Source organism: Manis javanica, chromosome 3 (assembly GCF_040802235.1).
Source record: "Manis javanica isolate MJ-LG chromosome 3, MJ_LKY, whole genome shotgun sequence".
NCBI classification, from domain to species: Eukaryota; Metazoa; Chordata; class Mammalia; order Pholidota; family Manidae; genus Manis; species Manis javanica.
The window spans coordinates 137074016-137146104 of NC_133158.1; the positions used below are offsets into that span (position 1 = coordinate 137074016).

Here is a 72089-nt window from a genome sequence, read left to right on the forward strand (position 1 = left end):
GATGATCTTAACCCTTTGTGTGACAAATCCAAACATACATGAGATGACCTGCAGTCATATGGGGGCAAACATGGGTTCTAGAACTCAGTTGCTTGTTTTTCCCCTTGGAATTCCCATAAGTACACGAATAATGGTGCTGGCAATTAGCTGAAAATAAATAGGTAGGCATATTACTTGGTGAACATTCTGAGGTTGCTTAGATTCCATTATTATCATTAGGAATATTCCCAATAATGACAAAGGAATAAAAATGGTTTATTCTTGGCAGGTTTTCAAGCTCTTTCAACCACTAGAGTGGATTGAATCAATTATTTCATATTCACCTAGTGGTGCTCTTATGGCCCAAAGAAGTGAAAATAAAACCAGAGAATGAACAATTTTTATAATTGTCACATGGATTTTGGTAAGTAATCTATAATTAGAATTTTTTAAAAATACATAGTATCTATTAAACATTAAAAGAAAATGCAAGGATTTGAAAGTCTAAAATGAAATATCTTTGTATATGTAAAGTCACATTACAAGAGGTGCCTAAAATTTGTACAGCAATCATAAATTAATTGAGAGAAGGGTGTATTAAAGACTAAAAAAAGACAAAGATGAGTTCAAAGTTCTTTGGATGAGATTAGAAGCATGAAATGATCAGCACATAGTAGGTATAATAATTATTTGCTGAGTGAATTTAAACAAAAGGTGAACAACTGTTAAAAGTATAATATTCAATGAAGTACAGAAAATGACCAAAGGTACTAGGGGCCTTAATGTTTCCAGTAGTTTTGGTGGAATTCACAAAGGTTCCTCTTGAGCATAAGGGATTCTGGTGGAGTGCACTGTAAGCTAGAGAGCCCAGTGAGCATCTCAGTGTGGTTTTCAGCCAAGGACAAATGCCTTGAGGTATCTTTGGCAATTGTTTGGAAGATGTGAGATGGTTTCTGTTCAAATTTAAAACTCTGCAGCTGGATACAAAATACAAATATCTTGTGATTTGTCTCCTGAAGAGGATGTTTAACTACCAAATCTTGCAAAGGACTAGCACAACCTAACATAACCTCTCAAAGGAGTGACAGTGATATTTTCTACAAATGTGATGTGTAGGAAAAGAGAAACATTTACATTAAAAATTAACAGAAAATAAGTAGGACATATGAGACCATAAGCTTGCTGAGCACAAGAATCTGTTTTCTTTTCCAATGTATACACTTGGTACTTGGCATAGTATTCAGTCCATGGTAGACTCCCAAAACATCCTGAATGGCTGCATATAATCTCAGCAGCATAAAAGTTCAACAGAAAGAAATATAATAATATATGAAGAGTATTTATTACCTCTAAGTAGTGACATTATGGTTAATTTTCCTTCTATTTTTCCATACTTACATTCTGTATTGAGAAAATAGCATTTTAAATCAGAAAAAAAGTTATTTTTATATAAAACTAAAAGGAATCCTTAGAAGAAGAAATATGTTAGGCATTTAGGTTGAATATATTTAATGCCTCTCAGTATTTTTGCCTTAAAACCCTGATTGTGTAAGACTGTACAAATGGAGAAAATAATTCAAAATCTATCACTAACACCTTGCATTAAGGAAAAAGCTCCTTTATGTATAAGTTGGATCTTAAGACCCTGAGAGAAACACAGCAAACTTATTTATGGGCCTTGTACCTCACAAAGACACTTGGTAAATAATTATTGCTAAAGGAAAAGATGGTGCTAAAGAGACATAGGATTGCCATATAGCAGCATTAGAAAAACAAATCAGTGTGAACTCACCCAGATTTCATTAGAATTTTTTCACATCTGTTATTTTCATTTACCTTGTTTCCTTTCATTCCCTCTCCATATGGATATTTCACACAGGCCTAATATCTTTGATAACTTTTAATTTCTACTCTTTTCCAAGTTACACATAACCTTTAGGAGCTCTTTAATACTATGGCAACTTCTAACTGAAAACCAGCCCAAGCTGTTCCTGTCCCTCTGCCCCCTCTCAGTTCTCCTTGGAAATCTGTTCTTTTCTGGCCTACCAGTCATTCTCTCATTTTCAGTGTATATCCTGCCACCCTTTCAGTCTCTCAGATTTACTCCATCACTGATCCCGTTCAGTAGAATAATGTTAGGGGAGAAGAGTAGCAAATCAACTGTGGTTTTTCCTTTGGGGCAGAAGGGAAGGAGGCTATGAATATTTATGCATCATTTTTTTCCTCCCTTGATACATTGTTTTACAGTTGTAAGGTTGGAATTGAAAGTATATAACTTTGTTATTATATATCCTATTTCTAAAAAAAGAAAGGTCAAAAGAATACATCTGGTGAACACTAAAACTAGGTCATCTTTGATGATTCTGGTTTCTCTCTCTCAATCTCTCTTTTACATAAGCTAGTAAAGATTTGGAAGTCTATTGATCTGGATAAAGTCAAGTTCAGATTCTCCAAGTTCAGTGTTTCAAAAGCATGCTATATGACTACTAAAAATTTATTTTTGTTGTGTGTTTATTCAATTGTGTATTAGAAAAATATAATTAATGCATCACTATTGTATCTCTAGGAGAGTCTGGCCATACACAACACACACAAATACACACAACCAAGCAAAAACCAAAACAAACCACAACTGAGTAAATCACTATAAAGAGCTACTGATTGTTTATTTATGGTAATGATGTTTCTTTTGAAAAAAATTATTTGGGTGTTTCCAATTTATTTATTTTTTAATGTCAGTAAAATCAAATGTTTTGCATATCTAAGATTTTGGAGAGGCTTTGAAAATGGCCAAAGATAGCCAGACACACTGAATATTCTTTACTCCCTCCATCTGCATAACTCCCCTGGGCAGCTGCAATGGTTTCTGTTTGCAGTTCTGTCCCAGCCAAAGCTCACAGATGGAGCTTAACCTGCTCTAGGATTTACCCTTTCTTTTAGTGGCTACTCTATTTCCTTCACCTCCTGATTCTCTCCTCTCTCTGCTTTTCTGATTGCTACCGAAACTCAAAGTTCTCAAGCAATCCTGAGCAGAGAGGCAGAGTATCTTTAACATCAGTAGTTTGGGAGCCTTGGAAGACTCCCAAGGAGTCCATATAATTTTTAAGACTTTAAGTTTGTTTCTGTCACTATTCAGATTGGCAACTTTCATTCCTCCATTAGAATATGACCCTGGAGCCAAGACTTGTCAGCTACCTATAGAATCTTTCCCCATAGGTGCTCAATAAATATGACTAAAAATTGCCATCTTACAATGATAATATATCTATAAAGTAATTGCATTTATAATTTATAACACAAGGAACAGAGCAAGCTTTTTCTGCCAATATGATTCTATTACAAACGACTCCCCTAAAAATTGATAACAATATTAATTTGAAATAGATTTTTCCCTCTGAAGTGTGATATTTTGATATGTAAATTTCCCTTTTTGCCATGCCCAGGCATCATTTAGCACTATCACCTTTAAGACTTGATCACATGAGGCAAGCTGCAATATGTACAGACAATAGTCATATGTATTCAAATAGCAAAGATTTGCCTTTAACTTAGTAACTGGGCATGCTAAGGAGCAGGTACCTTGGCAATCATATGGCACTTAAATTCAACAGTAAATTATCCAGTAACCAGAGGGTTTTGACTTGAATTAGTCTTCTAAGAATCCTGTTAAAATTTGCAGGTTGATAAGGGTTCCCCAAATCCTGAAGTGAAATGTCCAGATTCTGAAGGGAAAAGCAAAAAAAAAAAAAAAGCAAGTTATTTGTCAGCATTTAAAAATAGTTATTAATTAAAAATCTGTTGTATATATAATTTAAATCAGTGCATTTTGCCTGTTTTTTTTTTTGGTCCTCTGAAATACCCACACATCCAAACACCCACAACCATGTTGCAGAGATTCTGACAGGAAGGAGAGTGAAGATACTGATTAGAATTATGTACAAGGTTGTAGTGAGGCGGAGGGAGAGAGCAGGGTCCTCAGACAGAATCTGAAATTCTGTAGTGGTGGAGAGGGAAGGATAAAACTCTCTTTGGGAATTACTGATTTAAACGATTAGTTATCTCTAGTCTCCCTGAAAATACACAGAAATTGTATTTATACAAATTTCAGGGTAAGATATCATCATTCAAAAAATGAAAACTATTATTTTGTTTTAAAGTAATTAGGGATGCATACCTAAAAATGACTTGGCATACTTCAAAGATGTGGGATATTTTATTTTTATATTTAACATCAGTCAACTTTGATGTAAATAAAATTGAAACCACTCTCAGTGATAGCATTGCTCTTGTAAACTCAATTGTTAAAAGGCAACTCAATTTTTGTATTTTCATAATTTTGCCATCAATTTCTGTCAATAAAAAGTATTAAAGTGGCAATCCTTTTTTAAAAATTTGAAGGAAAATAATTTGCTATTTTTAAAGAAATAGAAATATATCTTTCTTTAAAAAGATCAAGGTATTAATATTTTTAGACATTAAAGTTTATAAAATTTGATACTTTAATTACATTTTCCAAAACGTCTTAATTTTGAAACAAAGCTAAAGAAATGATAAAAAGATTATATCTATTATTTCTATATTAAATATCACCTCCTCAGAGAGGCTTTTCTTGACCACTATTTCCTAATTAAGTTTTCTATGGTAGGTTAGAGTTTATTTGGCCATTCTTGTTTAGTCATCTCAAGGCCAGTTAATTTGCTATGATAATTTATTAGCAAGTCTCTACTGGCCTTTACAGTTGTATCCATGGTTTAAGTGGCAGCTGTAAAGAATGAACGCATGTATACCCTGAACTGATTTCCTCTAAAGAGAGTCCTGAGAGTGGAGGGCAAAGGTTTAAGTGTTATTATTTAACATTTTTTAAATACATAGGTGTACTGTTTAAATTTTTAAGATTAGAATTGATCCATTACATATGAATAGTTATAAATTAATTTAAAAAGAAAAGAAAGCACTGTGCAGGAAAACAATATTCTATTTTCATATCTTTTCACTTACAACTTGTGTAACCTTGGGCAAATCATTGCTTTTTCTGGACTCCCCTCTCCTTTTTGAATGAAAGGAGTTTACACCAGACCCTCTCTGAAGCTCCTTCTCACCCCCTAATTCTATAATCTATGACACGCAAGATCAATCTGTGAAGCAAAAGAGGCTTCAAGAGACCCCAACAAGAAGGTTTTAAACTCAGTCTCATTTCTGGAAGACTTCCTGAAATCTTCATGGACAACTTGATCACTTCGAAAAACAAAAACCTTGGCATCCCACTCTGTTGTGAAGTTTATTTACTCTTTTACTGCTACCAACACTTCTCTTCCCCACTTAAATCTTCAGTCCTTTGCCCAAACATGACTTGATCCAGCCAAATTAGAAGCTTGGATGATCACAGCCCCAGAGCTTTGTAGTGCTCAGGCCGACTGACTGCCTGGGCTGGTCTGGTGCTGGCTGTGCCCCTGGTGGGTCGTTGCCAATGGCATGGACAGACAGCTCACATCCTTCACTGGTGAAAAGTCTGATTTGCTCTAGGCTAGCTCTGCTCGGACCAGACTGGCTGCCCCAGCTGACCAAAACTTTTGGCTTAATGCATTGTTTCAGGGATTCCAGATTGCATCATGACTCATTGGAAAGGATTATGGCACGATTATCGAAAGAAACAATTTTATTTTAAATATTTTAAACTATTCCAAAGTTCAGCAATATCAGGATAAAATAAATTTTAGAAAATAAGTAGCACGCCATGAAAAAGAAGGGGTGAATAGAAAGATGGAGAAGGTCAAACATCGCTAGTTTTAGAGGAAGCTCTGAAGAGATGCCCTAAGTTACTATCTTTATGCTGGCAGTTTCCTTAAAAAATGCTGTAATTTAATCAATGAGAAAAATAGGCTTTTTTTTCTGATTTTAAAGCTCACCATGCAGTCCTCCCAATTTTCTTGTAGCCGTGTTTCCCATTTGTTTTTTTCAAGGACTCTTTTCCATGGAGGCAAGGCCCACTCCTCCTTCCTGTCTGAAGAGCAACTCTTCTGCAGCTCTTCCTGTTGTTTTAACTTCCACTTGGTATTAAGATTGAGGAAAATGTGATCTGCATTCTATTATCCCCAAATAATGTGAACAGTAGCAAAAGGAGTTAACTTTCAACCCTACAAATTATGTCTAGCCCAAGCAAGTGAGAAAAATCACCAGTACAGTGACTTCAATCTTCATGATTTTCTCTTTGGGAATGTGAAGCCACCTCTGACTTTCCCTTTTGTCACTCAATTCAGCTCGCCAGTCCTATCAGATTCCACTCTGTCCCTTCCTTTTTAACATCCAGACCCTCATATCTTCCTTGCCTGAACTGTAACTAATTTCTTTTGGATCTCTTTGTTTACAGTCTTTTCTCTTTCAATATGAATTATATGGATTGCTATTCAGCCTTACTAAAACACAAGTTTACCATAGGACTCACATGTTCAAAATATTTCAGAAATGTCTTATCACCCACCAAATAAAAATGGAAAATCCTAGTTTGTCAAGGAAGGTTTTCCACAACCATATCCCAATTTCCACTTACAAACTCATTTCCCACTATTTTCCAACCCTATCGTCCTCCTAATTAGGTTTGCACAAAACTTCCAGGGTTAGGGAAAGAATATCCTGTTTCTAGTCTAGAGTTAGGTGTGAGGTAATTGTATAACTCCAGATGACTAATTTTAATTTTCTGAGCTTCAGTTTCTACATCTGGAAAAGATGCATGGGTAGACTAGACTCAAGGGCCCTACATAAGCTGAATTTGATGAAAAATTATGTTTGTTTGAAGTTCAAAATGCTTTATAAAAATACTGATTTCTATTACTTTTCTAATAGAATAACACTATCCTAGACCAACATATGCTTTCTTATTGCCATAGATACCTACACGCTATTGTTCTAGGCCAGGCAAACTTCACCCTGTTAGGATTCAACAGGGCCTCTGACAGCAGTCTTAAGCTAAATGATTGCAATTCCCTCCCAACTCCAATACATCGTACTTTTCTGAGTCATACCTGATACCGTTTGTATGCACTTCCCCCGCTCCTCCCCTGCTCCATTATTTGGAATACATGATTCCCCTCATTTCTAAGGGGAAAAGAACACAGAAAAAGGGTACTAAGGGCATCAGGAACAAACTTTGCTTTTGTGGGAGGTTTGCCTGGAGTATGATGAGAGATAATGAGTCCACTTGTGAAGGATTTATAGAAGGCAGTAAAACAGTCCAATATTTCATTATTTTGAGCCAAACTTCAGTTCTTTCATCAGGTGCAGGTGGAAGCCAAGGTGTAACTAGCCTTTTGAGGCATTTTTCTCATAATAAACTGTATTGTTGCCACTCAGGAACTCACCTCAATTATAATATCAAACAATTTACAAATAAAAATTCTCATTAGCAAATTATGTTCTTCATAGATTAGGATGACTGGAGTTAAAAGTCATAGAACTGGAAAAACTGGAACAATCATCTAATTGACTAGAGAGACCTTGGGCTCTATTGTCTTTAATATCCCCCTCACACTTGGTAGCTTTCTTTGTGCAATACATACTCTAGGGTTATTAAACTCTACCCTGTATTGTTTGTTTGAGTTTTATCGATCCTCTGCTATTTCAATTATTTCTTTCTAAAGCAGCTTTCAAAGATTTCTTTGAAGTTGGAGGCCAAAGGTCACTTCCACTGTGAGTTGCATTAAATGGAATTTTTTTTTTTAACCCAGACTTGCTTGGTAATTGAAGATATATCTTAGCAGCTGAGAGCTAAAGTCTGGAATATCTGACAGCCCAGGGATGTTGGCTTTCACTACCAGCTCTGAGCATGCTCTTTGTCCCTCATCTGGGTTTCTAACTCGTAGCAGCAGTGACTGAATTAACTTACTGGGGGGTTTTTCCAACAGAAAGCATCCATTGCTTAAAAGAATTCCACCAGCAGTTTGCTCTTTTGCTTTATTTAACTGGAAGGAGTTAAGTCAGTCTTAATTGGGCTATCAAAGCCTTGGAAGTTGCTGTTTATCACACACCAGATAATCTTTCTTCTCTTGGGAACTCTTCTTGGATGTATAATTAGGGCAGCTGAGATCAGCTGAAGTGGTTTTGTTGTTTCAGGATCTAACCTAAGAGGATAATTCTTCACAGAATGCTTTTGAAAAACACTTGTTCTCCCTCTCACACACACACACACACAAAAACTTAAGTGAAATTAAGGGCAATGAACAAGGAACATCTGTTTTCTTCATAGTTTGAGGTGATGGAATTTTCCAATGTTTTCCATCCCCTGATCATGCTCCATTCCTTTTACAGCTAGTCATTTCCAAGAGAGTAGGCGGTGTTAATGATCTATGGAAGGAAAATGTGCCTCATCTCCACAGAGCAATGCTATCCTCTGCACCAATGGCCATTGTGGTCATTGTGTGGGCTTCATTTTGTTGGGTGATGACCTCAGCACATGACCTGCCTGCTTAAATCAGGGAAGGAGGGAAGCCATTGGACTCCCTTTACACATGCTCATGTTTAGTTTACTTCTACATTTTATTTTCCTGTCATTGACCTCCAGTTTCTTCCATTTGGCAATTGTCTTGCCAATGGGTTTCAGCCCTGGGCAAGTTGGCTATGAATCCAATGTGACCAAAGAAATTGACAGCTGTGGATAAAATGAGAGTTCCTGTGGCCAGGATTCTCACTGGGCCCTGGTTGACTAGCTCACTGCACCCCTGTGGGCAATACATGGCTGTTGACTCTACATAAAGAGCTCTGCCTAGTGCTCTGGGCATGACACAGTGGCACGACTGCAAGGCTGCAGGAGAGCAGAGGCTGGAGCAGTGGCCATGCTGAGGACAGAGGGCCAGAGGACAGCTGTGTAGTTAGAGAGGCCCAGAGGCAGAGACCGGCTTGCTGCATGCAGACTTGCTCTGAGTGAATGGGATTCTAGTGACTGACCTGCCACTATGAGAATAAAGTTGGGTATAACCCTTTCACCCCAAAGAACATTTTGCTGTCAATTTCTTTGGTCACACTGAATCCATAGCAAACTTGCCCGGGGCTGAAACCCATTGACAAGACAACAGCAAAACGTTCTTTGGGGTGAAAGAGTTTATTACCTGGCTTGTTCTTCCAGCAGGAGGTCGAGCACTAGCATCTTGGCCTCTGCCTAGAGCACTGGGCCGAGCTCTCTATATAGTGCAATAATAGCTTATTGCCTAAAGATATGGAAGTGGTAGCCTAGCAACAGGCCAGTTACATCATCAAGTGGTGTAAGTTCAGTGAGGATCCTGGCCATAGGAACCCCAACTTCCCCATAGCAATCTTATCTAAACCTCAGCTCTCCACCTGTGCTCAGATTACAATTTCTTTTTGCAATTGTTTTGTATGGCACACCTATCAACCACCCCCTCACACACACACATAAATGCTAGCACCCTTACTTTATCAATCTTTTGGCTTTCTACTCAAATGCCTTCCTTCCCTCTCTCCCCACCAAACCACCTAAACCAGTGTTTCTCATTGTATGGCTCTCAGATCATCTGCAACTGCATTTCCAGTGATAATTTTTACAAATGAAAACAGTACATCAGATTCTTTGGGAGCAGGGCCTGGGATCTGCATTTTCCATGCATCACCAGGTAATTTGTCCACACACTAAAGTTTAAGAACCAACTGAACTCTGCTCACTTTAGCCCTGATGTAGCCCTCTTTTCCTTTTGCTGATTAACTCCTGACACACGTGACACACACACACAGCCTCCAATCCTCTCTTCTTCTTCCTTCCTAATACCTTGTAACTTGTAGCTCTTTGAAAATCATTCTCTGTAAGGTCCCCAAAGGACAACTCAAATTTGCCTCTAGTAGTACTATATACTAGTATTTTTAAAAAGGAACCAGTATTTAGCTGCAAATAGAGCCAACAGAGTTAAAACATAAGAATATATATAACTCAGTTTCAGAAAATGCTATTTTAATTTATCTTCATCAACTGAATTTGAATGAAATAAAAAAAGGGATTTTGTGGTTAAAACAATGCAGCTGAGTGGGAGATATGGACAGATGAATGTTTCTAAAGCAACTTCTTCTAAATCTATATTACAATTGTACAATATACAATATATCCATAAGTCTGAGAATACAAATGGAACATAGTCAAGGTATTCGGTGTTTTATAAAGAATAAAAACTCACTGAAGCATGAATTATGCTTAATGTTATTTCATCAGCTTATGGGAGATAAAAGACACATGAGAAATGCACAGTCCCTATTCTTACATAATTTTTAGTCTATTGGAAGCTACTTATAGAAATTAAAACATTATATGTATCAGGGGCTGCAGATAACTTCATACTGTCACACTAGTACACTTGTAAAATCTGATATGGTGGAAAAAATAGTAAGCAAAACATTGGTTATTCTACCAAATTTAAAATGCTTAGTAAAAATATTATATGAGACTACTTAGATTTCCTTTTGGTGTTTTAAAAACCAATGTAGAGAGAGCCAAGATGGCGGTGTGAGTAGAGCAGCAGAAATCTCCTCCCAAAACCACATATATTTTTGAAAATACAACAAATACAACTCTCCCTAAAAGAGAGACCAGAAGACACAGGACAACGGCCAGGCTACATCCACACCTGCGAGAACCCAGCGCCTTGCGAAGGGGGTAAGATACAAGCCCTGGCCCGGCGGGACCCGAGTGCCCCTCACTCCAGCTCCCGGCGGGAGGAGAGGAGTTGGAGCAGGGAGGGAGAGGGAGCCCATGATGGCTAAACACCCAGCCTTGGCCATCCACACCAGAGCGCAGACACAATGCATGCTGGGGTGCTGGAAACTAGGGAAACAGGATAGTAAGACCTGTGAGCGGGTCCCTGCAGCCGGCGCCCTGGAAACAAAGAAAAGCAAGTGCTTTTTGAAAGTCTTAAAGGGACAGGGACCCCACAGCTGGATGGGAGAGTCCCAGGACACTTAGCCCAGAAGCTGGGAATACTGGGGAACTCTGGGCACCCTAACCCCCTGTGCAGCAGGGTGGCCAGGAGGCCCCTCACGGAGATAAACAGCCTCTCAGCTGTTTCCCCTCCAACATAGCTCTGCCATATCGGAACAGCAGCCCGAGGCAGGCCACGCCCACAGCAACTGCAGAGCTAAACTACATAGCAGCCTGGCAAGAATCAGAGATCCAGTCTGTGCACAGCTGCCCAGCACAAGCCGCTAGAGGTCGCTGTTCTTCCAGGAGAGGAAGGCAACAAACCAAATGAAGGGATGTTCTCCCAGCCGTCACTCGCCCCAGCTCCGCAAACTATCTCTATCACCATGAAAAGGCAAAATCTGAGACAGACAAAAATCACAGAGACAACACCTGAGAAGGAGATAGACCTAACCAGTCTCCCTGAAAAAGAATTCAAAATAAAAATCATAAACATGCTGACAAAGCTGCAGAGAAATTTGCAAGAGCTAAGGGATGAAGTCCGGAGGGAGATTACAGATGTCCGGAGGGAGATTACAGAAGTGAAACAAACTCTGGAAGGATTTATAAGCAGAATGGACAAGATGCAAGAGGCCATTGATGGAATAGAAACCAGAGAACAGTAACCATAGAAGCTGATGAGAGAGAGATAAAAGGATCTCCAGGAATCAAACAATATTAAGAGAACTGTGTGACCAATCCAAAAGGAACAATATCCACATTATAGGGGTACCAGAAGATGAAGAGAGGGGAAAAAGGGATAGAAAGTGTCTTTGAAGAAATAATTGCTAAGAACTTCCCCAAACTGGGGGGGAAAATAGTTGCTCAGACTATGGAGGCACACAGAACTCCCAAGAGATGGGACCCAAAGAGGACAACACCAAGACACATAATAATTAAAATGGCAAAGATCAAGGACAAGGACACAGTATTAAAGGCAGTCAGAGAGAGAAAGAAGGTCACTTACAAAGGAAAACCCATCGGGCTATCATCAGACTTCTCAACAGAAACCTTACAGGGCAGAAGAGAATGGCATGATATATTTAATGCAATGAAACAGAAGGGCCTTGAACGAAGGATACTGTATCCAGCACGATTATCATTTAAATATAAAGGAGGGATTAAACAATTCCCAGACAAGCAAAAGTTGAGGGAATTTGCCTTCCGCAAACCACCTCTACAGGGTATTTTAGAGGGACTTCTCTAGATGGGAGCACTCCTAAAAAGAGCACAGAACAAAACACCCAACATATGAAGAATGGAGGAGGAGGAATAAAAAGGGAGAGAAATAATCATCAGGCTGCATTTATAATAGCTCAATAAGTGAGTTAAGTTAGACAGTAAGGTAGTAAAGAAGCTAACCTTGAAACTTTGGTAAGCATGAATCTAAAGCCTGCAATGGCAATAAGTATTTATCTTTCAATAATCACCCTAAATGTAAATGGACTGAATGCACCAATCAAAACACACAGAGTCACTGAATGGATAAAAACACAAGACCCATCTATATGCTGCTTACAAGAGACTCACCTCAAACCCAAAGACATGCACAGATTAAAAGTCAAGGGATGGAAAAAGATATTTCATTCAAACAATAGGGAGAAAAAAGCATGTGTTGCAATACTAGTATCAGACAAAATAGACTTCAAAACAAAGAAATTAACAAGAGATAAAGAAGGACACTACATAATGATAAAGGGCTCAGTCCAACAGAGGATGTAACCATTATAAACATACATGCACCCAACACAGGAGCACCAATATATGTGAAACAAATATTAACAGAACTAAAGGAGGAAATAGAATGCAATACATTCATTTTGGGAGACTTTAACACACCACTCACTCCGAAGGACAGATCCACCAGACAGAAAATAAGTAAGGACACAGAGGCACTGAACAACACACTAGAACAGATGGACCTAATAGACATCTGTAGAACTCTACATCCAAAAGCAACAGGATACACATTCTTCTCAAGTGCACATGGAACATCTCCAGAATAGACCACATACTAGGCCACAAAAAGTGCCTCAATAAATTACAAAAGATTGAAATCCTACCAACCAACTTTTCAGACCACAAAGGTATAAAACTAGAAATAAATTTTACAGAGAAAGCAAAAAGGCTCACAAACACATGGAGGCTTAACAACATGCTCCTAAATAATCAATGGATCAATGACCAAATTAGAATGGAGATCCAGCAATATATGGAAACAAATGACAACAACAACAACACAAAGCCCCAACTTCTGTGGGATGCAGCAAAAGCAGTCTTAAGAGGAAAGTATATAGCAATCCAGGCATATTTAAAGAAGGAAGAGCAATCCCAAATGAATAGTCTAATGTCACAATTATCAAAATTGGAAAAAGAAGAACAAATGAGGCCTAAGGTCAGCAGACGGAGGGACATAATAAAGATCAGAGAAGAATAAAACAATAGAAAAAAATCAATGAAACCAAGAGCTGGTTCTTCGAGAAAATAAACAAAATAGATAAGCCTCTAGCCAGACTTATCAAGAGTAAAAGAGAGTCAACACACATCAACAGAATCAGAAATGAGAAAGGCAAAATCAAGATGGACCCCACAGAAATACAAAGAATTATTAGAGAATACTATGAAAACCTATAAGCTAACAAGCTGGAAAACCTAGGAGAAATGGACAACTTCCTAGAAAAATACAACCTTCCAGGACTGACCCAGAAAGAAACAGAAAATCTGAACAGACCAATTACCAGCAACAAAATTGAAGCAGTAATAAAAAAACTACCCAAGAACAAAACCCCTGGATCAGATGGATTTACGTCTGAATTTTATCAGACATACAGAGAAGACATAATACCCATTCTCCTTAAAGTTTTCCAAAAAATAGAAGAGGAGGGAATACTCCCAAACTCATTCTATGAAGCCAACATCACCCTAATACCAAAACCAGGCAAAGACCCCACCAAAAAAGAGAACTACAGACCAATATCCCTGTTGAACGTAGATGCAAAAATACTCAACAAAATATTAGCAAACCGAATTCAAAAATACATCAAGAGGATCATACACCATGACCAAGTGGGATTCATCCCAGGGATGCAAGGATAATACAACATTCGAAAATCCATCAACATTGTCCACCACGTCAACAAAAAGAAGGACAAAAATCACATGATCATCTCCATAGATGCTGAAAAAGCATTTGACAAAATTCAACATCCATTCATGATAAAAACTCTCAACAAAATTTGCATAGAGGGCAAGTACCTCAACATAATAAAGGCCATATATGATAAACCCACAGCCAACATTATACTGAACAGTGAGAAACTAAAAGCTTTTCCTCTGAGATCGGGAACAAGACAGGGATGCCCATTCTCCCCACTATTATTCAACATAGTACTGGAGGTCCTAGCCACGGTGATCAGACATAACAAAGAAATACAAGGAATCCATATTGGTAAAGAAGAAGTCAAACTGTCACTATTTGCAGATGACATGATATTGTACATAAAAAACTCTAAGGACTCCACTGCAAAACTACTAGAACTAATATCAGAATTCAGCAAAGTTGCAGGATACAAAATTAACACACAGAAATCTGTGGGTTTCCTATACACTGACAATGAACTACTAGAAAGGGAAATCATGAAAACAATTCCATTCACAATTGCATCAAAAAGAATAAAATACCTAGGAATAAACTTAACCAAGGATGTGAAAGACCTATACCCCGAAAACTATAAGACACTTCTAAGAGAAATTAAAGAGGACACTAACAAATGGAAACTCATCCCATGCTCCTGGTTAGGAAGAATTAATATCGTCAAATTGGCCATCCTGCCCAAAGCAATATACAGATTTGATGCAATCCCTATCAAATTACCAACAGCATTCTTCAATGAACTGGAACAAATAGTTCAAAAATTTATATGGAACCACCAAAGACCCTGAATTGCCAAAGCAATCCTGAGAAAGAAGAATAAAGTGGGGGGGATCTCACTCCCCAACTTCAAGCTCTACTACAAAGCCACAGTAATCAAGACAATTTGGTATTGGCACAAGAACAGAGCTACAGACCAGTGGAACAGAATAGAGACTCCAAACATTAACCCAAACATGTATGGCCAATTAATATAGGATAAAGGAGCCATGGACATACAATGGGGAAATGACAGTCTCTTCAACAGATGGTGCTGGCAAAACTGGACAGCTACATGTAAGAGAATGAAACTGGATCACTGTGTAACCCCATACACAAAAGTAAATTCCAAATGGATCAAAGACCTGAATGTAAGTCATGAAACCATAAAACCCTTAGAAAAAAACATAGGCAAAAATCTCATGGACATAAACATGAGTGACTTCTTCATGAACATATCTCCCCGGGCAGGGGAAACAAGAGCAAAAATGAACAAGTGGGACTATATCAAGCTAAAAAGCTTCTGTACAGCAAAGGACACCATCAATAGAACAAAAAGGTATCCTACAGTATGGGAAAATATCTTCATAAATGACAGATGCGATAAAGGCTTGACATCCAAAATATATAAAGAGTTCACCCACCTCAACAAGCAAAAAGCAAATAATCCAATTAAAAAATGGGCAGAGGAGCTGAAAAGACAGTTCTCTAAAGAAGAAATTCAGATGGCCAACAGACACATGAAAAGATGCTCCACATCGCTTGTCATCAGAGAAATGCAAATTAAAACCACAATGAGATATCACCTCACACCAGTAAGGATCACCATCATCAAAAAGACAATCAACAACAAATGTTGGCGAGGTTGTGGAGAAAGGGGAACCCTCCTACACTGCTGGTGGGAATGTAAATTAGTTCAACCATTGTGGAAAGCAGTATGGAGGTTCCTCAAAATGCTGAAAATAGACTTACCATTTGACCCAGGAATTCCACTTCTAGGAATTTACCCTAAGAATGCAGCACTCCAGGTTGAAAAAGACAGATACACCCCTATGTTTATTGCTGCACTATTTACAATAGCCAAGATATGGAAGCAACCTAAATGTCCATCAGTAGATGAATGGATAAAGAAGATGTGGTATATATACACAATGGAATATTACTCAGCCATAAGAAAAAACAGATCCTACCATTTGCAACAACATGGATGGAGCTAAAGGGTATTATGCTCAGTAAAATAAGCCAGGCTGAGAAAGACAAGTACCAAATGATCTCACTCATATGTAGAGTGTAAGAACAAAGGAAAACTGAAGGGGCAAAACAGCAGCAGAATCACAGAACCCAAGAATGGACTAATAGTTACCAAACGGAAAGGGACTGGGGAGGATGGGTGGGAAGGGAGGGACAAGGGCGGGAAAAAAGAAAGGGGAAAAAAAAATCATAGGGATAAATGAAAATAGTACCAGCTGTGCTGAAGGATGTATTAACTATCTTATCTGTGATCATTATTTCACAATATTTATGTAAGTATATATATAATTCATATGTATATCTCTATATAAGTTGTACACATTAAACATGTATATTTTATTTGCCAATAAAAAGAAAAAAAAACCAATGTAGAATTAAATCAGATTAATGTTATCCATTGAAATAAACACTATTATTCATGAAATATAGTAAATAAACTAAATAGCTAACAAAAATCATTGATTAAGTAAATTTAATAATATCCATATGATGTAAATTTTGCAGCCTTTAAAAAACATTTTGGGTAATGTTAATAACATGGAAAAAATGCTTACAATACTCAAGTGAGAAAACTCAAACAAAATTGTTCATATAATTTTGTACAAATATATATATATATATATATTTGTACAAAATATATATATATATGCTTTTCAAAAAAAGAGTAAACCAAAATAAAAGTTACAGTGGCTACTTCTGTATGACTGAATTATAAATTCTCCTTTAGCTTTCTATTTTTCCAATATTTAATACTGAATATGCATTGTTTATATAATCAGATAAGTGAATATGCTTTTAAAGGTGGCTTCACTGTATTACTAATTTTATGTTCTTGAAAAAGAAACACTTCCTATTTCCAATAGTACATTTTTTTTGTAATATCTTAATCCATAAAAAATCTATTCAGAACATGAAAGACAAAGAAAACACATTTGTTCTTTTACCTTCTTCTACTCTTGGGCAACTCATTTGACTTCCTTGAATGTCATGCTGTTCTGTATTGTGCCAAGTGAGGTATTTTAAAGAATCTGATGGAATCTTTAAAATAAGAGAGAAGAGAATTATCAGCTGGCAACATATTTACACTTTTATGTATATAAAGAATGCAAATCTGTTCCAAACATTCAGCCAGCTTGAACTCCAAATATCTAATGGTGTGCTCAGAGAAGTCATCTTAGCCCAATCTAAATTTTGTGTTCTTATCTAACTTTGCATGTCTAACACCTGCAACTGATTTATGTTTGATAGTAAATGACAACAGAAATAAATATATGTACCCACTCATGAATTCACTTTACACCACTTTTATAAATCATCCTTTAATATTTGTTCAATATCTCATGAGAAATCGCATCCATTTTAGAACAGTTGTAATTGTTAAAAGCTTTTCTTTATATGGGCCACAAAATCCTTCCAACTTGCTTTCATTATAAAAGTTCTGTCTTTTGAGCCTACACAAAAGAGTCCTTCTCCATGTGACTACTATTTCCAGTGTTTGAAAGCAGTTGTTATCTTCTTCCCAAGTCGTACAATTGTTACTCACAGATATTTAAAGTAATTAACTATCCAGGAAGAACATGTGGTTCTCCTTGGGAAAATGTCAGTTTATCGACATTGCTCTTAAAATGTGTAGCATTGAATGAAATATTTGAGGTCTGGTCATCTTGCTTGTTCTGGACAGCATATTTACTGACCAGAATATGTTGTATGATCACATTTGGGGCTCTTTTGTATTGTTTACTATTAAGATTGTAGTCAATCAAAATTCCCAGTATCTTACATGGTTCATGACAGTTTCAAGATTGACAGAAACAAAAAGGCATATTACTCAGAGAAGAATATGATGGTAAATACACACACTATAGATAGATTCATCCTTCTGTTAGCCAGTGTTAGACACATATTCACACAAACCCAGGATATTTGGTTTAAAGAAATGTCTAAGTATTCAGTACAACTGCATTCATCTCACAGAGCAGCATTTCACATAGCTTATGTTTTGCTTGAGCTGTAAATTAGTGTAACTAATACTAACATAAAAAACATTTCCATCATTAAATAAGATTATGAGGCTCTGGATTAAACCAAGTTAAGCATTTCTCTTTATTGTAGGAATTCTCCTACAATAATATGCTAATATATATTATGAGTGTATAGTCACAAACTGTTCCCCTTGACTTTTAAACCGCAGAAAATTTTATTCTTGAAGAAGCACATGGGGCTAGCAGAATTAAAAAGGATGGCTTTTTAATAATCATTTAGCTTTGATCTTTTATCTTCTATCTTTATATTTGATCTTTTTAATTTAATACTTACTGAATTACCTTGGTTGTTTCATATCTCAGTATCTTCACTTAAAAAATGGAACTAGTGACAAAAACTCTCTACTTTATCAACAGCAATACTAGAAAGTTAATGCTTCAGCAATGCACTGAGATAATTTGCGAATTTGCTAATATGCTTTCAATGAATTCATTTTTAGACGTATTCTTTAAAAAAAAAAACCAAGAAGCACAAATACGTTTGGATATTAAGGAATGTAGTCCCTGGCCTATTCTTGGTTGTTCAGTTGACATGTTTATGGAAGCTTCTTTCTCAACCTAGTTTGTGCTTTTGGGTTTTTTTCTTGCTTCTAGTGTGGAATAAAAGTTTCCTATAAATTAAATTCTCTGGAGTTGCCACACCCCATTGCCTTTTTTGTGCTAGTTCATGAAGCACTTCCTGGGGAAAAAAAGACTCTAAGCTAAAGCTTTCTTTGAGAAGAAAGTTTTCATTTTTTAACAGATAACTAGTTTTGTACAAAAACTGGTTTGCTTTTTTAAAAGAGTTATGTAGTTGATTTTGGGATATCAGATATTGTAGAAAAATGAGCCATTGTATGTCTTTGTTTATAGTTATATAAGGTTATCAGTGGGTTACAGTTGTGTGACTGTTGTTTCTTCTTAAAGGAATAATGAAAATTTGTATCTTACCCTGTTCTTTTTCCTTTTGTTAATTCTGATGAACCAATTGATAATCCATTGGTTCAATAAATATTTTTAAAGGTATTTTTTGGTTCATTTCATTCATTTATTCAAAAATATATATTGTACCCTTGCTATGTGTCAGACATTCTGTTAGGTACTGGGAATAGAAAGTCAAATATGATATTAGTGCTTGAAAACCTCATTTTCTATAATTTTTGAGGCAGGCATATGAATAACTCATCTTGACCCATGGGATAAGAGGAATTACTATGAATGAAGGAAAGGAAGGAGGTAAGAGCACATGATTGCCCTTAGGTGGTTTAGAGAAGTCTTGGAAGTGGTGAATTTGGAAGGAGAAAATTTTATCTTGTAGACAAAGGACATACCAGAAAAAAGAAGGCAATAAATCTTAGACTAGATACAGAATTTGAACTCAGTGGGGGAAAGGAAAGGATGCCATTTTTTAATATTGTGGGGTCATTACCTTTTCTACTTATCTCTTTCTTCTTTTTCCTCCTTCCTCCACCATGCTTCTTTCTGTTTCTTCTTTGAGTTGGAACTGAGAGTTATCAAACTTTCATTTCCCCCAATTTCAAGGGTAGATTTAATAAGTGTATACACTTATTAAAATGTGTTAAATATAAGATAAAGTACATTTTATAAAATCATCACTAGTAAAAGATCTCATTAAACATATATACCCGGGATGATATTCCAGGATCTGAACACAGACGAAAAGTTCTGTTCCTCAATGGAGCTGACTAAATGTGTGACTCACTCAGGTCAGAGCAGTATGATAAATTAGGTGGATAAATCTCCTGACTGCCTGTGCTTCGAACTGAGGAATTAAGAGAAAGAAAATGTTTCAAGTGTTTGTAGTCTCTTTTAAAGACTTTTACTGTAAATACCTTTACATAAAACAGCAATAACAACAAATTATAAGCACCAACTTTTCTATTTATAGAAGAGATAAATGACACTTTAGGAATTAATACAGATCTCAGAAGGACTTTTACATCTTATTATAGTACTAAGAATATTTTTATGGCTAATGGTCACTTAGGAGAAATTATCCACAAAGATAAGGCTGTCTACATAGAGCATATCTTAGAAAAGCAAATCTAATGGTACACACACACATACGCGCTCTCTCTCTCTCTCTCTCTCTCTCTCTCTCTCTCTCTCTCTCACAGGATAAGGAGGTCAGCCCTCATTGGAATATCATTCTTAGTGTGGACCTGCAGGGGCAGATTTGGCACAATGAGCACCCCCAGATTCTCTGGGGACCCCATTAACCCAGGCCTTAAATTTCCCCTGAAATTTCCTCCAGATCTCTATATTTCCCTAAATTGGTGGGAAACAAATTAAAAGGTCAGGTTTTTAAAGCACTTTTACTCATTTTGAAATACTCCTCAACAATTTCAACTAACAACAGTCCATTTCTTTCTGTATTCCATATTTATACCATTGAAATATAAAATGTCTTTTCTGCTTTCCTGTACTAATTCTCTGGTTTATTATTCATTGTTACTCATACATTTTTTTCTCAGAGATGTTAAGAGCTTATCTTTCTGTAATTAGTAGTGTACATTATTTTAACCAATTATGAAAAAATATCTAAACATGTTTTTTCATGTTAAGTAAAACTAGAAATCATCTCTCTCCATTTCTGGCCTCTTTTTATTCTTGGTAGATCATTATTTCAGCTTCCAAGAATCTTAAGACACAGCATTCTATATTTTATGGCATTGTTATTTTGCCTCTGTTGCAATTTTACTTACAATAAACTAAACATCTATTGTATTGAAGTTGCCTTCCTGAAGTGCAATACAGAAATATCTTTTATTTTTTCATTTATTAATAGAGTCATATAGTAGAAGAATATAACCATCACATCATATTCTAAAATAATAGCACTACTATATCATTAAAAGAAATAAAACAACTACATCCTACTATCAAGGAGAAAATTATTCCTCCATTTGCCACTAAATAACAAACCAAGAATCTTGTCTTAATTATGTGAAAAAGTAAGAAAATATTTGCCTCTCATATCTTTCCCATTTAAGCAATTCTTTAATAGTTTGGATATTGTCTTGAAATTCCTACAGAGTGTCTTGCCATTAAAACCAATTAATAACAAGCATTAGAAGGAGAACATGAAATTGTTCAAAATTTATTATTCCTGAGGCAGGTAAATCCTGCTATCTATAACTTCAGTTTTGGTCAAAAATCAGGGAGAAAAAAAAAAGAGCGAAAATGGAATAATATGTCAGGGGATGAACAGAAGATGAAAGTTTAACCAACTTTTTCCATTAATTTGTCTTTATTAAAATATGCTAGCCATTTTCTGCTGAAATGAAACCAGGAAACTAAAGATAATGAACATGCCTGAAACTTCAGTGACTGGTGTCTTGTTCTAAACTCTCGTGATGTTTACATGGTGAGTGGTTGAGTTAATAGAAAAATCTGGGAGTCTCCTTCTCTTTTGTTTTGTACTCTAAAGTATGAGAAATGCTCTTTGTTTATATAATCTCTCCAAATATGGTACAGGGGAAAAATGAATTTACATGCTTAAAAGGTCTGATAAGAAAGATGCACTTGATTGGATTTTTACTATATTTGCTTATGCAGTGAGATTAAGCACAACAGTTTCAAGTTGAAACTAAGTATAAAAGTAACTGAAAATATGAGATTAAACAAGATGGCAGTGTGAGAAGTAAGGCAGAAGCCTCCTTCCAAAACCACATGTAACAAGAAAACACAGCAAATACAACTAATCCTGAAAGAGTGACCAGAAAGAAGATTGCAACAGATGGCCTAAGTCTGGGGAAATAGAAGACCTCATGGAAAAGAGTAAAGTAACAAAGCCACAATCTGGCAAGACCCAAGCCTTCCCCTCACCCCAGCATGAACCCCCATTACATGGGGCTCTGGAGATTAGAGGGGTGGAAAAGCAAAGACAAGTAGAATGCTTGGAGAGACTGAGATTCCAGCCACTTGTGAAGAACAGGTACCCACAACCAGCTGTTCTGGGACAAAATAAAGGTGCACACTTTGGAAGACTTCCAAACAGTGAGAGGTCTGCTAAAGGGGCAAAGATTACACAGAGCTTGCTGCTCAGCAGAAAGGATAGATGGACAAAATCATCCCAGTATAGTCAGCCTAGCAGGTTGTGAACTTCCAGGAGCTTCACATTCCGTCCACCTGGCTGACAATGCAGTGCCAAGGCCCCCCACACTGTAATTCGCAGAATGCTCCTCCTCCAGGCTGACACCAGATGGCTGGTAATTGGTCTGTTCAGATTTTCTGTGTTTTTCTGGGTCTGCCTTGGAAGGTTACCTTTTTCCTTGGTAGTTTTTAAGCTCTACTGTGAAGCCACAGTAATCAAAACAATTTGGTACTGGCACCAGAATAGATCCATAGATCAAGGGCACAGAATAGAAAGTCCTGATATAAACTCAAAATATATCACCAAAATTATATATGGTAAAGGATCCATGGATATACAATGGGGAAACAGCCTCTTCAACAACTGTTGTTGGCAAAATTGGACAGCTACATGCAAGAGAATGAAACTGGATTATTGTCTAACTCCATACACAAAAGTAAACTTGAATCAAAGACCTGAATGTAAGTCATGAAACCATAAAACTCTTGGAAGAAAACATAGGCAAAAATCTCTTGACTATAAACATGAGCAACTTTTTCCTGAACACATCTCCTCGGGCAAGGGAAACAAAAGCAAAAATGAGCAAATGGGACGGTATCAAACTAAAAAGCTTCTGTACAGCAAGGACACCATCAGTAGAACAAAAACGCATCCTACAGTATGGGAGAATATATTTTTAAATGACATATCCACCAAGGGGTTAACATCCAAAATATATAAAGAACTCACATGCCTCAACACCCAAAAAGCAAATAAACTGACAAAAAAAATGGGTGGAGTATCTGAACAGACACTTCTGCAAAGAAGAAATTCAGATGGCTAACAGGCACATGAAAAGATGCTCCACATTGCTAATCATCAGGAAAATGCAAATTAAAACCACAATGAGATATCACTTCACACTAGCGAGGACAGCCGACATAGAAAAGGCTAGGAACAGTAAATACTGGCAAGGATATGGAGAAAGGGGAACCCTCCTACACTGCTGGTGGGAATGTAAACTAGTTCAACCTTGTGGAAAGCAATATGAAGGTTCCTCAAAAAACTAAAAATAGAAATACTATTTGACCCAGGAATTCTACTCCTAGGAATTTACCCAAAGAAAACAAGATCCCTGATTCAGAAAGACATATACACCCCTATGTTTATTGCAGCACTATTTACAATAGCTAAGATATGGAAAGTCCATCAGTAGATGAATGGATAAAGAAGAGATGGTACATATACACAATGGAATATTATTCAGCCATAAGGAGACTACAAATCCTACCATTTGTAAAAACATGGGTGGAGCTAGAGAGTATTATGCTCAGTGAAATCAAATGATTTCACTCATTTGTGGAGTACAACAGTGAAGCAAAACTGAAGAAAGAAAACAACAGCAGAATCATAGACTCCAAGAAGGGACTAATGGTTACCAAAGGGAATAGGGTGGGGAGGGTAGGTGGGGAGAGAAGGAGAAGGGATTAAGGGACATTATGATTAGCACACATGCTGTAGAAGAAGGTCACAGGGAAGGCTGTGTAGCACAGAGAAGACAAATAGTGACTCTATAGCATCTTACTGTGCTGATGGACAGTGACTGCAGTGGGGTGTGTGTGTGGGAACTTGATAATATGGGTGATGTAATAACCACAATGTTGTTCATGTGAAACTTTATAAGACTGTATATAAATGATACCTTAGTAAAAAACAATAATAATAAATAAATAAATAATAAAATGAATCAGAAAACAAACAAACAAAAAGTAACTGAAAATAATCTTACCATCTTGGTTTACATTAGATGATCTTTGGGTTTAAACTAGGAGACCTCTTTATGTGATTATCTTGATTATTATTAGAGATTTATTAATAATAGAAGTTACTTAAAACTTTGGTAACACAAGTACATCGGCAACTAACATCCCCACCATTTCTCTCTCTCTCTCTCTCTCTCTCTCTTTTTTTCCAGAATGAATTGAAGAAATTTCATCTAAGGGTAGTTTCATGTAAGGGTAGAATCTGAAAAGATTCTAATCAATACATGACCAGTCTGCTTGTCTTTTTGTGTGAAATATCTTTGTAGGCCCTGAAGTCTGGATTCCTTCTCTCACATTCTCTTATTACTTCTGGGCACCACCCAAAGTGTGATGTCTGAAGGGGAGTGTGCTGGGATCTTGTGGTAAAAACCAGTGTGGCAGTCTCAAAATCTTCTTAGTTTTCTTAGTACCATCTTAAATTCCAAATGGAATTTTTCTTTGTTCCATCTATTTTGGTAGATAGCTCAGCAAAACAAGATAATTTCTGATCCTTTAGTTTAAGGAAAAAAAGAAAAAAGTTGGGCATCTTCCAGGTTATATCACTAACCCAAACTTCTACTCCATCTACAATAGCCTTAACATGCATGTCACTCACGTCAAAACTGCAAGACCTGTGACTCCTTAGGTGTCTGAGGAACAGCTACTGCTGTGACCTCTGGCGAGGCACTTAGCACCCCTTGTGGTCTGTTCTTTATCTTTAATATTCAGATGATGGTATGGACTCTGCCTGAGGGATAAGGGTATTATTTTGTAACATTGATGCTATGATGACCACTACTGCTGTTATTAATGTGATAATGGTATAATTAGCATTATTGAGTAGCACTTCATATGTGCTAGGCACTGTACTAAGATGTTCACATGGATTAACTTATTCAATCATTACAGTCACTACATGCAGTGGGTAACATTATTTCAATTTTATACATGAGGAAACTGAGGCACAGAAAGGCAGCATAGTTTGCCTAAATCACACTCACAGATGACCAAGTTTTCATAACCACTAGGATTCAAATAAGATTCAGGTAAGCTACTGCAAATCTTTAAATAACTGAAGTCATATCATTATGAGTGTGCAGTTGTTTCTAAGGAAAAGCATTAATATTGAATTTTCTTCCTCCAATTGTTCCACTTAACTGCATATAAGTAGTTACTGAAACATACAGAGCTGAGCAGTTGGTATTTACTGAAAACAAACGTTAAGCCCTTGGTAGTAGAACCTATGAGAACACCAATCCAGATACAATCAAGCTGCTTTTAAAACTTCTCCTTCCTCCTCCCCCAACAGAAAATGAAACCAGACACATGCAGTTTAGTTGGTATATTGGTTTGCTCATTTTTAATCTTTCTGCTTGAAGTGAGCAAACAGTTATCATAAATTACAAATCTAAGCCCTTATGAAAGAGAAATTAATTGTATTAGTGCTCTGATATAAAGCTGCCACAGAGAAGGTGCCACGGTTAACACTGTACAGCATTCATCAGCCAGGATTTATAATGTCTTTAAAATAGGTGGCATTATCTGAATTGACCATCTATTCTTGGTTTAAAAAAGTGTAGAATGGCCAACAAGAAGGAATCAGTGAGCAGAGACTGCTGGATGAAAAAACAACAATAATGTAACATCAATTAATGAGCACCTTTCATCAGAAGATTGCAATGTCCTTTACAGTTGTGAGTTTATAAGCCTCATAAATTGTCAGCTGCAATGGGTGCTGTTTAATTAAAATGTCAGATTGGGGCTTATGTAACTTTGTAAGGTGAGTAAAGGAGGAAGTGGAAGATGGCCTAGTTTCTAGGTGAAGCTGAGCTGTTGAGTTGAAAGAGGCAATGTTGGGCATACATCACAGAAGGCCAGGGGACTCCTTTCTGACACTGAAGGTTGTCAAAATTACACCACATGTGACTCAGTTTCTAAACCATCCCATTTATATTCATTGCTGAACATAAGAGTGTTGTATTTAGGAAGGAACTAAAGAAGTTCAATCTTATTTTTCAGGTAGTAAAGGGAACTTTTCCTAAATCCTCAAAATTTCTCTCTTTCTCCCCAAAATACCAAATTAGGTTCTTACATCTTGTGGGATCTTGCTAAAAGCAGGAACTTCTAAGGTACATGCTTGAAGAAAATTACCATGCACTTAAAAAGCATTAATTTGGGGTATGAAAGGTGGTGTCAATCCAGCCTTCTTTATATCTTTGACCACTCTTTATTTTTTTAAGGCCAGAATCCCTGTTCTCCCTCTGCCTATTTTATTCATTTGTAAAATGGGAATGACTATGCCTTCTACACATTAGAGATGATAATGAGGTAATAGACAGTATTCGGAATGGGATTCTCATAAAATGCAGAAGAAATTTGGTGTTATACTGTCTTTATCTGAAATGGCAAATATGGCATACCAGGTTTTTAATTTCTGATGGCTCTAAATTAAGTTCCTAAAGTTAAACCCAGAAACGGAATAAACAATAACATATCAATAAACTGTAGGGGTGGATAACTTTTCCCTTCTCTTCTTCTAAGTTCTTTGTCTGGCCTAATAATTAAATTGACATAAAACATTAACAGAAGAAAAACAAATTTAATTTCCTATATATGGGAGATTATAAAAACATGCATCTCAAAAAAGTAACCAGTGCAGGCAGCTTTTATAGGTTTTAGACAAACAATACATTTGTGAAGAATTGACAAGATGAAGTTTGGGCTGGAGGTAGTAAATAAGTGAAAAAGTAACAAAGTTTGTTTATAGAGCCTTCTCTGCCCTAAATTTCTTATCTCTAGTGTCAAGGATGCCTTCTACCCTCTTAATTCAGAAAGAGTACCTTCACATAGAAAAAATATTTCCTGATTTCAGGGGGACAAAGGAGGGTCAGAGTGTCCCTTTTGCACCTGCTATTTCATAAGTAACTTTAATTCAAAATAATCCATATGCCAGAGTAGCATATCTTGGGGGTAACATGTTGTGCTCCCCTTCAGAACTGTTCTGAAAAACTGTGTACTACAGATATTCCAAAGTAGTTCAGTACCCAAATCCTAGGATTTTAACACACGTATCTTTAAATTGTTGATTGTAAACTATGTAAAAGTAAATTGTAATTTAAAAAAATAAACAACTGGAATTGTAATTTCTCTTCTTCTGTCTGAATAAGTCAGATTTTAATTTTATACGACCCTGTATTATTAACAATTTTTCATGTCCCTGTTGCTCCAGCCCCATGCATATTCTTATAAACACCAATAGGCCCCCAAATTAAGGTACAACGGAAGTAAAAGAGCAAACATCTATCAAACTTCTCTAAAGGGAAAACTTGTAAACTTCCATAACTCTTGATAGGTTCCCTAATGTTTATAGAAACAAAGATGTATTCAAATACCAGAAACAATGGAGTGAGATTAAAATACCTCTATGTTCCCTCTACAAGATTATATTTAGAAATTTTTAGAACTTTATTGTAACCATAGACATAGCTGCTACATAGAAGGTTTTGAATACTTGAGGAATGTCTAATACTCCCAATGTTGTTACAACTTTGAAAATTCAATGTACAACAGTACAAGGCAGAAGAGTAATATAGTTACCAAAATGCCTTAGGTAGATTTCATAAACAGAAATTAAACTATAAAATCCCAAATGAAATTGTATATAAAGAAGGTACTATGAATAAGACTCTTGTTTGTTGATGTGCAGAAATGTGATGGAACAAATATTGGAACTAAGAAAACTTTTTTTTTCTTTTCCTTTTTCCTTTCCTCCCTCTCACCTTCCTTCCTCCTTCAAAATTTGAGATTAAACTTTAGTAACTTGGGCATCAGTTTTCACACTATCTCTAAAATAATTTTATAGATATTTACTGGTTTTAAACTAGTGATACTGATCATAAAGAGTATTTCATGCAGAGCTCACAAATAAACTTCCTCTTGGAAGAGTGTATTAAAGGGTTTCACCAAGTAGAGAAACAAAGTTTATGATTCTCCACAGAACTTACCCATTTAAAAAACTGTTTCATATGCCCATTTCTCCAAATTATAAACACAATTTTTAACATAAAATTAACATAATATCTAGTCTCTTTGAGATATACAGTTTGCTAACAAAAATATCTTGTAATAAATTGCTTCAGTCCCTAAACCTCTACCTAAGTATGATTCCCCTTATAACTAACTATAGGCAGTAAATGACCCATAGCTTCACACACTCATATGAAACCACATGTACCTAATCCTGAAAATTGAAGGTGCAAATCTCATATTATAAAAGATTACAGCCAAGTTATACACTAATATAAAAACAAAAATATTCAGGGAACTTGCAAACCCTCCAATTGTATATAGTCTAATTATCAGCATGTTTGAGAAACAGCTTTGAAATTTAGCACTGAGGAAACGAAATTGGGTTTTGACCTCTTATTTAATCTGATTTTTAGCTTCACTGAGCTAGTAGAAGTCATGTTTTGTGGTAGCAATCTCATTTAAACTTAACTGATAGATATTAACTAATAATGAATAGATATTAGTTAATAGATATTTCCTTTTGGCTGTGTTGTCTATTTTTCCCCTGAAATTCACACATACCCTCTTAAAGAGCCCTGTGTATCTATAGATATACCATTACTAATGATCAGTTGAACTGCATTTATAACCAGTTGCATGGTCCTAGGGGAGAGGGTGGCTATAGAGTTTGCTTCTTTTCCAAAACAACCATCATCGGTAACACAGGTACAGAACTACATTTTTAAATGAAATTTAATCCAGCAACACTATCAATATTTTTCTGTCAAGTAATGACTAAAGTTACGTTTAACATTTTGTTTCCTTACCTTTTGGACATGTCTTGCCAGTTTATAAAGTTCCTCTGGCCTTTCATAAAGCTATTTTTCTGAAGACATTTTTCATCATATTCCCAGGAGGGGATATGCTAGCTGAGTGAGAACCTACAGTCGCTTTTGGGAGTCTTCCATGTATTCACTGTGACCAAGGAAACAGCTGTTACCTAGCAACCTACCTCCTGAGGAGGTATTGTTAACAATCTCTCAGAGCTCATCAAAGGAAATTCCTGTGCTCCTAGAGCAGCATAACAGTGACCATTGTTTCCAGGGAGTTGTCTAAACTGGGTAGTGTAACTGAACATACATGATAGCAGAGGGAACAAATGGTCCATAGCATCCCTGAAAGGTTTGCTGTCTTCGGTTCCATTATTTCTTGAAATGTTTGCATCTGGATGGGGTTTAGCCGAAGGTTAGCTGAAGGTTAGCTGGATGGGGGTTAGCTCCTGCAATATATCCCTCAGTATTTGGTTTCCTCCTTCTCTTCTGTAGTTTCAGAAATTGCAGAAGGAGCGGAAGGGAAGTTATCAAATTCCTGCTTGAACCTTGCTCAAATGAAATGCCTTTGAATTGAAGAGGGGAATTCTGCCTTGTTCAGCACAAGAAAGAAGGAAATTTTTATTTCTAAGCAAATTTTTACAACTTCTCATAGAAAAGGGAGAAAATACCGTATTATATTGTATATTCATTTACTGGCCCAACAAGTCTGCTTCTGTAGTATTAGTCTGACTATGTGGATAGCACTATGAATTTTTAACTTCAGGGACTGAGAAAAGAGAAGTTCTCTAAACCTGCGATTTGCATATCTCCTTTTTCCAAAATAGAAAAATGTTAGCTGTGTTTTTGAGAACAAAACACAGCAAACACCTCCTTAGTCTTTATTGCTTTATAAAACAAGACACTTGGGAAATCACTTTATTCAAAACCTCATTTCAAAACAAGATATTTTAGAAAAACATCATGCATTCTCATTCCTTTTTTCTATGCAGTGGTAACCCATCCATAGACTGAAAAACCTTCAGTAACCTTGTGAATGTGTTTCAAATCAAGAGGGAAAACATATTCTCTTCCACATGTTTCTGTTACAACCTCAATTTTGCATATAAAATGGAACTTAGCATAAAAAACTTCTATGCTAAAAATATATGTAATTTAAAATATTTGATAAAGATTCAGAAATTGATTTGTTTCCAAAGTTAGAATAATTTTTTTAAACTGTCAAATACATAAAATATTGCAAGTCAATTTTCTGGATATTTTTCTCAGGATAGGGGTAGAAATGCTAACTGTGAGGCATTTCTTTTACCCCTGTCTTTTCTAAGCATCCTTGAAATTTCCCCAAGTTAAAAAATTGTAGACCAATATTATCCAAAAATGAATTACCTAAGATAAATATATCACAGCTAGTCTTAGATTATCTATTTAGCTTTATAGCCCTGAAACAGCTAGTCCATACCTCCATTGCCTCAGGCAAAAGCCACGTAATACTTGATTGGTTTGATTCTGACTCTGCCAGAATCCCCAGTCCATTATCTCCCCCAGTCTTCTGAGTGATTCTCATGCCTTCTCTTCTATCTTTTAATTTCCATGATCTAGCTCCCATTATTATTCTCTCCTGAGCAATTAGAAAAAAATTTCCACAGGGTACTAGCATCCATTTCCCCACCTACTCATGCCTGCGTGCCCGTTTGTTCTCCTTCCCCTCATTAACAGTTCTGACCTAGGAGTACTTCTATTTTCATTTGCAGACTTAGCTCCTACCTCTTCATCTCTAATCAAGGTGATTCATCCAGAAATTCTTCTGCATCCGTTTTTCCTCTCTATTGAACCACTTCCACAAGGATACAAATGTGCTGTAATTTTTCTCATTTAAAAACAAAACAAAACAAATTGCTCTTTGATCTACTTCTCCCTTCAGCTTCCATCCCATTGCATTACATCCAATACAACATGAGGGAAAAGCGTTAAAAGTGTCTGTGCTTACTGCGTCCAATTCTTTTCCTGGTCTCTCTTGACCTCACTCTAATGTTTTCACTCCACTACTCCACTGAAACTATACATTTGGCAAGGTCACTAATGACTTTCAAGTTACTGAATTCAGTGGTCAGTCCCCAGTCCTCCTTTCCTTCATCTGTCAGCTGCATTTGAAACGTTGTGACTCTCTCCTCCCTAAAGTACGGTCTTCATTTTGGCTTCTAGAAATCCACACTTCACCAGTTTTATTTCTACTTTATAATCTTGTTTGCTATTCCCTACTTATCCCCCCAATCTCCTAACACCAGTGTGCCCAGAGTTTAGTGTTTTTAGACTTCTTTCTTAACTCACTCCATTTATGATCTGTCTCATGGCTTTAAAAAAACATCCATAGGCTAATGACTCCAAAATTTGTAACTCCATCTTAATCCCTGCTCCCTTGAATCTCAGACTCATATATTTACCTACCAACTGAAATATCTCTTGGATGTTTACTAGTCATCTAAATCTTAATATCCCCAAAATAAACTTCTAAGTCTTCTATCCAAATGAACCCTTTTCATATTCTCCATTTATCCAAGTCAAAAATTATGGAGTCATCCACAACTTCTCTCTTTTTCTAAAACATCACATTGAGTCTGGGATGAAATCTTATAAGCTTCAGAATCTGACCAGTTTTCACTCACTCCACAACTAATAACCATGTACAAGACCCTGTAATTTCTTTATTTTTTAAATTAAAATATCATTAATATACAATCTTCTGATGGTTTCACATAAACAACACAGTGATTTCAACATTCAGCTATATTATCAAGTCCTCACCCCCTTCATTGCAGTCACTGTCTATCAACGAAGTAAGATGTTATAGAGGCATTAATTGTTTTCTCCATGCTGTACTGCCTTCCTTGTGACCTACTTACATTGTGATTGTGAATTATACTGCCACTTAATCCCCTTCTGCCTACCCACCAACTGTCCCCAACCCGTCCTCTTTGGTAACCACTAGTCCCTTCTTGGTGTCTGTGAGACTGCTGCTGTTCTGTTTCTTCTGTTTTGCTTTGTTTTATACTCCACAGATGAGTGAGATCAATTGTTATATCTTTCTCCAACTATCTTATTTCACTGAGCATAGTACCATCTAGATCCACCCATGTTGTTGCACATGGGAGGATTTCTTTTCTTTTAATGGCTGAATAGTATTCCACTGTGTCTATGTACCATGTTTTCTTTATCCATTCATCTATTGATAGACACTTAAGTTGCTTCCATATCTTGGCTATTGGAAATAGTGCTGCAATAAACATAGGGGTGCATATGTCTTTTTGAATCAGGGATCTTGTTTTATTTGGGCAAATTCCTAGGAGTAGAATTACTGAATCAGATGATATTTCTATTTTTAGTATTTTGAGGAACCTCCATATTGCTTTCCACAACTACTGAACCAATTAACATTCCCACCAACAGTGGGGGAGGGTTCCCCTTTCTCCGCATCCTTGCCAGCATTTGTTGTTTCTTGTCTTTTGGATATTGGCCATCCTAACTGGTTTGAGGTGATATCTCATTGTGGTTTTAATTTGCATTTTCCTGATGATTAGCAATGTGGAGCATCTTTTCATGTTCCTGTTAATACCTTGTATGAGACCCTTTCATACCAACCCATATAAGGGCTTCAGAATTTGTGCCAAGTACAGGATAAACACTCTCCAGTAGCCCAAAAGACCCAAAAACTCTTGTAAGACTGCCACAGTGGTAGGGGTAGGGAAAGCCTGGACTGAGTCAGGAATAACTTTAGTATTACTCGACCAGACAACCCCCAAGAATTTTACAGACAAACCAGGTCCCTGAACGTTTGGTGCTGTTCACAGCCCATCCTTTCTCCTGTAGATGTTGCAGCAGACTAGGAACTGCCCCTTCTAAATCTGAAAGAGAATCATATATGAGCATAATATCATCAGTGTAGTGATACAACCACACCATTTGTAGTTTCTTCCATGTGGCCAAGTCCTGAGCTACAAGTCTGTAAAACTGACAGATAGTGGGACTCTGGGACAGTGAATGTCCACTGCCAGCCTTCCTACATGAAAGCAAACTGTTCCTGACTTTCCTGTGCTATGTCAATAAAGAAGAAAGCATTAACAAGGTCCATATCATAATGACACATCTCTAGTTCATGACTGAGGGTGTCCATAAGGGCTCCTATAGAGGGGACAGCAGTATGCAGAGTGGGTGTGACTTTATTCAATTTCTTGTAGTCTATGGTCATACACCAGGAGCCATCTTGATTTTTCAGTGAACTATTAGTAGACTTTATGCTGACCACCTTCTCCAACTCCTATAGAGTTTCTACAATTCCTTGTGCCCCTCAGGCAATTTATACTGCTTAGTATTTGTCACTCACTGAGGTATAGGCAGAGCTACAGGTGGATGTCTAGCATGTCCCCTCAGAACTGCCTTTACCATATGAACCCTCAGTCTGAACTCACCGGCAGTGGTCTGTAACCACAGGCCCTGCAGGCTATCTACCCCCAAAATATATTCTGGGAAGGGAGAAATGTACACAGTATACTCTTTTAGGGGTAAATGCCCTATCTCCAGTGAGATTTGGGCTTTCTTCACTGTAATTGCCTTACCCTCATAGCCCTCTATTACAGCAGGGGTCCCAGGAAAATGCTCAGGGTTGCCATAAATCAGAGAACATTCATCTCTTGTGTCCACCAGTGCCAGGACACATTGTACATTCACAGGGAACCAATGAATTGCTAATTCTATGTGTCGCCTCCAGTCCCCACTACGTCCCCCAAGGTGGGGACCCTGACCCCCCACCAGTCAATAATCATTGTCCTGTGTGGGGGAGAGCCCATGCAGAGCCTGAGTACAGTCTCCCAGGAAGTCTTGCTGGGACACAAGCTGGACATGGGGCTTTGCCTCCGGCTTCCGTGTTCTGGACCTCAGTAGCTAGAACTGCTGCTCTGACTTCAATTGGTACCACAGTTCTAACCACATCCTATTAGGCTTCCCGTTAAGTTTTTCTTTCACTATCTCAGCCTTTATCAAATCAACCCACATCTGGGTTCTTGATACCTTCATAGGGTGCTTTGCACCTCTCCCCATTTTGAAGCCCCACAGATAGGGCACTACTGGGTGAAGCTGCACCCTCTACTGCTGCAGCCACTAGGGCCTCCCCATTACCCACTGGGGGGTTCCTGGCATCTCCCCACCATCTCTAGGGGCAGCCCACCCAAGGGTTGCACCCATGTAGATGGATTTCGGGTTTAGAGAGCCTGCCGATATGCCAGATGTAACTCCAGGGGGAAAATCCCTGGGTAAAATACATTTTAAACCAAAATTAGTCAAAGGGAGAAATAAATTGGAGAAACCCATTTATTTCTTACAAGCAGTCCACTTCTGCTTTCCTGTGTCTCTCAAGACCTGGCTGCAGAAGAAGAGGCCCCCACCCAACCTCTTCCATCCAGACAATCCCTTGCTGGTCATTGTAATTACCTATAGATATAGAGATGGACTAATTCTCTCCACCCATTGGAAAAACCTATTGTGCGGAGATGCACTAAAGCCAGGTGAGAGATTCTGGAAATATTCAATTTTACCCACAACTGGTCTACTCCTTTAGTCCATACTTCCCTACATTCTATCCTCAAATAGAGCACCTGTAGTGATTCTGTTACTATACAAGTCATTCTTCTGATCAAAGCACTTCAATTGGTACCCATCTCAAAACAAAGAAGGAGGATCTTTATAGTGAGCTACAAGGCACTGATATAGTAGATGAAAAAAATAGTAATGTCTCAAAACTGACAGTACTTTTGAAATCTCCTCAAAACAATCAAGATGTAAACACTGCATATATTTATCTGACAGCTCCAGGTTGATCAGCATCCATTAAGGACAGCTAAGCAAATGGTACATGCTGTTAGAAAAATTAGGTTAAAAAATCCTCTCAGATGCCAGTCCCAGGCTCACCCCCCAAAACACTTTCTGGCAAACAAAGGCAGACCAAGAAAAATTCTGTCTGGGAAGGACAGAAAAGAGATGCAGGTTAAAGCCAACTTAAAACTATCACCAGAAAGATTAAGCCCAGTCTAAATAAAAAAAAAAAAAACTATACAAGTGTTTAGACAAATAAGAGCAAGGGCTACAGGGAAGAGACTTCAAAGTATGCAGGATGTAAAAGCACAGGGAGGATGTCACGGGAACATCTTTGAAGTGTTGCTTTTGGGAGAGAAAGAAAGCAAAAAAGAAGTGAAAACTGCCCTTTGGCAACTGGAACATGAACAGGAAAAGAAGACAAAAGGAAAATATCAAGGCTTTATAAAACAAATAATTACTGAACAGAAGGACTCACCAACCTCCTGTGTTATGCAGGATAGTGTCTCCCTCACCCTCTCTCCCCCCAGCTGATGTCCACATCCTAATGTTGGATCCTGGAAATATGTTATCTTACATGGCAAAGGGGAAATAGGGTAGCAGATAGGATTCAGGTAGCTGATCAGCTGATCTCAAGATAGGGAACCATCTCTGAATTATCCAGAGGGACCCAGTGTAATCACATGTATACTTAAATGTGTAAGAGGAAGGAAGTGATGCCAGGGTTCTTGTTCATGAAGCCGAAGAATGAGCTTCACAAACACTCAAGGTAGGAGAGCAAGGTACAGGCTTTTATTTAGAGATAAAGTGAGAGGACGGAGCTCCTGGCTCATGCCAGGAGGGGACAAGAGAGTTTGTGGTTGGCTCATTGTCTGGGGGTTTTATTCGCGGTTGAGGATTTTCAGGAATGAGGGTAAAGGGTTAAGAGTGCAGACTTGTAAGACCACCTGCTCTGCCCCCACGGTGGGCTGGACTGTTGTCTGTTTGCTTGGGTTGTTTATAGTTGAGATTGCTTTCCAAAGTAGTCTTTTGCCTAGGTTACAGATTACGATTGGAGAAGGGAAAATAGCATAGTTACAATTAAAATACACTGGGCCTTTTAGCGGGATAAGGTAAATTTTACATTGTCATGATGTAATTGATACAAGAAAGTGATGGTTTGTGCTGAGATACCCTTCTTTATCTGCAGAACACTCAAACATCCAGGCCAAGTTCTCCTGGCCTTTTGAGCTTCTTAAGTGATTTTACTGAAGAATGTCTATATTCCTAGTCATGTATACAAATCTTTACCCTAGAGAATTAGTGTGACTTTGGCTTTGCATAATGCTTAACAGAGTTTTGACAGGGACTTCTTTGCATATTGTTACATTGTTCTGACTGTAATTATCTTGCTCTGCTTTTTCTCCGGAGGCCCTCACCCTACTCTGCCTAATCCCATGGTCCCTGTCTCAGAAGGAGAAGCCCAATCAGAGTTTCAGCAAAAGAGGAAGGAAGGAAAGTTAGTGTCACAGAAAGACTTGACCAGCCATTGCTGGCTTTGTAGATAGAGAGAAGCTACAAGCCAAGGAATGCAGACAACCTCTAGAAACGAGAAAAGGCCAAAAAATGGGTTCTCTCTTATAACTTCTAGAAAGAAGTCCTGTAGACAGTGAGACCCATTTCTGACTTGTTTTCCAAAACTGTAAAAGAATAAATGTGTTGTTTAAATCACTAAATTCATGGCAATTTGTTAAAGCAGCAATAGGAAACTAATATACCTCCCTATATAACCTTTCTGTACATCATTAAACCAACAAAACAAAGTCAGCTAAAATTCCTAGACATAACTGGATTGACAGAAGAAATCATCATTAATCTAAGAATCTTGAAAAACCACCCAATTTCACAAAAATGAACAAGTGTAATGTCAACAAGTCAATTCAAAGCCATTGCAAGAAAAATCAGTAACTAAAATATCACATATACCAACTACAAAAAATTCCTGCTTCCAGGAAACAACTATGAAGAGAGGGTAGAACTAATTCAACACTCCAAAGAGAAATAAGCATACTCAAAACTGCATATGAGCATATAGTAAAGCCACCTTGAATCAGAAATTCAAAAATTAAGAAGAGAAATGTATAAAAACCATAGAGGAATGTAAAAAGAACAGATTGGTCTCAGGAAAGAAATGGAATAAAAAGACAAAATTATCTCATAAATGAATGTACTGTTACATCCTTAAGAATAGACTCAAATGAAAATTACTAAATGATAAAAGTTGACTTACAGTGGAGAGTAATAAATTATTAAGAATAATAAATTCAGTGTCTGGCAGACCACAAGTGATCCAGATTAACGTCGCCAATAATATGACATGTCAACATTATGTACCTGATAGAATGCACTGAGAAAGACACAGCATCACTCTTATTGGATTTTGCCAAAGCTTCCTAATCTCTATCTAATCTTGAATAAACAGACAAACTCGAACTGAGGGACAAGTTAAAAATAACTCCCAGTGTTTTCTAAAAGCCATAGAGTCATGAAAGACAAGAGAAGCCTGAAGAACTGCCACAGATTGGAGGACAACTGAATACAATGAAGGGTCCTGGATTGAATCCTGGAACAAAAAAAGGATATTATTGAAAAACTGTTGAAATTGCAGTAAATCTATAGCTTATATCATAATATTGTAGCAGTATTTATTTCTTGAATTTAATTATTGTACTATGGTTACAGATGATGTTGACAGTAGGAAAGCTGAGTAAAGGGCATGTAGGAACCCTGTACTATTTTTGCAACTTTTCAGTAAGTCTGAAGTTATTTCATAATGGAACATAACAGAAAGTTAACAAAGTAGTCCTACATACATATGGTCAATTGGTTTTCCATGTAGATACAAATGCATTTTGGTGAGAAAAAGTTGAACTTTTCAACAATTGGATAGCCATATCCCCTGCTCTTCTTCCTCTCTCAATGAGCTTTGATCCATACTTTGAACCATACACAAAAATTAAATAAAAATGCATCATAGACCCAATTATAAAATTTAATAACAATAAAATTTCCTGGTCAAAATATGAGTATCTCTTTGTTATCTTGGGATATGTGAACATTTTGTAGATATGACACCACAAGAATTATCCATAAGAGAAAATAAGTGATAAACTAGACTTCATCAAAATTAAGAACTTACTCTCGTCAAAAGACACTTGTAAGAGAATGAAAAGACAAGCCACAGACTTGGAGAAAAGATTTGCAGATAATATATATAATATATCTGTAATATAAAAAGAATTCTCAAACTCAATAATAACAAAAGGGAAGAAACAATTCAATTAAAAAGCAGGTCGAATATTTGAAGAGACACTTGACAAAAGAAAATACACAGATGAAAATAAGCATATGAAAAGAGATCACCATCATAGCCATTAAGGAAATACATATTAAAATTATTAGGAGATACCATTGTAAACTTATTAGAATGGCTAAAAGTAAAAATACTAGCCATACCAAGTACTTATGAAAATATAGAGAAATTAGAATTTGTATATACTTAAATTGGGAATGTAAAATAATAGAACTTTAGACGGTTTGGCAGTTTCTCTAAAAGGTAAACATACATCCACTATTTGACCCAGTCAGTCCACTCCTAGGTACCTAAGAGAATTAAAGCATATGTCTATACAAATACTTGTAATAATGTCCATAGTCAGCTTTATTTGTAATAGTCAAAAACTGGAAAAAAAGTCTATCAAGAAACAAATGTATTAAAAATTATGGTATATCCACACAATGGAATATTTTTACTTAGTAATAGAAAGATATTAACTACCGATGAAAATGAAGCCTAATCTATAGTGACAGAAAACAGAATGTGAAGAGGGCAAGAGTGAGATTACAGAGGTATACTTGAAAACTTTTGTGACTGACAGACATATGTATTACCTTGATTCTGACTACAGTTTCACAGGTGTATATAAATGTGAAAAGTCATCAAATTCTATACTTCAAATGTGTGCAGTTCTTTGTGTGTTAGTCATACACATACACCCATACAAAATAATACATGTAGAAAGGATAGAGACAGAGAATATGTATGTGTGAAAAAGAACAGAAAGAAAGGAAGAAATGAAGAAGGAGCAGGAGAAGGAAGAGGAATATTGATTGCCTCACTGATTGTCTTTACAAGTAATGTATGTTTGAACTTTAAAATATACTTAAATGAATGACTACTCCTTTGATCTGTTTTATACGCAGGAGTTCTGCATATGCTGTTACTCTCTAGAGAGAGGCACTGCTTACAAATATTGAAAACCACTGGGTGTTTGACACTCAGAAAATCCTGCTAAAATGAACCTATGCACTTACTAGAGGTTATGCATTTTAACTTACCAAACTTTACCCGACTGGTGATTCTCAAACTGTCCTCCTTAGAGCCCTGAACAGGCAGGATGATCCATCTGACTCCCCTCATCCCCTTCAACACTTCAGGCAGATTTATGATTTTTATCTATTTTGTAAGTAGGTTTCTGCTTGAAGTTGAGATTGATAAAAGCTTATTAGTCGTTGGCAGTTCCCTTGTTAGTGAAACCAAGAGATGGTGAAGAAAATGAAAAAACTCAGAAAATGGTACCAGAAAAGGGCAGACAAATTGCAGAAGTGCAGTGAGAGAAGCAAAGGGTCACTAGGGAAGTGAAGCATGAGATGAAGAGATTAGATGTGGAGATGGTGCCCAATAACAAGTACCTACCAAATAAAGTTAGTTGGGGAAAACCTTTATTTCCTCTATGAAAATCTTAATAGCTAGTCTTCTACTCTTTCCCCATATGGGCATCACTTACTACTAGGTAACTGGCAGCCACAGTAGGTTCTCTATCTATATTATTCACCACTTGATATCTGTCATGCCAAACACAGTAACCAGAATGTTATCAGCTTGAAATAAATGTTGTTGGTTATATGAATGCATGAAAGACCAAGGGTCTAAATTCATTCTGCTGGTACAGAAGATGGAGACAGTTCACAGCTGAGAGGTGGGCTTTAAGCTGGAAATTCTTCACAGTTTTATTATTGGGAAATAAACATGTGTTTGCATAAGCATTGCTTATGGAAAACATTTCAAGATGTTTCTTTCAGTAGCAATTCATTTTAGTTCTCAACAAATTGACCTGGCAACTTTGGAGAAAGAAGTGTGTATTTTTCTATAATAGTATGAAGAATAACTGATTGGGAAACAAGATAAAAGGTGAAAAAATGCCCATGACACATTTCAAACATAGATGTATATATGTTACCATTGTTTGGAAAGAAAATAATCATGCAAAAAGCTCTTATTTTCTTTCTGTAAGATTAAATTGGGAACAAACTAAGCCTTTGCCCTTATCTTTCCCGTGGTATAAACAATTATGTGCTTGGTCTAACAGAGTTTTGAGTACCTACCTGGCCCAGGTCTGGCATATAATAGATAATAGTGGAATGAATTGGTTTGAGATTGACTTTTAGAGAACAAGATTTTACCTCCAAAGAAAAATAGGCAAACCAAGAACTTTAGCAGTAGCCATTAAAAAGCAGACAAAAGAGCTCTAAACTTAAACTGGAAAAAATTGTTATTAGGCAATACAATTGATAGAAAGTATGAGATGGGTCAAGTTCTGGTCATTTCAGATCTTTTACTATCCTTGCTTCATACTATCTTTGCTTCTTCTAACTTAATTATATAAACATATATAGATACAGATATATTTGCATGTGTGTGTTCATATATGTATGTATATAGAGTTTTTAATCTAAAATTTAACTTAAGAGTAGCTCATATTACAAAGTCATTGCAAAATAGTAGTTTCTGATTTGAATATTTTACAAATATGCAAAAAATTTTTTAAATTAAATAGTTGAAGTTGAAATGGCAATTTTTTATTTTCCAAATAATGTAACTAAAAACAAAAATACTATATACTTTCATCATCATTTCTAAAAACGAAAAGCTATATTAGGTAAACCTTATAGGAAAAGCACAATCTTAAAGAATATTCTTTTAAATTAACAAAAATGACTCTTTATAAAACTCCACTGTATTCCTTGTTTGCTCTTGGCTTTCCTGACACTAACTCACAGGCCAGTCTCTGGGTCTTTGAGAATCACTTCTCTGTAGTCCATTGTAAAGAAGGAGATAGGCTTTTGGAGTGTGCATAAAAGAGTAGGAACATTCTACTTATTCAACAAATTTATCATCCTGAAACTCACAGAGGTCCACAGAACATGTCATCCTAATATAACTCACATTTTGTAGTATGATAACATCATGTGTATACAAGGGATTTATGTGAAAAATGAAGAAAGGGTTTTCTTGCTTTCAGATAAATAATGGGATGAGTTAATAGCTCATCTCTGGAGACCTAAAATATGAATATAGGATGGTTCTGATAAAAGGTGCAAGAGAATAAACTTAATGATATTTGGGGTTGACCTAAATCTGATGTTACTGCACTGATGATTCTTGGAATATTAAAATTTTTCTCATACATATATCATCTTTAGCCTAACACAACCTAACTGATAGGTTCTAAAGGTTTTCATCCTGTAGTAAAAATGGCAGCTAGCCAAATGCCAGTGACATCTACTTTTAAAATTTTTATTTGCAAATTTATTCAAAAAATACATGTCAAGGGTTTTACTTTGTTTTGCCAAAGACTATTAAAGTTGCTGATATTTCCCAGTTCTAATGAATTGCTTCTTTAGGGGAAATGAGATTAATAAGTGTTCAACATTTAATGAAGCCTCTTTGTACTCTGTACTTCTTTTATTGCACTCTGGTTTTTATCTCCAAATTTTGGTTAATATACTGATGCTGGTATATATCACACCAATTTTCAGAAAATAGCTTATTATTAGAAACTTATAATGTTTTCATTACTTTCCTTTTTGAAATCAATTAACCAGTCATTACCAGTAAAATCACTGTTAAGTGTTTATTAACAATACCTAACAATAAGACTCCATTTTTTATTTTATTGTATTAGATACCCTTTAGACAACTATTTTGCTTTATGTTTTAATATGAGATACCCACTCTGGTAGAAATAAGTACCTTTGTATCACATAATTTCATTGAATCTAAAATCCTTTTAATTAGCTGAAATTACCATGTACTTGGCAGCTCTGAGAGAAGTGATTAAAAAGAATTATAAATACCAAACAAAAATCAAATTATATTTTAAATTATTTATTAGTATTTTCTAGAATGCATAGGATTTATTGTTCCCTTCCTTTCCCAATGGCAAAATTTGACAGCATAAATACAGTGAATAAGGCCAAATTGCTGAATGGTCATTGCTTACTAAATTATAGAATGAATCAATTTTTTAACGAAGAGCTTATCCTAAACTTAAACTATGTTTCAGATTGATTAAAAATTCTATTATAATTCATTAAAAAGCATTTTGGCTCTTATGGGCTGGGTTTTGTGCTAGATGGCAGAAATAGTATAGTAAACAAGTCAGATTTCTTTAAGGAATAAACTTGTATTGTGAAGATGAAAGAAGTAGTAGGAAATTATTAATTAGCATGAAAAATGGCACAATGAGAGTAACCACAGAAACTATGGGATCACTTAGCAGGAACACTTAGTTCATTTAGGGGGGAGAAGTATTAGAGAAGACTGCTGGAAGAACAGACATCTAGGCTGACACTTGGAGTTACGCAGGAGTTAGGCAGGCAAAAAAAGGGGAGGATTGTTTCTGGAGAAGGGGCAGGAGAGGCAAAAGGCTGGAGGTGAGAGAGCATTCTGGGTTAGGAATATTTGGTAGTTTATTATGGCTAGGGTTTAGAATGGAAAAAAAAGAGTAACAAGTGAACAGGTGACGCTGAAGGTTCTACTGAAAATAGACAGAACCAGAAGCAGACAATCAACAATGATATAGTTGACCTCAACACCATCAATCAATTGGAAATAATGAACATCTTCATCCAACGACAGAAGAATATACATTCTTCTCAAGCTCATGTGGAACATTTGCCGAAGATAGACTACATTCTGGACCATAAAACCTACCTTAACAAATTTAAAATAGTGTAAATCATACAGTGTCTACTCTCAGACCACAATGGAATTAAAATAGAAATCAAAAACAGAAAGATAGCTGGAAAATCCCAAAATACTTGGAGATTAAGTAACTTCTAAATAGCACATGCATCGAAAAAGAAATATCAAGAAAAATTTTTAAATATTTTCAACTAAATGAAAATAAAAATATACTTCATCAAAAGTTATAGGATGCAGAAAAGCAGTGCATAGAGGGAAATTTATAGTATTGAGTTCATATATTACATAAGAAGAAAAGTATAAAATCAATCATCTAAGCTTCCACCTTAGGAAACTAGAAAAAAGTTAGTATGATTAAGTGTAAGCAGAAAAAAAAAGAAAAAAAATTAAAGCAAAATCAATGAAATTGAAAGCTGAAAATAACTAGTCAATAAAACAAGAAGGTGGTTCTTTGAAAAGATTAATAAAATCAATAAAATTCTATCCAGAGAAAAAAGAGAGAAGACACAAATTACAAGTATCAAAAATTAAAGAAGGGACATCACTAAAGATCCCATGGACATTAAAAGGAAAATAAACAAATACTATGAACAGCTCTATGCCCACCAATTTGATAACATAGATAAAAATGGACCAGTTCCTTGAAATACACAATCTGTCAAAAGTCACATAAGAAATAGACTATCTGAATAGGCCAAAATCTATTAAAGAACTTTAATTAATAATTAATAACCTGCCACAACAAAAAGAACCAGACCCAGATGTGTTCACTGTTGAATTCTACAAAACCTTTAAGGAAAAAAATATGCTAATTCTCTATACTCTTTTTCAGAAAACAGAAGCAGAGAGAGTACTTCCTAACTTATTCTATAAGAGCAGCATTACCCTAATGTCAAACCAGACAAAGTTATTACAAGAAAAGAAAACAACAAACCAATATTTCTCATGAACATAGATACAAAAAATCTCAACAAAATATTAGCAAATCAAATCCAACAATGAAATATATAAAAGGAATTATACACACGATCAAGTGGTATTTATCCCAGATAGGCAAAACAAGTTCAACATTCAAAATTCAATTAATGTAATCCATTACATCAACAGAGTAAAGTTAAAAAATATCACATGGTGAAATCAAAAGATGCAGAAAAAGCTATTGACAAAATCCAATACCATTCATGATAAAAACTCTCAATATACTAGGAAAAGTGAAGTATTTCTTTTGGCTATAATTTAAATCTTTAAAATCAGTTTAAATGGTTTTAGACCATTTTGTCAAGTTGTGTTATTTAGGTATTATTTTGCAACTTAAAAAATTAAATCTTCAGATTTTTCAACAAAGTACTGATGTTCAGGCAGTGATAGATGATTGGTAAGTAGATAGACTGATTTTTAGTAAGCTTTATTGAAATATAATTTATATACAACATCTTCATATATTTTGGCTGTTCCATAAATTTTGAAAAACAAATTCCATGATGTAACCAATACCACCTTCAAGAGACAAGCAGTTCTGTTATTCCCAAAATTTCCCTTGTGTACCATTCTAGTTGATTATTTCCTTCACTGCCATTGCTGGCAACTACTGATTTTTCTGTCTCTATAGTTTTCCCCTTTCCACGGTGTCATGAAAATATAATCATACAGTATGTAGCCTTTTGAGTCTAGATCCTTTATCTTACTATGTATTTGAGGTTCACTGATATTATCACAAGTACCAGCAGTTGTGCCTTTTTATTTTTGTGATGTAGTCTATAAGCATATCGACACTAAAGTTATTACCTAGACCCAGGGTGGGATTATTCACTTCTCAGGTCAAAGTGGGCCTTACATTTAATTTTATTTCATGCCATGATTTTATACAGTGTCTCAATAATCCTTGCCTTCCCAAAGTTGAAATTTATGAGTAAGATTGTGCATCATAAAAAAGACCATGTTAAATTGAAGGTTAGAGAGCAATGGTTTTTCAGACAAACAATTTGGATAGAGGAGGGGTGTGTGGGAGGGTGGCCAGGTATTAGTCAGAAATGCAGGCATCAGAATGGATGAAGCTGTAAAAGGTCAGATTCAAGGTAGCTTGGAGAATCCTCTCTACTACTGAGGTCTCTAGCAGAAGCATGGGAGGTACTATGGAAAATAAGGGTAATGCCAGTGTTCAAAGAATAATTTTCAACAAAAAAGTAAAATCGTGATTCTCACAGAGATTTAAAAATGAACATGTGTTAAAATTTTTTTTAACTTATCAGTGATGAAACTGGTGTTATAATCAGTTCAAAGAGAATTCTTCCAACAGATACACTGGTAAATTGAAGATAGTAAAATGAATGTGCAAATAGAGATAAAACTAACTTCTTCCACAGTGAGGGAGGGAAATCAATTGGACGTTTATGAATAAACAAAATTTGCTTGTCATGTCGATAGACAAATTATTCTGCATTGTATCAGTTATTTATAATTTACAGAGTTACAAAATACCTCCTATCATTATTGGAATCATCTGACACAGAAAGGTGCACTGTAGAAAAGAGGCCAGTCAAATACCTGCCCACTGGCCAAATCTGCCCACAGTTACTTTTTGTAGGGCATGTAGCTAAGAATGGTTTTTATAGTTTTAAAGGGCTTTGACTACAAAAACGAACAATCAATAGCAATAAGGAAGACTAAGCAACAGAAACACATGTGGCCCTTACTGAAGTTTGCTGTCCCCATTTGTTGACCTTTCCTCAAATGCAGAGGTCAGCAAAAGTTGCCAGTGGACCAATACAGATGGCTGCCTGATTTTTGTAAGGTTTTATTGAAAAACAGCCATGTGCATCTTTTGTGTACTGTCTATGGCTGCTTTTGTGCTACAATGGCAGAACTGAGTGGTTGTAACAGAGCAAAGCCAAAAATATTGACTATCTGGCCATTGATAAGAAAAGTTTGGCTGTACTTCTCCAGATAATACATAGTTCTCTAGTGAAACACAAAGGTATTCCTCCTGTGAAATCTTCATTTTTTCCTACTTCCATTTTTCCCTTCTGGTTCTTTTGCTTATATATCCCATTTTTTTCCTTCCTATCATCCATGATTCTTTCCCATACGTTTCCTCTCTTTAACTCTTTCTCCTTTAAATAAACATAATGTGGAACTAAAGTATGCTATTTAAAAAATAACTTATTGAATGAATTTTTAGGTTTCTTCTTGAATATAAAGTAAAAATATATCTTGTTTATTGTCACCACTTCCAGTGCCCTAAGGATTTAAAGTGAATTGAAAGTTCCTTTTTGCTATGTTTTGAATATGTCTATGAGTCAATGACACTTAAGATAAAAGGGCTCCTCACCTGAGAAAAGAGGAGCAGGGGGGCAGTTAGGGCAAAAGAAAGATTATTAATTTATATTTCAGTAAATAAGAACTGAGAAAGTGTAATCTTTGAACGGCTCCTTACTCCCACTGGTGTGGAATAAAGCAGGGCAAAATTGGGATTGACTACTCAAAGGGTAACATCAGCATTTTTAAACATAAATGTAATGTATAAATATAACATGACATATGTTATATCATATTATAAATATGAAATGTCATATTTTCAAAACCACAATATTCCCAAGCAGTGGAGAGATTTACAAGGATATGTTTTCTTTCATCCTCCCCTCTGCTGATTTTCTTTTGTTTCCCTAATTCCTCCCTACTCTTTCTTGTCTTTTTACCCCTGCACATGCCTTAAATACCGTTTTTCTCAGGATGTGGTCTTTGATCCTCTTCTCTTCCCTTTTTTACCTTCTCTGTCTGAGCACTCTCATCTACTCCTTTCATCTTAAGTAGCAGCCAATGATTCCCATCTGACTAAAGCTATAGATGTTACATGCATATTTGCATAACTCTTATATTAAATAGCTACCTCTCTCAGCACTATTGGGCCAAACTCAGCACAGTATCTTCCAGTCTACTCCATAAACTTTTATTTTTATGTTCTTGTTTATCAAGCATAAACTTGAGAAACATACTCCTTTGTCCTCTTTTTCAATCGATCTGAATTGTTTTTCATTGCAGGAAAGTGTACTGATATGTGCAACTTACATCGAAATGCATAAAAAATGTACAGATGAATGGAGTGAGGGATGAAGAGATTAATGTGTATGTGATGAAGAAAGTATAATAAAATGTTAACTGTAGAATTAGATGGTTGATATATAAGTGTTCCCTGTAAAAGACTTTAAGCTTTCTTGCATGTTTTGATTATTTTTTCATTAAAAGTGTTAGAAGAAAATTCTTTCCATTTGCCCTTAAAATATCTTTAGTGACTACCACTACTGTGGCCTAAGCCCTCACCATCTCTCTCCTAAACTGCTGCAATAGTTTCCTTGGTATTCCTGTCTTGACATTTGTCCCTATTGGATACTTCCAAGGGAAAGTTATCTAAAATGTTGCCATTCAAAATGTGGTCCACAGACCAATATACTACCACCGTATCACCTGGGAGCTTGTTGGAATTGTGGGGACCTAGCAGACATACTGCCTCAGAATTCACAGTTAAGAAGATCCCCAAGTAACTTGCATAAACTTTTAAGTAATGAGAAGTGTCTCTATCCTATATTTTTCTCTGACCTCAAACCCTTCAGTAGTCCCCCCCCCATTGCTTCCAGGATGATGTCTAAGATCTTTAGCATAGTACACAAAGGTCTCTGTGGCTTGCTAGGGTCTACCTCAAAACCTCATTTCTTATCATTATGCCTATTCCTGTTCCACCATCAGTGATACACCTAACACTTTAGGTTGCCTACTTTGAACATGTTGAATATTTCTGAGGCACATGTATTGTGCTGATTGTTTCCCCTTTCTTTAACTTTTTCCCCATACCTAACCCTTTGCCTCACTCTATCCTATTTGTTCTTCAGGATATTTAGTCCATGTTCCTCCCTTATTATGTTGTGCTTACCTTTATTGTATCCCTGTGTTCTTGTTTTCTCACCAGGCTGAGAGCCTCAGAAAGCAGGAAATATGTTTTATTCATGATTATATTCCCAAGTCATAGCATAGTTCTTATCACAGATGGGAGCTATTAAATATATGTTCATTGAACTTGCCCCAAAAGTAGGTGACCATTGCTGAAGTTATATAATTCAGTGGGGAGTGGTGGTTCAGAAAGGGATTACTATAAAATAAGCAAATTTACTATAAAACAAGTTGTATTATAGCTGTACTCATTTAGCTGTATCTGCCAATTTACTCATCTATTTTGAGTTCTTTTATCTACTTTCCAGCTCTCTGAATTTATTCACAATAAGACAGCTCCTTCATTAAATCTATGTATTCTGAATTACAAATATTAAAGACATGTAAATGCACTGAGCATCTGTATTTACTGAGCACCTATTAGAACAGGGCTACTCTTATTGAGATGTAGCATTGCTTTTATTGCACTTAAAAAGATCTTTGAGTGCTTGTTTTCCAAAAGTTGTAGCAATTATTTTATCAATTTTCATGCATGATAGACAAAAGTACAGTGTCATATTTTATCAACAAAGGCTACGAAATGACATTTAGACTTATCAGGCAATTAGTCATCTGTCACCAAGGCATAATTCAAACCTCATTTTGACTTTTCCTGTAGGATTATCACAATTAAATAGAGAGTTAAATATTTTGTCTATGTACTTGTTTAATAGGGTAAATCAGAGTTGAAAGTAAACAACTGAAAATATAAAAATGTTTTGATTTAAGCTCTAATCCCATTCACCTTCAATAAAAAGCAATTTGTAGCTGTATTGGTAGAATAATAAGATACATGTTTAAAAAATTAAATATAAGTGTGTTGGCAGAATTCATCTAACTTTAAAATAATATTTTATATACTAATCACATAAGAACTAAATAAACTGTTATTTTATATAGAATTAATAAAGTAATAAACTGATAAATGGTCATTCTTCCATCCAACTTCCTGCCTTCCTTCTGCCCCAAAATATTTATTCAGCAGTTATATTGTGTAAAGCATTGTTTTATGCTCACTTCCAGGGATCTGAAGATAAAGCATCCCTTTATTCATTACACTGATACTCAGCACCTTCTATGTGCCAGGCACTGTTTGAAGCCTTGGAGATACACTAGTTAATGGAAAACTCCTGTGCTCTTGGAGTTTATACTCTAGTTAGACAGACAAGTAAACAAATTGGTGCTGTGAAAAATGTGAAGCAGGGTCATAGTACAGAGTATGTGAGGTGGGGGGAGCAGGGAAAGAACGCTGTTTTAGGTAAAGTAGCCAGAAAATCCTCTCTGAGGAGATGATATTTGAAGGGAGAACCATAACTTCTGAAAAAGTGAACAATTTGAAAATCAGGAGGGGAGAGAAGTGTTCCAGGTAGAGGAAACAGCAAATATAGAGTAAAATGAGATTGGGCTTGGGGTTTTTTTCAGCAAAGAAAAGGTGAAAGGGACCAGGTAGAGTGTGATAGGACATAAGGTCAGGAGCATAGACACGCTCAGATCTCTTGATGAGTTTGGATTTTATTCAAGTGTGCTGGCAAGCTATTAAAGAGATTTAAGGTGAGAAGATCTTTGAAACAATTATCCTCTTAGATCACTGTGACTGCTGGGTGGAGAAGGAACCATACAGAAAGTGAGGGAAGCAAGGAGTTTGGTTAGGAGGTCATTGCTGCAGTTCAGGACATTAGTAGTGCCTTAGATTTCCCTGCATATAAAAAGAGAGAAGTGGTTGAACTGTAGATAAGTTGTAAAGATCAAGTTATTTGTGTTTAGGTTAGATTTGGGGGATTTGTAGAAGAATCAGAAGAGACTTCTGAATAGAGAGTTAAGATGTCTAGAGGAGGCAGAAGTTTGTGGGGGAGTTTGAGTATAAGATACCCCTTATACACTGAAATGGAAGGCTAGGCAGGCAGTTTGATATGTATGACTAGAACTCAAGAGGACAGGTCAGGGCTGGAGTTCAAATTTGGGAGTAATCCAAACATAGACTGGATGGTGTCAACTTAGGAAGAAATTAATAAGAGAAGAAGGCTTAAGGGGACCCAAGTCATATTGTATCTAAAGTGGAAGATTGAGCAGGTGCAGCCAGTGTATAGGAGGAAACCAGGAGGTGGATGAGGCTTCATGGTCATGTGACCTGTGCGGCCACACAGTGCCGTGCAGTCAGAAGGGCCCCACACTTGGTTGCCCAGTTGCCACCAATTCTTAATAATTTTATCTTTGAATTTTTTTTTGTAAGCAATGTTTGATGGGACAATAGAACATACAAGTGAGAGGAGGAGATACACACCATGTATGTGTCCACCATCGCTGGACACCCTTTCCCTTCATGATACCCCATAGAGCAGAATCCCAGTGGCCCTATGATGCTTGGATGCTCAGTGAGACTCAGAGCAAGAGCAGGTCAGCACATTACACCTACAAGAGAGCAGCTGGCACATGGGGCTGACTGCTTCAAGAGGCCATGCTCTCTTGCTTTTAACCCAGATTTGCTTTTAGAGCAAAAAGAAGGCAGTGATGATCTAAGAACCATGAACAACCAGAATTCCTATTGCATCCTTTCTTATGCTACTTCCCTATATTAGCTAACCAGATGCACTGAAAATGGTAACAGAGAAGGAAAGGGAAAGATCCTTTTCCCTTCAGTTCTTCCATACTTACTCATAAGCCAAAGGTAGAGAATACTGATAGAAGGTATGCATCTCAAGAAGTGAAATAAAAATGCTTGAGTTAGTTTTGTGCAGCATTTTGACTGTTCTGGGAAGAATGAAATAATATGTGCATATATGAGCTATCAAACATGAATTGTGTAGTTCACATTAAATTAAATGCTCTCACATTTTTGTTTAAGTCTGGCATTACACACATAAAGTGAGTGGTAAAATACATGCTGATAATACATAGGAATTAAAATTTTTTTCTTCACTTACAAACAACATAGAAAGCAAACAAAAAAGCACCATAAGTGAAAGAGATACAGTAGAAGGAAGGGAAAAGCTTTATGATTTAGTAACTTAGAGGCATTTTTCTTGCTTTTTGAACAAGGGAGCCCACGTTTTCATGTTGCTCTGGACCCACAATTTAGGTAGCTGGCCCTGCCAAAAGAATTTGGTGTCTTGGAAAACAAATGAAGAAGGTGCTTCTAGGAAAGAGGCAGGGTCTGTAAGCTGCATCAAAAGCAGCTGAGAATTGAGTAAGATAAAGACAGAAAATTGATCATTGCCTTTGGCATGAAGACTATCTAATTAAAGTTAATTCTGTCAGTTTAGATAATAAGGTATATATATCTATGTATCTATATATTATATATATATATATATATAATAGTTTAACAATAGTAAAAATAAGGGGAGAGATTTAATATACTCATTTTTATCTGTGATTAATATACTCCATTTATATATACAGTATATTCCATTTAAATATATTAATTTTATTCTAACTGTATTTCAAGAATAAATTAGTATTTATTCAATAGTACAATGTAATTACACTAGAGCAGAAATAATTTAAGAAAGATATGGGAACAAGACAAGGATGCCCACTCTCCCTGCTTTTATTCAACATAATACTGGAGGTCCTAGCCATGGCAATCAGACAACACAAAGAAATAAAAGGCATCCAGATTGGTAAGGAAGAAGTCAAACTGTCACTGTTTGCAGATGACATGATGTTGTACATAAAAAACCCTAAAGAATCCACTCCAAAACTACTAAATTAATATCTGAATTCAGCAAAGTTGCAGGATACAAAATTAATATACAAAAATCTGTGACATTCCTATACACTAATGATGAACTAGCAGAAAGAGAAATCAGGAAAACAATTCCATTCATAACTGCATCAAAAAGAATAAAATAACTAGGAATAAACCTAACCAAGGAAGTGAAAGACCTATACCCTGAAAACTACAAGACATGCCTAAGAGAAATTAAAGAGGAGACTAATCAATGGAAATTCATAGCATGCTCTTGTGTACGAAGAATTAATATTGTCAAAATGGCCATTGAATCTACAGATTCAATGCAATCCCTATCAAAATACAAACAGTAGTCTTCAACAAACTGGAACAAATAGTTCTAAAATTAATATGGAACCACAAAAGATCCCAAATAACCAAAACCATCCTGAGAAGGTAGAATAAAGCAGGGAGGATCTCACTTCCCAACTTCAAGCTCTACTACAAAGCCACAGTAATCAAGACCATTTGGCACTGGCACAAGAACAGACCCATAGACCATTGAAACAGAATAGAAAGCCTAGATATTAACCCAAGCATATATGGTCAATTAATATACGATAAAGGAGCTATGTACATACAATGGGGGAATGACAGCCTCTTCAACAGCTGGTGTTGGCAAAACTGGAGAGCTATATGTAAGAGAATGAAACTGGATTACTGTCTAACTCCATATGCAAAAGTAAACAAGAAATGGATCAAAGACCTGAATGTAAATCATGAAACCATAAAACTCTTCGAAGAAAACATAGGCAAAACTCTCTTGAATATAAACATGAGCAACATGAGCAACTTCTTCATGAACATATCTCCATTCGCAAGGGAAACGAAAGCAAAATGAACAAGTGGGACTATATCAAACTATAAAGCTTCTGTACAGCAAAGGATAGCATCAGTAGAACAAAAGGGTGTCCTACTAAATATATTCATAAATGACATATCCGATAAAGGATTGACATCTAAAATATACTAATAACTCACTACCTCAACAAACAAAAAGCAAATAATTCAATTAAAAAATGGGCAAAGGAGCTGAACAGACACCTCTCCAAAGAAGAAATTTAGATGGCCAACAGGCACATGAAAAGATGCTCCACATCACTAATCATCAGAGAAATGCAAATTAAAGCCACAATGAGATATCATTACACACCAGTTAGGATGGCCAACACCCAAAAGACAAACAACAACAAATGTTGGCAAGGATGTGGAGAAAGGGGGACCCTCCTACAATGCTGGGGGGAATGTAAATTAGTTCAACCATTGTGGAAAGCAGTATGGAGGTTCCATAAAACACTAAAAATAGAAATACCATTTGACCCAGGAATTCCACTCCTAGCAATTTACCCTAAGAATGCAGGAGCCCAGTTTGAAAAAGACATATGCACCCCTATGTTTATCAGAGCATTATTTACAATAGCCAAGAAATGGAAGCAACCTAAGTGTCCATCAGTAGATGAATGGATAAAGAAGATGTGGTACATATACACAATGGAATATTATTCAGCCATAAGAAGAAAACAAATTCTACCATTTGCAACAACATGGATGGAGCTAGAGGGTGTTATGCTCAGTGAAATAAGCCAGTCAGAGAAAGACAAATATCAAATGATTTCACTTATCTGTGGAGTATAAGACAAAGCAAAAACTGAAGGAACAAAACAGCAAGCAGACTCACAGAACCCTAAGAATGGACGAACAGTTACCAAAGGGAAAGGGACTGGGGAGGATGGGTGGGAAGGGAGTGATAAGATGATTAAGGGGCATTACGGGGGGCACAGGGAAGGCAGTATAGCACAGAGAAGACAGGTAGTGACTCTATAGCATCTTACTATGCTGATGGACAGTGACTGTAATGGGGTATGTGGTGGGGACTTGATAATGGGGGTAATCTAGTAACCACAGTGTTGCTCATCTAAGTGTATATTAATGATACCAAAATATAATATATATATACATATACTCTATATCTTCTGTTGTGCAGGTAAATAATATGCTGTTTTAATTTTCTTTCTGTTCTTTCTCTTTTTATTTTTCTCATTTACTTTGAAGGTAACTACAATAAACAGAGTGAACTATTATTAGATCAAATTTGGCACTAAAAACAGTTTGTTAAATAACAATCCATGTTTCTCACTTTGTTAGCAAGTTTTAAAAAATGTAGATAAAATGCAACGACCAAAACTTTGCCCTCCTCTGTGGTATTTTCATAAAAATAAAATTTCCTAGTTCATTGTATAGTAGCTTAAGTCAGCCACGAGATGGCAGATGTCACCATATTCAACAAATCCTTTCATGAAAGGAAACTGGTTATAAGATCTTTTAGGATTGTGAGTTGCATGAACATAAAATCCTACTGATTAATCCTCCCCATCCTTCTGCTCTTGAAGAACTCTTTTTGAGGACCTAATTTCCTTGCATAGAGATGAAAGAATTAAAGCATTTCCCTAATTTATGGTAATTCCCCGATTTCTCAACGTTTGTTACACCACTTTGCTTTTATGAAAGACTTACAGTAACATCTGTTTTTGCTAACTGAAAGAAACTCAAAGAGGATTTTTGTTTTTATAAAAAAAGTCATTTCTGCACGTAGATCTTTCATAAAAGCAAAGTGGCCTAACATTAACTTTCAGAAAGTGGGGGATACCCTTTGCTTTATACCACTTCAGTATAGGAAACATTTCATAGGGAATGCTCAACTTTCAGTAGCAGGGGAAACCTGTATACATGGTAGGTGATTTTGAAAGCAATTCTGGAATCTTATCAACTCCATAAAATATAATGTAGAATCATAAAACTGGGTAACAAATTGCATGTAAATTAGGAAGATGAATGGCAATGCACTGGAATGTTTTAGAGCAAGACTAAATGAATAACCTCCTTGATCTTACATCTCACATCTTACAAAGACAGAAATGACATAAAGACCACAAAGCAAAGTTGATAGATATATTGACTGTTATGTTAAACTAGTTATATCACATTAAACCAAAAAACACTTTGATGCATTCTGTTCATTTGGCCACTGTGTTGGTTATCTTTGTCTTACATGGCAGTTCCAACAGGAGTACAGTGAGGAGGAAGATACCTGGGCTATTCGAATAATATGATACCACAGTGTTTAATATTGTTTTCCAATTATATAGGTCAACTTTCAGGATCTGCAAGAGATTATAATTCTAACTAAACTATTTCTTCTGTGGAGTTGCATATTACTTCTATTTGACCAATGACTTGGAATACATTCAAGTAACAGATTTATAAAATGTGAACCTTTGTAAATTTATAATTTTCCTGTCAATATACTGATCTTCCCTTATGATAAGGGGATTTTTTTCTGTTTGATAATTTTGTGAATATTTCATTTCATTAAGGTAGTGGTGGATATCCTACAACATTTCACATCAGGTACCATTTCTTGGTAAATATTTTAAAAATGGATAGAAAAGATAGAAAAATAAAGAAGTAAAAGAATGGGAGTTGACATGATGGGAAATTCTGGAACTTAAAAATAAAGAATCAGGGTCAGCAAATAACCAAATTCCCTACTGGAACTCTGCAGCACTCCTGAGACTCTCTCCTCCCTGGTTCCATTATCCACTCTGACCTTGATTTTCCTCCCATCTCTCTGCCTGCCCCTCTTTAGACTCTTCCCTGGGCTCCTCTGCAGGCTTCTTCTCTAATTCTTTTGCTCCCAGCTTGTTTCTTAGCACTTTTCACTATTGCTCTATACTCTGTTGAGCATTTAGTTCATTCCCACTGTTTCAGCTAGAGTGAATACACTAGTTGCTTTCCAAATCCTAGGAGTCAGCATCACGTAAGGACTATACTTAGGCTCCGGCATTAGGTTGCTTGGGTTCAAGCGCGGGTTTGACCACTTGAAGGGTAGGCAATCTTGATAAATTTTAACCTCATTGGGTTCGTTTTCTATCCTAGAATTTTAGAATGATAATAACCTTAATAGCTTGTTGTTAGATTAAAATGAACAATTCATGTAATGCATTTAGCACAGTATCTAGCAAAAAGTAAGGACCTCATAAATACTCTATCTAGGGCTTTTTCTTAGAAAATTGAGCCATATCCACTGTATGTCTCCACTCAGTTGTTTTATGGAAACCTTAAGACATAACCAAATCTCACAGATCAGTATCTTACCCATCTCCAAATCAGTTCTCTTTCTTAAATTCCCCACCTATGTTAATGGTAACAATATCACCTGGTTTTATCTCTTTAATTTCTCACATTTATTTAGTCTCTATATTTTGTTGACTCTACCTGATAAATATCACCTGGGTTTATTCCATCCTATTAAGACCTATTTATTCATTTATGTTCTTTGTATCCTTTCATTAATTGAAAAAATATATTTTCAACTGTAATGGGATCTGGAGACATGGCAAGGAAGAAGATAGATAGTATGTACTATTGGGGAAGGCTGACATGAAATTGTAAGTAACTTCTATCTTAATTTGTCTCAGCAGTAATTCTTCACCTAGATATTTTACAATTATCCTTCACAGTATCTCTCCTCCTTCCACTATCAAAATGTGCTGGACATTTCTTCTTAAAACACAAACCTAAATCTTTAAAAATTAGCCACGACAATCCAACAAACAGATTTCAAAAGGTGGATATGACCAGGTTGCTTTTGTTTGGAAATTGTAAGGGTGGCCCACTAGTAGGAGATCCATTATTATAATGCATTATATTAATGAGCTAAGAAGAAAAATCCTGTGATTACCTCAAGACACAGTAGATGCACTAGACAAAATGTAACACCTATTCATATAAAAAATTCTCAGTAAACTTCCTTAGCATGTTACAATGTATTTGCCTAATCCCAAAAGCTGGGAAAACTTTAATGTTTAATATTTGATGTTGTAGTGTTTTCCCTCTAAAGTCAGGAACAAAGGTACCTACTATATCTATAACATTGAGCATTACATTGCAGATACTAACTAAAGCCCTTAGACATGAAAGAGCGATTACTGGAATCTGAATAGGAAATAAAGAGATAAAACTATATTTATTAAAGAAGATGTGATTATGTTTCTGCATAATTCAAAAGAATCCATGGAAAAATGAAACAATAAGAGAATTTAGTAAAGTAACAGGTTATAAAATGAGGATGTGGAAAAAAAGCATATATATATGTATGTGTTATGTATATGTACATACATACTTATATGTGCAAATCTACACACGTATACAAAAACCAATATATAAATGAAGATAAAATTCCATTTATGGTAGAAAATAGAGAAAAGGGAAGAAAATAAACTTGACATTAACTTAACAAGAAATGTCCAATACTTATAGGAACAAAACTTCAACCTTAAAAGAACTAAATCTTAATGAAAAGACATATCAATTCTGGGAGAGAAAGAGAGAGGCCAACATCATAAAGATGTCAATTCTCCTTAAATTAAAGACCAGGAGAAAAAGCCATATCAAACTCTTTAAGAGTAGTATAAAGCCTCTATAATTAAAGCTGTTTTATATTAGGACATGAATAAGCAGACAAACCAATGGAAAGCCATAAGAAGATGCAATTGCATATGAAAATTTAGTCTGTAATATAGGTGGCATCTCAAATCACTGGGTAAAAGATGGACTTTTAAATGTTGTGATTACTGAATAGCCATATGGAAAAAAATTAAATTAGATCCGTTTCTTATACCATAAGACAGGATAAATTCCCAACAGATCAGATATTTAAATCAAGAGTGGGGGAAAAAAGCACTTGTGAATTCCAGAATATGACTCAAAATCTAGAAGTAATGAGAGGAAAGATTGATAAGTTTTGTTATATAAAAATTAAAATTCTTTCACAGTAAAAATACACCATAAGTAAAGTAAAAATACAAATGACAGCTTTAGAAACATGATTTGCAAAGCATACTGTGAAAGCTGTGCTATTGTATAATACAAAGGTATCCCTAATACAGGAAGAGCTTCTAAAAACTGAGATGAAAAAGGCAAAGAATTAACCTGCAGAAAGTTCATAGGAGAAGAAATGCAAGGTGCTTTTAACTATGAAAAGTTCCCCAGCCTCACCCATGAGGTGATCCTTGTTGACTGGGTGATGAGTACAAGGCTGTGTCACACATTGCATATATGTATATACAAATCTCACTGTGTCATTCATCTGGTTGAGAGCTTCAGATGGCTTCTCATAGCCAACAGGATAAAGTCCTAACTCCTTAGCATGGCATTTAGAATCAGAGTTCTGCCTAATTGCTCAGCATAACCCTTCCCCTTTACCCAATTCCACAGCATTATGTTGTGATCACTTCAAAGGTTTTATAATTCTCCAAACATAGCATGTATTTTTTTATTTGTCCACACCTTTGCAACACACTATTTCTGCTCTCCATATTAACCTTTTCTTTACTCTCTTTTTGGCAAAATCCGCTATTCTTCAAGGTATGCACAAAGTTCAAGACTGAGCTTAACCTTTGGAACACTTTGCTTGCTCTTTTGAGTTCCCACAGCACTTTGTCTAGGTATCCATTAAAGCTCTTCTTACATGGTCCTGAAATAATTTTTTTTTATATAGGCCTTTGCTGTTGTGATAGGGTACTTTCCTACTCCAGTCTCCCAGTGATTAGCGCAATGCCTAGTCCCAAAGAGGCATCTAATACATTGTTGAATAATATAATTATTATATAATATTTATGCACTTGCCAAAGAGACTTCAACATTTCCTATATAAATCTTCTCTTTCAGGACGGATGTCAAGGGGAATAGAGGCTGGAAAATAGATGTCTGCAAATTTTATTTACTTAGCACCCTGAGTTCTGGCCATTTAGTAAGGACTCTTTCAGTTAAATGACCGAAATTAAACTTGAACTGGCTTTGCAAGTGGGCAGTTTATTTGCTCTTAAAAAATACCTTGGAAAATAAATTTGGCCTCAGAAACAGTGGTTTTCTCTCTATCTCAATTGATCTGATTCTTTCCCTTTTTTCTCTCTCTGCTTTTCTCTTTTGCACATACACACACTTCTGCCTTTTCTGATTGCTGCCTTCATCATCTTCAGCCTGTGATCTCCATGAGACAGCAACTGGTAACAGATACCTCTGTGTTTATATTCTCATAAGCTTGTAAATAACAAGTAACAGAGCTATTTCCTGCCAGGTCCAGTCAGAAGAATTCATGAAAGTACTCCAGTCAGCTCGAGTCCTGCATCTGCCTCTAGGCTAGTTTCCATGACAAGGAAGATGGAGTATGTGATTGACCCTAGGCTGGCACCATACCCCATCCTGGGGGTGGGGTAGTTTGCCTGGCAGCTCCCTCCAGGACCGTATTTTGGAATGTTAGAGCAGCAGCTTTCCAGGACAACAAAGAGCTTGTCTGGGCATGAAAAGGAATTAGTGTCCACCGTACATGTAAAGAAAATAACAAGATTAAATATTGAAAGGAATGCTGTCTTATTTTTATGATTAAAACTTGCTTATTTGTGATAAATACATATTGTAGCTCAAATCCATGATAAAAATATGTTAGCAAAAGTAATGGCTGATCAGGAATCTAATTTGGACACTTCTCAACTTTTCCTTCTTCTTTCTGATTATTTTTTAAAATAAAGAACTACCTAAAGAGTAAAGTTCCTTAACGTAAATTTCTGTTTAATAATTTTGTTCTTTGTCAACCATATTTTCTTTGTTCTTTTTTTCACTGAGCCTAGTTCCTCCAAGCAAGTCCAGTATTCAAAGAGAAAAGAAAAAATTAGAAGAGAAAAAAATGTTCTTACCTGTGTATAAGTTACTGCTCAAAAATATTTTAAGAGTAGAAAGAAATGGAGCAAGCACTTCCATGACTTCCACTCTTAACCGAGTTTTCTGGCAGCACTTATGATGCTGTTACAGCATCATAATGATTCATAAAAATAATAATGTTCCAGAAATCGGGCTGGTTGGGCAAATAGTACCACTCAGCACTGGGAACAACTCTGGGAATTGCGGTTAGGAAGAGTGACCACAGGGCGTTATGCTGGTGTGGTGGCCCTACCAAGCAGCTTCCTCCTGCATTTATCGAGTCCACATACGCTGGAGTGCCCATTATGGGCAAAGAACTATCCTAGGAACAGTGGATGGAGAAGAGAAGGTCCTTAAGAAGTTAACCCCACATAGGAAAAGAAGTGTGCAAAACCAGAGTAGGATTTTGAAATAAATAACTTTTCTTAGGCAAATGAAACCCTTTAATACAAAGGCACATTTATTTTGCTTACATGTATTTTCTGCTGTCTTTCTTACAATGAACATATATTTCAAGGGTAATAAAACAAAATGAAACGAAAAGTTATTGTAAATATGAAAGAGCACACCTCGCCTGACATCAAGTAGTTGCAAATCCCATTTCTGCCAGTCACCACTAGCTATGTGAATTTGGGCAAGTTAATCTCTTAAAGCTTCAGTTTCTTGGGCTGTATAATGGAGCTAATAATTCTACTTATTCCATAAGGTTGTGAGTATTTAATAAGATAAAATGTAATAAAGTGGTTAGCACCATGCCTGGAATACAGAAGATGCACAACAGATTATGTTCATTATTCTTGTTATTGATATGAAAGAAAATCTCATTTGAGGGTTATGCAGACATAATAAAATCTAGGAACAAGTGGTACCTAACGCAACTTATTCTATCCCTATATTTGCTCAAGTATGAATTTTTCAGACTCTTCCAGCTCTATACTGAATCTGTCTCATAAGCCAACAGTTCACTGTTGTGGAGTCTCCAGCATGGGCTCTGGCCTCAGGTTTGAGTTCCGGCAGCAGGATCTGGCTAAAACTTCAGTCCTGTTGCTCATGAGGGCCTTGGAACTAAGCAAATCTTGCCGCTGGGTGAGCACAACCCTGGGATTATTACAGTCTACATGTTTTCCTCTAATTGAATCTCAAGAGGGAAATAAAATGGTGACTTTTCTCTCTCTCCATGTTCTTACAAGTTTATTATTCAAGGTGTTCATAGCAGAAATGGCAAATGGTGACAGCCTCTTGTTTACCTCTTCTCTGTTCTTTCCTCACCTCACTCTCCTGCCCTGCAATTCTGGATCGGCTTGTTTCCACACAGTAAGGAAGTTAGTGGCTGACTTTCCTTCTATTCGGCTTCCCCAAAGTTTGCTTACTGCCAAACTCAGCTTTTTTGTGAGAGGAACCTCTTTGTTTCTTTCTCTTGACCAAAATCTATTTGAATAACAACAAAAAAATATATTTCGTTTTTTTCACCTTAGAGGTTCTCAGCCAGTTTAGTCAAATTCTTGGTGTAAATTTACTTTCCCTGACTCAGTGTTTGAACAGTCTTATTGTGTACAGCGTCACAACTGAAACAGCAGCAATATAGTTCTCACCAACGGGGTTCTTGGAAAATAGAATTGATGGCTCTCTGAATATGGTAGCTGGTATTACTGGTACTTCCTATTAATGAACACTTAATGAGAACTTACTGTGTGTCAGGCAGGGCACAAGTATCATTTATTTAATGCTTTTAATAACCCTATAAGTTATTTATGATTCTCCTTCCCATTCACTAGTTGGGGAAGCTGTGGCTTAGGGCACTGAACTAATTGGACCAAGACCACCCAGCTGGTGAGTGATGGAGTCCAGAACATACTAATTAAACTGTTAAGCTTAATAGATTCTATGATTTACTCATATCAGACAGGAATATAGCCATTGAATTAAAAATTTTCAATGCATATAAAGTCTATTTACAGGAACATGATTTTGGCTATAAAATCTGCTTGCATTAGATTAACAATAAAAGCAGTTTGTCAATGAATTAAAGTTTGCTTCTCTTTATATGTAATCTATGTTCTCTACTGTTCCAAGTTTGTGTACTTCTTAAACAACTATAGCATTCTGGCACTGAAAAGGAATTTAGAATCTGTCTACTCAATGTTTTTCCAACAATAATCTGAGGGAACCAAGTTTCTCAGGGACTCTCTTAGAGGAAGGGGAGGGGTTATCTGGCACACCTGGGGTTGTCTGGCTGCATAATTACTTGATCCTCCATGTAAAAATGATATATAAATCATTTTAAACTCTGACTATTCTGTAACTGGTTGGTAAGTTACTGGTAGTTTAACACATTTAGTGAAGAATACACCAAACTGATTGTCTAGTGCTTAAATTTCCAACAGCTTTGGTCATAGTGTGACTTTGGTTGTATGACTTGAAAAAGAAGGAAATTATGTCACTCTTCATAAAATTTATGTTCAGGATGCACAAATCCCATAGATATCCTCAGGTTCTCCCAATTTCAAATATTTAGTTCTTTTTTTCCCATAGCCTCTTGGAATGTCCCCCAAATTCTAGTTTATAGAAAATAATAACTGAATGAATTAAATCAGTAAACATTATAAAATGACTTAGTCACCAAATACAGTGCAAGAAAATATGTGGAATCACAAACCAAGGACTATTTGGCTATATAAAAACAAGTATATACAGTAGCCAAGATATGGAAACAACCTAAGTGTCCATCAGTAGATGAATGGATAAAGAAGATGTGGTACATATGCACAATGGAATATTATTCAGCCATAAGAAGAAAACAAATCCAACCACTTGCAACAACATGGATGGAGCTAGAGGGTATTATGCTCAGTGAAATAAGCCAGGCAGAGAAAGACAAGTACCAAATGATTTCACTTATTTGCAGAGTATAACAACAAAGCAAAACTGAAGGAACAAAACAGCAGCAGACTCACAGACTCCAAGAAGGGACTAGAGGTTACTAAAGGGAAAGGGGGTGGAGAGGGGGTGGGGAGGGAGGGAGAAGGGGCATTATGATTAACACATATAATGTAGGGGGGTCACAGGGAAGACAGGGTAGCACAGAGAAGACAAGTAGTGACTCTATAGCATCTTACTACGCTGATGGACAGTGACTGCAACAGGTGTGGGGGAAGACTTGATAATGGGGGGAGTGTAGTAACCACAATGTTGCTCATGTGAAAATCTTCATAAGATTGTGTATCAATGATACGTTAATAAAAAAAACCAATTATAATTACTTGAAAATATCGAATGTCTAGCATATATGAGGCAAAACTCTTTATCGATGTGGTATTTTTCCAGTCATAAAGTTTTGTAAAAGTGTAGTAATAAAAAAGCAGTATAATTGAGGTTGCAAAAACTAATGCAGTGCAAGGTGCATGATGAGATAATCACTGTATCCATTATGGGCCATTACTTTGTCTATGGTCATAAGTTTGAATTATACTAGGAAGGATTTAATTATAATTTAATGTATTATGCACCAAACAGAAATGTTTTCCTTTACTTATGCAACAAATATATTCACATATGAATAGATACGTAACTACTAGAGGTAGTAGTTGGAGTGTGAGTGGTAGGGGCTGACTGCCTGGGTTCTAATCCTGACTCTGTCACTTAGTAAGACCTAAGCTTAGGCAAGGTATATCACTTTTCCATTCCTTAATTTGCTCTTCTGTGAAAATGGGGATGATAATAATAGACCCTAAATCATATAGTTGATGTGAACATTAGAGGATTTAAAACAGCACCTGACACATAGTGGAGTATGGGTACTTACTGAGTGCCGGCTCTGTGCCAGACACGTTCTTCATTCTGGAGATGTCAAAGTCAACAAGACAGAGAAGGCCCCTATCCTTGTCTGCAATTAAACTCCAGTGCAGGAGAGGAACAACCAAGAAGCATACACAGTAAATAAACTGTATAATTGAAGATTATCATTTCATTATACTAAGAAGACCACAAAAACGTTTTTGGAGAATGAATTCACAATATAGCTTTTGTTTTAATGCAAGTAATAGAAGCATGCATACATACAAGTATAAAGGATTGACAGGTGGTTTTCAGTGGCCCTTCACTAACAAACTAGTGAAAATACTTTGTTAGATTGACCAAGTAATATATTGACCTCTGTTCAGGCTAGTCTCCTCTTCCTCCCTGTGCTCTCCAAGTTTGCTTGCCCCTTCTCTTCTACGGTGCCAAGTTCTGTGGCACCCCATTTATTTCCAGGGCTGTGACTTCTCTAGCCCTTTGTCCTGGAGAGTTGCTACATGCTAACTGTTGGAAACTCCACAGATTACTGTTAATGAATCTTTGCTTCAGTCCCAATCTGTTTGGTAAAAATACCTAGGATTAAGAGCTTTTATGAGTAGGGCTTGTCCCTCCTCTGTGTTTGCGTGTTACTGCAGCTTTTACAGTCTCTCTCTGTACTGGTAGGACTGTCTTACTCTTGCTGGCTTCCTCTGGGTCTTTGCCCATTGTTTTCTGTGCTGTCATGATGGGTTATTTAGCCTAATTTGTCTGCAAGAGTAGCTTTCTTATTGAGGTTGGAATTGAAAGCAGATTTCCCTCATTGAACAGAAGTGAGAATGCCATGACACTTCATATGTAACATCATTAGCCTCTCAGCTGCTGTGGCTCAGAAGGCTTACAGTTTAACCCTTTCTTGCCCAATATTATATAGGCACCAATAAAATATAGTGAAGTTGAATATGGATTTCTAACGGGGTAAAATTCAGGGAAAAATGCAAATTAAATGAGTAATTGTATAAATAAGAGATTTATGCAATAGTATTTAGAATTATTACAATTAGAATTATCTTCAGTGTCACAAAATTCCTTCCAAAATAGAGCCTCCTAACTTTGTAAAGACATGATTTAGTGGGAAAGGTATTTGTCACTTGGATAAGCAAGTACTGCAGCTGTTCATTGTGTTTTGAATGAATAGTTGCTATGAAAACATTTTTATTGACAACCGCGGCAGTCTGCTATAATATATTCCTTTTCATTTTGGATCAGTTGTGTTAGTAAAGGGTTTTTGTTCCACTTCAAAGACAGGTGATGGATTATAGATCCTTGTCTGCACTGACAGAGAAGAGCTTTTCAGCTCTGACTGGCAAGTGAGAAACCACTGGCTGACAAGACCAACACTGAGAGAAGCAAAAACACAGTTGAAACTTTAAAAAATATTTCTTTTGAACCCAGTTTTGGTAATGTCTTTATTGTATATTAGGAATTCAACTGTTAAGTTAGACTTGTTACTCCTTTTCCTCATGGCTCATTGTATCCATCCTTCCTGAAATAATGGCAAAGGGATGCTGGAATGCATATCAGAAAAGCAAAAGAAGCTTGAGGAGAGTCATTGATTACAGTAGTTTTCCAATGAAAATAATAGCGAAATGTGGACTTAGGGAGAAAAGATACTTGAAAAGTTTAAGTAAATCTTTTTAACCTAGAGTAATTAGCAATTACTTTTAATTCCCTTTATTAAAAGTTTTTGGTTTTTATGAAGTCAAAATTTCCTAAATACCAAATTTTTAAGCTTCACCATAACAGAATATCATAAGTTTTACATTCAAGTATAATTTAAGAAAGCATTATTCAGAAGATTGTTAAAGTTTAATATGGGTGGATTCATTCGGTATCTAGTCTCTATGGGCACCAGAAATATTTCTGCCTCCTAGTGACAAGGAAGTCTATAGGAAATTTCTTTGCCTTGATTGCTAAAATAGTATGTTTGAATAATTCTGTGCTATACAATCACCACAGGGTATACCTCAAAACACAGCTTTGTCATTTATTAAATATCTGCTTTTAGGAACAGAATGAAGGGTGAGAGCCATGCCACCAAAAGCTTGGCTGCCACCACACCTCAGTTCCTTCTAGCATTTAAATGGCCAACAGTTGTCTACAGACCTCAGGGAGAGGTGGGCGCTGTAAGACTCAGGAAGAAGCTTGGTACTCTGGGAGGGGAGAGGAGGCTTTCTGCTATGAGGAAGAGTGGAGATGAGGACCTGATGTTCAAAAAATAGCAAACTTCGAAAATGCTATCTGAAACGTTTTGTGTAAGTAAAATATTAAGGATCTGTTATTTTATTGAGAGCTTATCAATCACTTTTTCTCTAACCAGTAGGATATATAGAGTTTTCCATCTAATATTTGTCATCTTTATTTTAGGAGAGCAAGGCAGAGGCTTTTATTTAGAGAGAAGCTGAAAGGGCAGAACTCCTGGCTCAGGCCAGGAGGGGACAAGAGTGTCCCCTATTTGTCATCTTAATCATTAACCTGTTCTAAAGTTTAAGAGTTTTGTTGACTCAAAAAAGCTGTAAGAAGTATTTGTCACTAATATTTTGATTTAGTAATAATCTCAAAAATAAAAATTGATCCTACATCCTGAATGTTAGTTAGTAGAAAGGAAGATACATGTAAAATGAAGAATAGATATATGGATGAATAAAAACAAATGCAGATGAAGAGTTGGGAAAATACTGGAAATTTCACCTTGAGGTGCTACATCTTACCAGGGTGTGCCTGAATCACATGTGTAGCTATAAAAATGAAGGAAGAGATTTTACACTTACAATGTCAAAAAAAATTTTTTACATTAAGTTTAATGCTGCTTTCTGTTTAAGGAGCTTCCTTAGTCCCCGCCCTACCCTGCACCCTCATTACTGGAAAGAGTTGAATGTTTCTCCTAAATATTGGAGCACTATTTCATAATTTGTCATTTATACCATATTACTTTTTGAGTATTTTAGCAATGAAATATATTAAAATTTTGATCACATTAACATAAAATCTAGTTCTGTTTGTAATATGTTGATCTAAGAAAAACTTACTGGATTTTGTTTTTAATTACAAAATCAGTACATAATTTCACCAGAAATTCTTGCATCATAATAGTGATAGCAGATATCCCTGTCTTACTGCTACTTCAAATGGGAATTAATTTAAAACTTCAGCAGTCCATGTAGTCAGTGATTTTTCCTCTTCCCTTCTTTTTTGTTTTTAAGAAAATGAGGTACTAGTCTCCACACTTATAAATTATAAGATGGCCTTTCCCACCTTTTTCATATTTTACCTACTTTAACCCCTTCTCTCTTTCACTGGAAGATGAATGTCATATTTTTTTCCAATGAGTCAATAGTTCAGCATCAGTGAAGTGGGGAAACTGGGAAAGAGAAAGATAATGAAAAAGAAAAGAAGCAGAAGGAGGCGGAAGAAATACTGGCAGCCATTTGTAAAGAAATACCCTCAGTAAAACTAATATGATCAAAGTGTTTCCCATTTTAGCAAATAAACATGACCATTAAGGTTTTAGACCATGTCTGCCAGATATTTTTCCATATACTGCATGCATAAGTAGATATGCAGATACTCTCTACTTAGATATAAGCATATTTCTCTATATGTTTCTCTTTCAATTAATATATTGTGAACATTATTCAATGTCAATACATAGAGATCTAGGGAACTATTTTAAATATTACTGGATATACAGTAAAGTATTTAGCCAGGCTCTTCTCAATAGATTTGTATGGGCTTTTCCAATTTTCTTCTCTATTGAGAAAAATGAGTGAACCTGCTTTTATGTAATAATTGTGCAATTGCCAAAAGATTTCCTTAAGGTAAATTTTGAAGAAATTGGGCTTCTAAAAAGTGTGCACTTTTCAAAACCAATTATATACATATTCAAAATGTCTTCCTGAAAGGCTTTACCAATTTACACCCTTACCATTAGTGAGATGATTTATTTACATGTACTTTCAGCATCACTAAAATTTACCTATTTTTTTATTTCTCTTAGCAAATATCTCTTGTAGAAGTCTGGGAAAGTAGGCAAAGAAAGGAAAAGTCTCAAAAATTGTTAATAATCCTTCAATCTATCTAGGACTGAACTGATAACTTACATAAATTTTCAGTTTATACATGTAATATATCCTGGGAAAGTTCTTCAACCTCTTCTGTAAAACTCAAGTTTAATTTATATCCATTCACATCCTTTCATATGTGATTTGGACAGATGCAGACTATTGAATATAATGGAAGCAAATTTCTCAGGGCTTCCCTTTAGCTATTTCATAGTTTCCACTTTAGCAGGCAGGAGATAGTCAGGAAATAATGACTCAGCTATTTCTGAAAGATTTCACAATTCTACGTTCAATAAAGAAAATGTGAATTCCTGGAGAGCATTTGTGAAGTATTAAATGTCAGCTCCCATGGAAGGTTTGGACACATCCACACCCATAATCTCACAGGATTCCATGTTACAGAATCAGCTAATTTGCTGAATTTCCAAATGGAACTTGAGCATTGCTATCTGAGTTTACAGGTTATCAGAGTAGAAAAAGGTATCAAAATATTTTACAGTACAGAACCCAAGAATGGACCAACAGTTACCAAAGGGAAAGGAACCGGGGAGGATGAGTGGGAAGGGAGGGATAAGGGGGGAAAAAAAAGTCGGGGGGGGGGCATTTCTATTAGCAGACATAATGTAGGGGTGGGGCACGGAGAGGGCTGTGCAACACAGAGAAGACAAGTAGTAACTCGATAGCATCTTACTACACTGATGGACAGTGACTGTAATGGGGTTTGTGGGGGGACTTGACAATGGGGGGAGTCTAGTAAACATAATGTTGCTTATGTAATTGTAGATTAATGATACCAAAATTAAAAAATATATTTATTTTACAGTAAAGTTTGTTGACTAAAATGGCAGCAATGTTTTTTTCAGTTGGCAAGAGCAATGATGGAGAGCACTGGAGGATAAAATCCTGCTTATCTCACTATCTGGATTATGAATGTGAGAGGATATTATTAAAATCAAAAGCTTAAAAAGGCAATATGATATTTCACCTTTAATATGTTTACTTAATGAATCATAGTGATGGTTTCCTAATGTTGAACCATGAAATGCCATGGATTTTAAAATATAGAGATAAAATAAATGGATAAGATGATATAACTGGAATATATTTAAACTTTAAGTCCTTATTCCTAAACAGAAGAAAATGCTGTCTCAGAAAAGCTAGCCAAGATATAAAACATTAAAAATATGAAACTGTTGCAGCAAAGTCCAAATATTAACTGTCGGCAAGAGTGGGAGCTTGCTCAGGATAGAGAGGTAGGGGGCTGGTGGAAATGTTTCCTCTTCACGGGAGTATTGAGGGGACAGGAGGTGATGGGCAAATAAAATATTTTGTTGGCTACTGTTATTTATTACTTGTAGGGTGTTTATAAGACACATAGATTAAAATATTATTTTTAGGTTAGTAGGTGATAATTCAGGGGTGTGGGTAATCATAAAATAGCATTAATTTAAAAGTGAGCATGAGAGGCTAGAAAAAACTTACCAGGACTAGAAAGAGCATAATTTAATGAGCAAGAACACAGAGGTTATTAGAACAGTTAATAAGTGGTAAATATTAAGTATGATGAGAATAAAACCAAAATACTAATCTTCACAATAAAATCAAATGAACTGAATTTCTCTCTCATGAAACAATGAATATCAAAGCAGATTTAAAAATATATGCAGGTATGTATTGTCCGTAAGAAACACACCTGAAATAAAATAAAGGTAAAGCTTGAAAAGAATGTGCAGAATTGTAAAGCAAATGTAAATAAAAACATAAGATGAACCGACAATATTGATTTATCAATTAAAGTGAAATATACAACAAATGCATTAAATGAGACAAAAGGTTATTATATCATGTTAAAAGCTGTAGTCCAAAGTAAAGTTTATATCCTTATTTACCAGGCACACAGCATCAGAAATATATGAAACAAAATCCTCCAGAAATACAAAGATAATCAAATAGAAATGTAATACATTAAAAATAAGAGCACCAGATATTTACACACACACACACATATATATATTTAAAACATTTGTATTCTACAAAGAATATGCATTATTTTCTTACATTATCAAAGCATATACAATTATGGATCATTAAATTCATCTCACAGAACACCATAGAGGCCATATTCTTCAGTTGATCCAATAAAACTAGGAATCAAAAACAAATCATGGGTAAAAAACTGAAAGTACTCTTCTAAACAGAGTTCAGAAGATCAGAGTAGTAATCTGACCTCTAAAATCTAAACAGAGTTTACCAGATTAGAGTAGAGATCAGATGGCTGTTAATGGTAAATTAATTAATTTTATAAGCACTTCACTTCAAAATCTATGAAATTGTGGCCTTGAACATTTTTTTATATCTAAAAAGAAAACTTCAGACTTAACAATTAAGAATTCCACTTAAACAAGAAGAAGAGCAAATTCTGTTATTCTAAGAGCTGAACTATTTTAGGCTGACTGGCTGATCTGATACATATATTTAGGGTCATACTACACAGAATTCATGGGAAGATCTGGGAAGGATTCAGGTCTGTTTCTGACAATTTGCCTGTCACAGGCAGGAGAGTAAGTCAGGCTGCCCTGGCCCTACAGGGTCCAGGGGCAGATTCCTGGGCAGGAATACACAAGAGGCATCTCAGTCCCTTGGGCCGACTATCAGGATATCATCCTACATTGACGGCTCCTGAACAACTAGTAGCTTTGGCTTCCTTCCTAGTTCTCCTCAAGGCTCCTGCAAGCTTTTCAGGTGGGTAGGCAAGGGTCTGGGAGAAGCAACCTCACCCAAATGTAGAATGTCAGGTGAGCCAGGAAAGGCCAGATGCTGCTAGGACTTGGGGATCAGGTCATTTGGGAGGCACTCCAAGCACTTTTGTTCTCCCATATCATCTACTACTGGCAGCTGGACAGTGAGGGGTCTGGGTGGTTCTCGGCAGGCTAATAGTGTCAGGGCTGAGGAGCAGCTGCAGTGAAGACACTGAGGTGGTGCAGGTTGTACCTTGCCCAAGTGCCTGCCAGAGGCCAGCTGGGCCTTCAGTTTAGTCCTGCTCCACTTGCCAAGTCCTGCCTTGGTTTGCACACATCTCCATCCTCACATGAAGGGTCACCTTCTGATTTGCAAAGGTGCTGTGAAGCCAAAAAAGGCAGGGGTGGTGATAGTGAAAGACCGCACAACAGGTCAGAGGCTGCTACCTTTCTGGTCCTGGAGAGAAGTTCTGGAAGGCACGCAGATGTGCAATGATGAGCTAATGCAGTAGCCTGGCTCAGCCTTCCCCAGGGAGGTGGGGACAGAGGGGAGGGGTGCAATGTCTTCCAGAAAGCTGGAGTCTAGGGAGCCACAAGAGCAAGGCCTCACAAATTCCCTCCAGCGCTCTCCCTTGCTGCCCCTGAATGAGGACACAGTCTTTTAGGTCACACAAAGCTGTGTGTGAAGCTATGAATTAGCCTCACTTTCTGAGCTGTGCTCCTGGAAGCCCTTGGCCTTGTCACAGAAGGAACAGGGGTGCCCACCCTTTGAGGATAACATGTATCAAATGTTACCTAAGCATGTTGCCAGATACCTGGCATGTTACAGAGCCCTGGACCAGGCTTGGAGCTTCCTGTCACCTCAGAGGCTACATACACACCACCCATACCACCTTCCACTGGTTTAAAGAGCCAACTTTGTGGAAGGGCAGAAGTTTCGCAACCCTTTGGAACCAAATAAAATTAGTGGATTATACAGGGCTCTGTGGTATTCCAGGACCTTGCTACTTGGTCTGAAGTCCAGGACCATCAGCATGCCTGCAAGACAAGAGCCCCAGGTAACTGGTGTGCACATTCAAATTTGAGAGGCCCTGCCCTACCAGATCCTTTTTTGTCTAAGTTAGAGTCAGGCCAAGAAAATGTGTGAAATTGTTTTAAAGCTGAGACCTTTGAGTGCTGTATGGTTGCCAGGCTTCTGCCTTTTTCTCTGGTTTAAGATCCTGAACAAGTCATTAACACCAGGTCTGCATGCATGACGGGGAATTGCTATTGGCATACATGACTTGCTTCATTCCTGCCTGAAGCCTAGACTCATGTCTGTTCTCAAGGTTCTCTGGGGTTCTGCTGTTTGAAGAATGTAATGTAAATGCCACTCAGGTGGACAGCCAAGGACTTGCTCCTGATGAGTTTATTCTTCTCAGAACCCTAGCTAGTTCTCATCTTAGAAAATGTCATGGCATCATATTTTAAATTCATTAGGAAACATCTTACACTCAGTAGTTCTGTTTCCTATAAGACACTTATCTGTCAGATATGTGATGTACTTATCACCCTTCTTATAAAGGAAACAATCCTTTGTAAGCAAGCCAGGATTTACCAAAAATGCTGAATTAACTGCTCAGGAAGGGTCAATTTTGTTTGTTTTCCTATGTTCCTATGGTTGATTTAGACACAGTCTATTATATTTCTTTGACGTGATTTGAATAATAACAGCATACACTTTAATCATCATTTTGTTTACAATGTGAGGCCATTTTTAAAAAGAACCCCACAAGTATCCTTGTAAATGTGGTGGTTCCCCATTCTCCAGGCACTCAGCTCTCTCACTATGATTCTGAACAAGTGAGGAGGCTTTTCTGCTTAACCAGCAGTAGGCTCATCCTTGTGCAGGTACACAAAGGAAAAACAGCCTCTCTCAAGAGTTCACAGTCCAGAATAACATCCACAAAATAGAGAAAATTGAATATGATATTATCATTGTACTGCATAGCTTGAAGGTCAAAGAAGAGAGAGCCCACTGCTTGCTCTAGGAGTCTAGGAAGCCTGCATACAAAATGTGTGAGTTGGACATTCTACATAAACAAAGTCAGGCTTTTCAGTGCATGTGGGCATGGAAATAAAAAATTGGATGTCAGCCAGCACTGTGTGCAGATAAACTGTAAGATGGTTTTTCTAGCAGTTCTAATTTTAAACATTCTTTCTCTTCTAGCTTAAAATTTTCATAAAGATATGCTACTCATGACAAATTCACTTGGACT

The 72089-nt window shown here is 36.4% G+C and overlaps 1 pseudogene; it reads right to left on the reverse strand.

The window, feature by feature from the left end:
- Window positions 1-758: 758 nt before the first annotated feature.
- Window positions 759-30451, reverse strand: LOC108391641 (uncharacterized; annotated as a pseudogene).
- Window positions 30452-72089: the final 41638 nt, after the last annotated feature.